Source organism: Tauraco erythrolophus, chromosome 2, assembly GCF_009769465.1.
Source record: "Tauraco erythrolophus isolate bTauEry1 chromosome 2, bTauEry1.pri, whole genome shotgun sequence".
NCBI lineage: Eukaryota > Metazoa > Chordata > Aves > Musophagiformes > Musophagidae > Tauraco > Tauraco erythrolophus.
Window position 1 is genome coordinate 52,808,983 of NC_141466.1, and position 72,089 is coordinate 52,881,071.

Below are 72,089 nucleotides of genomic sequence, written 5' to 3' on the forward strand. Positions count from 1 at the left end.
AAAACAGCTACTGTTTTCTGAACAGAGGAATCCTGAGCAGCATGCTAAAAGAAGTACTGTAAATTTGAGGGAAATAAATGTGTATTTCAATGTAAGCATAAGTTCAGCTAGAAAACAGTAGTACAGAAGGTGCTATCACATTTGTAGCGTGAGTAAACCTGGACTACTCTTCTGAGCATATATGTAGTAAGTAGTGGCTATAGAATGTAGTTCTTTATTACATTGCAAGCTGTATGAAGGGGTACTCACATATTTGGAATTTGTACAGCTCCCAACCTGTGTGTTAGTATGAAAGCCTGCAAAAAATTACTCTAGAAAGATTTTGAAAACTGCGTATGGTGACAATGTCGTATGCATGAACAGTAATATGCAGAGCAATAAGTAGGTTTAATGGTAATATTTTATGTGAAAACTTAAACTATGAGAAAATGTAATATGACTAAAAATCACAGTTTTCCAGTGGAGAAGGTGAATTTCAATTGACTATTTTTCAGTCAGGAATTGGGTCATTTTAGATTCAAATCTTTTTATAGCTCTATGAATTTTCCCAATAATTTGATTTTCCTTTTTCAATCAGAACATGAACTAAATTAAAATTACTGAAATTAGGATTGAGACAAAAATTCATTTCCTAATTAAATTGAGCAATTAGAAGCTAAAATAATTCTATGTTAGGAGAACTGCTGTGTTTCAAAGTCAATTTGAAAATACGGTGTCCTTTAGTTCTGTTTTTATCATAACTGACTGAATTCAGAGATAGATTTTCTCATTTTACCTCGTATGAGATAGGTAATGTTGGTGGGAAGAGGCCCTTAATGAGAGATTCTTTTGCTGCTTTATGAGCAATAATCAAACATGGGTCGTTTTTTATAGTTGTACTATGTCTGCATTACTGATTACTTTTTATAAGGGCGTATAGTGGTAGGACAAGAGGGCCATTCTACGATTCTATGATTCTAATTAAAATAAAAATATAATACCATCTCACTTTTCGCAGGTAATGAGCAAACATGACTCAGATAAAATAGGGAGCAAATCTATTGCAGAAGACTATGGCAGGTCAGTTTTGCTAGTAGATGTTAGACCCATTTTAATTGGTGTGTATTCCCTCTACAGCTGTAAGTGAAAGTCAGGATGGCACCTTTATTTTGGAGGAAGAGAGAGTGGATGTTTCTCTACTTTTTACTGCTGGTATATACACAACTGTTTACATACAGAGAGCAGAAAGGAAACTTCTATTAGACTTCAGGAACATACTGTATTAGAAACTCAAGAAACAATCAGCATGCAAACATCTCATATAACATTATTTTGAAACATACAGTCAGGTTCACTTTAAGCACTCGATTTTTGAGCACTAGATCAAATCCTACGATTCTACTTTTCAGCAGGGTTATTTCTGACTACATACAATAATACTTCACATTGCATAGACCATATAAAATTCATTTTTCAGACATCTAGCAAATGCAATCCTGTTTAATTTTATTAACAAAAGTAATCTTTAGGTTTTTTTGCATATTAGTTTAGATTGATACCAGTGCGTAGTTTCCATTTACATGGACAAATTATTTCAGTTATTCAGTATCTTTTAAAATTTATACCTGTTGCTAATTTTAAAGAGTTCTATTTGTTTTCCTTATAATTTTTTAATTAACAGAGGCCCATCAGGAATCCAGTGAATAAATCTGTGCATTACTTTGTTGGAGGCATCGAAATGAAGTTGTTTCAATGCTTCAGTTTAATTTTTTTCACTTAAAAGACATTGAATTCAACAAGTCAACATTTTTCCCAAAGTTTTGTTTACCAGATGTGCTGAGTTTATCTGATAGGGTTTTGGTAACATGAGAGGGGCTGCAGAGAAGTTTCTCCAGCTCTGAAACTAGTTGGACTGGTTTCTGGCCAGGTCGGACCCTCCTCCCCTCTGGCCAGGGCTGAGCCAATCAGCGTCTCTGCGAATACCCTATTTAAGAAGAGGACAAAGGAACCCGAATCAGGGCTGGACCTGCAGTGAAGAGAGAGAGGGAGGCAGGGGCCCACCCGCAGCCTGTGGAGAACCCTACGCTGAAGCACAGATGCCTGTGCCCAAAGGAGTTCGTAGATTGTGTCCATGGGAAGGAACCCCCATGCTGCTAGAGATTGATGACGAAACAGAGATGCATCTGCAGTCCATGGAGGACCCCACACAGGAGCGGGTGTCTGCACCCTAAGAAGCCATGAGTGTGTGGGGAAGAAGCCCACACTGGAGCACTCTGATGGGTAAGGATTGCATCCTGTGGGAAGGACTCACATTGGAGAAGTCTGTGGACTATTTCCATTGAGGAGGGGATTCACTGCAGCAGGTGAAAGAGTGTAAGCAGTCCTCCTCCTTTAAGAAAGGAGCAGCAGAAACAGTGTGTGACAAACTGACCTGCAACCGCTTCCCATTCCCCATTCCCCTGCACTGCTGGGGAAGGTGGGGTTTTTTTTAAGATCATACTTTGTTTCTTGTTATCATATCAAGCAACTGTTAACGAATTAAATAGGTCTGTCCCCAACCCGAGTTTGTTTCGCCTGAGGCAGTGGTTGGTGGGTGATCCCTCTCTGTTCTTATCTCAACCCTCAAGCCGCTTGTTACACTTTTTTCCTCTCCTCTCCTCCCCGCGGAGGGGAAGGAGTGAGTAAGTGATCTTGTGGTAGCTGAGATGCCAGCTGGGCTAAACCATAACACCAGAAAAAAAATTAACTGTGGTGAAGTATTTAGCAGCACAAGATAAAAGTAATGATTATAACAAGGAAAATATTATTTCTTCTTCATACTAAAATTCATAGACTGAATGTTGAATAAACACATTAGCAGTATGCCCATTCTATTGGCTTGAGTAGGTCATAGGATTCAACTGTAAAAATGTGTAACAAATATTTAATGTTATTGGGTGCTTTGTCAATTTTCTGGAATTGGATTTCTTTTTAATATAGACAGAACTGCTAAAACCACTCAGATTATTTGTCCTTCACAGTGACATGTTGTGATTAAAATTCAAGCCTGATTTTCTATGTTGTTTTGCTACATGGTCTCTAGCCTGTTTTGTCAATCCATTTACTTGAAACTGTCCTAAAGTTGCAGTTAAATCTTTTAGTTCCTAAGTAAAAAAGCTCAATCCTGATAGGTGTAGAAGCTACATTATTTAAAGATAAGTCATTGATAATAATGATTAGGAGAAACAGACAAATAACATTAAAACTAAATATTAATGATTTTTTTCCAGTCTTTTAGACTTTCAAAATATTCATTAACATATCGCTCATAATGTAATATAAGCTATTACAGGTAGAGTGCATTAGACTCATAAATTGAAGGTATGATTTAAAGAAAAACAATTAACTTTTAAAATATGTTAATATTTGTATTTGCATGCCTAGGACATGATGCGATAAACTGTTTTTTGTTACAGATAATATGAACAGATGCCAAAGTAAATGTCCAAATTATTATAGAACATACCAATTTCTCAAGACTCAAACTATTGCAAACAAAATCAAGTTGTCCCAAAGATTAGTCATTGCATAATGATCATAGGAAGCAAGGAATTCAGTTAAACTAATCTTCATGGGTTTTTATCATGCTACTTTGCATTTGAGTAAGGGAGAGCTAGGTATGATTATCAGAAGCTCTTGTTATCTTGTTTTGGATCTTCTCCAAAAGTCTTGGTTGACTTCTCTATTAAATAGAGTAAGACCTGAATAGACTCAGATAAATAGACTCTATATAATCTTTGTTTCAAAGATTTATTCATATTGATCACTTTATGGGTGTGCTTTATATGCTCTGAATCATACTTCTGAGAGTCTCTGTAAATAATGTAAATAGACTAGACTCCCTATTTTGGTCCTCTTGAATTACACCTAAGTGAAATCATAGAATCATAGAATCATAGAATGGTTAGGGCTGGAAGGGACCTTCAAAGGTCATCTAGTCCAACCCCCCTGCAACAAACAGGGATATCTCCAACTAGATCAGGTTGCTCAGGGCCTCATCCAACCGGGCCTTGAACGTCTCCAGGGATGGAGCATCCACCACCTCTCTGGGCAACCTGTTCCAGTGTTCTACAACTCTCATGGTAAAAAATTTTTTCCTAATATCCAACCTGAATCTACCTCCCTCTATTTTAAAACCATTACCCCTTGTCCTATCACAACTGGCCCTCCTGAACAGCCTCTCCCCATCTTTCTTGTAGGCCCCCTTGAGGTACTGGAAGACTGCTATAAGGTCACCCCGGAGCCTCCTCTTCTCCAGGCTGAACAGCCCCAACTCTTTCAGCCTGTAATGCCTCAGCTAACAAAGAATAAAGACTACAGATTCTTATACAAACCTGTCTATGCTTTAAATTCAACTGATCAAGTAATTTCTATTAAACATGTTAAATATATGTTGAAATCAAGGCGGCTGTAAGTTGTATTAGTAAGAATATAATTTTTTATTCATTTATATGGATATATAGGGCAAGAATACCATTTAGTATGAAACAAAATGATCCACTTTGATACCAGACTTATACTTAATTCCTAGGATTTCGCTTTATCTAAAATGGACTTCAGTCACTTTGTATAAAATACATGATATATTGTTTACACTAGAATTATTGCTGGCTTCTTTTGAAGTCCCATAACTCATAGTACTAATAGCAATCAAATAAGAGTTTATTTAAGGTTTTGCTGAACTTCTATTGCATTAAAAAGATAACTAGAAATCTATTCAGAAATAGTTACACTTTGAAATTGTTTTTCAGTTTTATTAAACTAAATTTCTTGCTATGAAAATGTTATATGAAAAAAAGTGTGACTAAAGAAGCACTCATAAAATGTACATCTTAGGTATTCAACTGATTTAAAGTTGATGAAACTGTAGATGCTGCACCAGAAAGCAGAACAATATAATTATTGAAAGTTCCAGTGCCTTTGTGTACTGATTTAGACTGAACGCACCTGCAGATGAAATTAATCAGATTTATGATGGAACTGAATTATCCTAGATGCTTTATCTTAGAGTGATGAATTCCTATTGAAGCTTGTTAGCTACAATTTACAGAAGATTCTCTTTGCATTTCTTGTATACTGTTAACTTGAAAGTGGCTATTTTGTGACTTTAGATTACTAAAATGATTCAGAAATCTTTCTTAATTTAATCCTACATTTCTAACATCTCTTGGCATATAAAGATTTTGTTCAAGCATTCTCCCATTGAGTATGGTTATTGGTGATGGGTGTAGAGCTTACACAAAGCAGTTGTAATAATGTACAGTTTGTTAGTTAGCTTTGGTAAATACTTATCATAGAGTCTGTCCAAGAAATTTCAGAATCATCTTTAATTAAGTTCAGGTGTATGGAGTATAACTGAATATTTTGACTTACTGTTTGGATGGACAGATAAACTGCTGTGCGCTGACAGACTGATTTGCACTGAGAATGAGCATCTTTTGGACCTTTTGTTTTCATTCCTCGGGACTTCCCCAGACCTCATCTGTATTTTAAAAAACCTCAAAACTGCTGAGCAGGTAATGATCTATTTGGGAAAAGCCCAAGCTTTTTCATGTTTTGATATACAAGCTATTACTTAGTCTAAAAGCACCATGATCTATTTCTAAACTGTGAGACTTTCGATATCTCTGTTCTATTAATGATTATACTGTTTAAATCATTCATTGACATTGTTTCTTATTCTTGCCAACTACATGATTCTGCTATGATTCTACAATATTTTATGGTTTATTAGTTCTTTAGCTTGTTTCCTTATCTGTCTCTGGGACTACATCCGTACAGCTAAATAAAACAAACCAGGGACCTTTCTCTGGTCCCAGGGTAAAGTGGCACAGCCTAGCTTGATACATGGCTATTATGCCTTCTCTTTTTTGTTCAGAAAAGTTTGGCCCCATCCATACTGCCGAGAGAGTTTCTGGCTTATGCTTTGTTCCAAATCATACCTAGATGTAGTCTGAAAGAGTGGTAGCTGGCATGGGTTTCAGCAGAGAACATGTTAGCAAGAAAATGCGGTGGATGGTTGCAGATTATTGCTTGATCCTGTGAAATTGTCTTGTTTATTGTATTAGTAGAATTCAGAGAGTCAGAATAATTAAGGTTGGAAGGGACGTCTGGAGGTCAGATCTCAAAGTATGTTTAGCTAGATAAGGTGCTCAGGGCTATATTCAATTGGGCTTTTAATATCTCCAAGGGTGGAGATTCCACAACCTCTCTGGGAAATCTGCTCCAATATTTGAATATCTTCATGGTGATAATGTTTTCCTTTATACCCAGTTTCCTATGTTGCAGCTTTTATGTCTACTGCCTCTTGTCCTTTCACTGTACACCTTTGAGAACAGCCTGTCTCCATCTTTTCTATATATCTCCTATAAGGTAGTTTTAGCCAGGAAGAAAGTCTTGCTTCAGGCTCTCTTCATAAGGCTGAACAAATCTAATTCTTCTAGCCTTTTATTATAAATAATTTTCTCCGGGTTCGTAATCATTATGGTGGACTTGCTACAGTATGTCCGTGTCTTTCTTGTGCTGGTAAGTTCAAACCTTTACACAGTTCTCCAGATGCAATATCACAAGTGCCATGCAGAAAGAGTGAATTGCTTCCTTTGACCTGCTGGGTACTCTCTTATTAAAGCAGACTAGAATGCTGTTGGCCATCTGTGCTACCAGAGTACGCTGATGATTGATGTTCAGCTTCTTGTTCACGAGGACAACCAGGTTCTCTCCTTGCAAGGCTGCTTCCCAGGCAGTAGATCTGCAGCCTGTATTGTTGCATAGGGTTATTCCATCACAGGTACAGATCTTTGCATTTCCTTTCTTTTTTTTATTTTTTTTTTTTTATTTTTTAAGTTTATGAGGTTTCTGTCAGACTGTCTATTTTTCTAGTCTGTCAAGGTTTCTCTGAGTAGCAACGCTTGCATGTCAGTGTATCAGTCACTTCCCCTCTATTAAATACTATCTGCAAACTTGCTGAGAGTGCACTCTGTCCCACTCAGGTTGTTCATAAAGACATTAAATAGTACTGGCCCCAGAACTGATCTCCGAGGGATGCTACTAGTTTGGAGCAGCTGGTTGGATTTTGTGCAGCTGACCTCTAAACATGACGATCCAGATAATTTTCCTTACACCATACTGTACACTTACACAGTATATATCTCACCAGTTTGGCTACAAGGGCACTGAGGGAGGTAGTATCAAAAATGCCTTGTTTAAAATGAAAGCAAACATTTGTTCCTTTCCCCTTGTCTACATTGTAGAAGGCAATTGCATTGGTCAGCCATGATTTACACTTGGCAAATCCATGTGAGCTGTTTCTAGTCATCGTTTTGCCTTTCATGTCTTTTAAAATAGCTTCTAGGAGGATTTGCTGCATAACCATCCCAGGGACTTGGACTGAACAGCCTGTAGTTCTGTGAGTCCTCCTGCTTGCCCTTCTTAAAGTATAGGTGTGGCTTGAGACTCTGGTTCAGGCTGTTGCATATTAATGCAATTAGTCAAAGTTGTAGCACTGTAATTCTAATTATTTTTGTATAAGGAAGTAACACAATGGGTGGTATAACTTGGGGACTGATTACATGACATAGGAAAAAGAGAAGTGTTTTGGGTTCTACTTCTTCAATTTATACTTCCTTTCCTACAGAAATGTGTAGTACTGTATGTTCAATATAAGTTCTGGTATAAATGTAATTTCTGTGATGTCTGCACTGATATATGGAGCAGATTTTATTCAAATCTGTCAATAATGAAAATTAAATACATTGGGAATTTTGTCTATGAGTGCTCTTGTCAGTTATTTTGTGTACAATAATAGTAAGTGCAGACAGGCCAGAAGTGCCCTTTTTTCCCCTTTACACTTGCAGATGAGTATTTTTGAAAATGTGTCCAATCTTGTCTCCATTTTATGATCACATTTAGCAAGCGGATAATTCAAAGTGTTGAGGGTTTTAAAATTAACAGCTCTGAACAAGTTTGTGTTATCTGTTCTAGAAAGAGTTTGATGTTATACCTCTTTGTCAGAATATTTGCATTAGATGCATCTCTTAACTGTAGCAAGGCTTATACTAGCGAAAGAGTATGAGCTTTTTCAGATACAATTTATAGATTTCACAAATGAAGTAAGTTATAGTAACAAAAGGTAGTGTGCTGATTTAAATTAGTTACACTAAAGCTTTTGTCAGTATAAAAAACTAACTACAAGTCACACATATTATTTTACAAACTGACAAAGGTATCATATAGATCACAGTGAAAAATGCATTTTGTTTTGAATGCATTTTCAGATTTAATATAGGTTATCTTCCTAATTGCTGATGATTATTTTAGTAAACCAGATAGGTACTTGTATGCAACAGATATAGAAAAAATAGCTACATGATCAGTGAAGCTCGTGAAAGAACTGATTACACTGCATTTTGATTGATTTTTTATGTTTTGAAAGTTTGAATTAGCTCTGATGCTATTTAAGTCCTGCCTAATTTGATAGCCACTGCCATGGTGAAGAAAAAAACCACTTGAAATAAATTGCATTCTTCCTTATTTTCTCCTTCCTTCTTGTTACACACCTGAAATGTACTGTGGTTCTACTTTTCATCTTGCTTCTTTCTAGATAGTATAAGGCAGATTAATAGCAGGAACGTACCTCTGTTATTGTGCAGTGTAGCTATGAAGTGTTCTGGATGCAGAAGCAATGCTTTTAGTCTTTTCTAAGAGGCTTTGTTGTGTAGAGAAATTAACAGGAGGCTGGCAAATCAAGACTGCTAAATAATCCCAAATCTATCATTAAAGAATTGTGCAACTTTTTATAAGACATAATTCAAGAAGTTTTAATCTTATTTAGAATTCAGACTGTATCTATAGGAGTTGTTAATGAGATCAGAATCAGACCTAGTGTTTCTTTTTCCAATGTCAACATACTTCACATGATTTTCATTTTCTTTTTTAAACACAAAAATCACTAGTGAAAGGTTTAATGTCCTCCAGAAAATTTAATTTTTGGATGAAACTTCTGTTATTTCCATAGCAGAAACCACATTTCTATTATGAACATCTTTGTTAAAGATAAAAAGAGATAAATCTCTCATGAGTATGACTCAATCTGAGAAATTCCCATCTGCCTCCTTTGTGTATAGGTGCAGCTAGGCCAATTTGCTTTGGCTAGCTTTCAGAAGGACCAGTTTAGATAGCAGAATTACTCTTCCTTAATTTCTAAAGGGTTAAATGAAGAAAGAATTTGGGTGTGGTGCACTAATTCTTTCGTAACTGGATATTATACACATTTACTATATAATGTAGAACTGCTCCATGTTTCAGTTTTAGGATATGGGTTGTGAGAGCTACATATTGGATGTAGAAAGTATTCTCTGAAAGGGTTGTCAGCCACTGGAATAGGCTGCCCAGGGAGGTGGCTGAGTCCCCATCCCTGGATGTGTTTAAGAATAGGGTGGATGATCTACTAAGGGATATGGTTTAATGGGGATTAGGGACGGTTGAACTCGATGATCTCTAAGGTCTTTTCCAACCTCGAAATCTATGAAATCTATGAAATCTATGAAATATAGCATCATTTTTTTTTTTATTTTGGATAGCTGCTGCAGATCATATGAACTAAATAGTATCGTTTGTAGTACTATATGTGGCAGAACCTGATGTTTTTTATTTAATAGGTATTAGCTCTGCATACTTTTTACTTGTTGAAAGATTTTGGAAGAGATATTTTTTTCACTGCTTACAAATTATTCTGAATCTATAGATTCTGAGTACATTTTTTTTTAACTGCAGGATGTGGCTTAATCTTTTCTGACCTTTTCATTGGGTAAGATCCAATTCTATTACTCTAACCAATATCACTGATATTGTGGACCTTTGTTTAACAGTGCAAAACTTGTGCCCTCTACTCTGCCCTCGTGAGACCTCACTTGGAGTACTGCGTCCAGTTCTGGAGTCCCCAACATAAGAAGGACATGAACCAGTTGGAGAGGGTCCAGAGGAGGGCCACGAAGATGATAAGAGGGCTGGAGCACCTTTCCTATGAGGACAGGCTGAAAGAGTTGGGGCTGTTCAGCCTGGAGAAGAGGAGGCTCCGGGGTGACCTTATAGCGGTCTTCCAGTACCTCAAGGGGGCCTACAGGAAAGATGGGGAGAGGCTGTTCAGGAGGGCCAGTTATGATAGGACAAGGGGTAATGGTTTTAAAATAGAGGGAGGTAGGTTCAGGTTGGATATTAGGAAAAAATTTTTTACTATGAGAGTGGTAGAACACTGGAACAGGTTGCCCAGAGAGGTGGTGGATGCTCCATCCCTGGAGACGTTCAAGGCCAGGTTGGACAAGGCCCTGAGCAACCTGATCTAGTTGGAGATATCCCTGTTTGTTGCAGGGGAGTTGGACTAGATGACCTTTGAAGGTCCCTTCCAGCCCTAACCATTCTATGATTCTATGATTCTATGACTCTGTGGCGGTGGTTGAAATAAATATATTTGAAGGGAATTTCTGGATTATAGCCTGGTTTATATGGGCTTCCAAGTACCTGCAGCCACATCACACTGCTGTTATATCAGCCTTTTAACACTTTGTATATATTCTTTGTAATTCACACTGTAGCAGTGGACACTGCTTGTTTCTTTTTTTAAAATGTGTAAATTTATAGCCTAATTTTGATCTTTTATTTTTAAAAATACTAATGAAGCATTAAAATGAAGTATGAAAACAAGGATTGTTTTTGAAAATGTTGTGTTGCATTTTCATAAATATAATGTATATTTCTAGTAAAAACATCTCTTGTTATCTGAAATGCCTGATCCAGTCTTGCATTCACTTAATTTGATTATACCATGTCTAAATACACAAACTTTGTACACAGATGTTGTGTGCAGGTATACCTGTAAAAAGAAAACACTTTTGTTTCAAAACTGTTCTATAACTTTTTATGATAGAGAAGCCTGGATGTGTCACATATTTTTACACTGGAAATGATAGCTTATAACATTTGATGATTATCATGGAATACATTTATTTGCAATGTAAAGAGTTTCAATTTACTTCATAAGTGAAAATACTATTTTACTTCTTTTGTGGCATAATAAACTTTGTCTATTTTTTTACTTACTGTGTGATTTTTTCCGATCCTGTGATTAATTTTAGCTATATTATCTAATCAGTTTAAGATGAGCCTATACCGCTGTACTACTTTAGTCTTCCTTGAGAATTACTGTTTTTGTTCCTCAGAGCTTTTAAGAACTTCTTTGTCAAGGAAGACATGTAACCATATCTATTTATGGGGAAATGGAGACTTATGATATGTATATAAACATTTATTAACCATGCAGAGGTTAATGGATATATCTCATGGAAAAAGGTTATACATATGAGAAAAATATGTATAATATACATGTTTGCTGGTGTTGATAAAATCTTACTCCATCTCCATGATGTGCTGTCACGTTCATTGCATTTTATTCCTCATGGAGTTCGGCTTTATTTAGTTTCTAGAATCCAATGAAAAATATTGTGTGTCTTTGTCAGAAACCTGTTACTACTGCTGAGCTACTATTTCGGTCATTTTTATGTACTTCTCCTTAGTATTTTTAGCTACTTGACATTGTTCATTTGTACCTTTCATTTATAGTCAAGCATTGGCAACCTGTGATGGGGAGCTCTATTATCAATATGTTGTCTCCATTGCTATTTTCTCCTGTAGGATCTGAACAGGCACTCAGTTCAACAGTATTTGCATGCTTAGGATTTCCAGCATTGTTAGCTTCCATTTACAAGATTATAAACTGAATTTTGCATCATGCATTTTTTCTGAGGATATGTTGTCCTTTACTTCTACGTCGTATCTGCCAGTTATCTGACTTAGTCTTGAGCAACTGAATCAAGACTGTGGTGGGGCTCAGGACGCCTGAAGACATCTCAATTTACATATGTTGAAATGAATATTGTTCTCAAAGACAAACTGTTAGAAATCTGACATTTCAGTTTGTAATCTAAATGAACTCTTCAGTGTCTTGCAGTGATAGCTTTTTGTTTGCCTTCTCTAATGTGGACTTTGAACATACTCTTGGACTTCCTTAATTTATAAATCCTTTGCCATGAGTGAAAATATTTCTGCATCTAAGTGATATAAAGACTTGGAGGAACAGAGCTTTAGACTTGAGTTCTGCAAAGATTTCTGTTCATGTTTAATGCAACACATTGAGTAGTCTAACAGAAACTAACAGACGTGCATATGTACATATACTCGCAAGATCAGGCTTTCATTTTCTAAAGAATCGTTTGGGACTTTGGTGTTCTATGGAACTGTCATGCAGGATGTAAGAATAGTCATCTGTATTTTAATACTGTCTTTTGATTTTTCCATTTTAGGATTTTAATTTTGCAGGCTGAGACAAAATTTGCAATAAAATACCTATTTATACTACAAGAGGGTGTCTTCTGCATCATCTATTAAAACAATATTTTGTAAAGAAACAAGCAATAAATTACTCATCTTGCACAATTGAAAATGTAAACCCTGAATGGGTGGTAATATGATCTTTATTCTTTATTGGCACATATGTACATGCTTCCTATTAAGCTTTGGTGGATACATTTGGAAATGAAGGGATTTAATTATTTAGTGGCTGCTGAATGTAATAATTTTTACTTTACATGTTGGTGATGATTAACTCTTTTTGTAATTTTCTGATTAATTATTTCTGTTTCTGCCTAATAAACAGGCATACTGTGAAGTACAATTGCACTTGAAGGAAAATTACCATCTCATGAGATGAATGTTTGATGATTAAATTACGTAGAATAAAGCAGTAACATTCACATACCCAACCAAGATGACATACTCATCCTTTGTTGTGGTTTGATGACCTTTATGAAAACAGATAGTCTTTTTAGAAACAATTCTATGTATTTTAATTCAGACTATAAAAAAAAAAATCTGAAAAATCTTAAATAAGTGTGGTTTCATGGAAAATACAAGAATTTCATTTTTAAAATTAAAAATATAAGTCCTGATCTAGGTTCAACATAATGTAAATCACAGAGATTGGAAAAAGCTCTTAAAACTGTTAAAAATCATACTTGATACTAAAGTAAATTACTAAACTTGATCAGAAACAGCTTTGCAGCCTGGTATTCATATCAGCAGGAGACAGACTTCTGTACAAACAGTATGAAATATCTATTGTTTCATACACAACAAAACAAATCCTTTCTTACAACATTTTCTGTACTGTTAAGCCCCAGTTTTTAGCAGTATCTTAATATAATGCAGTATTCATGAATCGTAAGCTATTCTTTCTTGACATAGAAACATTTTATTTGGGACTAGTCCTATTCTGATTGAGAATTAATGTGCATGAGACTGAAGACTTGGAAAAAAAAATGCAGTATTATTGCATGATTGTTTGTGACAAAGGCCCTGATTGTATACTTAAGTATTTATGCACAGATCTAAAAGGAGAAGTTCATCAAAAGCAGGCCTCTGTATTTAATATTTGCATATTATTCTAAGTCTTGTGTTTTGTATTCCAAAGGAAATAGATTCATGGCTTCTCAACCCTAAAATTAATGTTTTGGAGAACATATTGATCTATGTGTAAAGAGTTGCGAACTTCTGGGGCCTTTGAGTCAAAAGGGTAGTTCCAGCTGTAGAATAATGTTTGCAGTGTTGAATCGTGCTTTTCCCAAAAGAAAGGCAAAGGCTGGAAAAAAGCCTTTGTGGGGTACTGATTTTAGGGTAATGATATGTTTCAACATTGTGCTCAGCTGGTCTTAGATACAGGAAATCTGATAGAAATAACTTCTTTCATACTCTATACAGAATTGTTGCTATGTCTATGTACAGAGGTGAAGAAAGCAGAAACATAATTTTGTTCGCTTGAGTCTATCCATCCTTTTTCTACAGGAAAAGAAAGGAAGAAGATTTTTTCTCTGGAAAACTCCCATGGAAGATAATTATAGTGGAGCATATATTAACTATTTTTTTTCCCTTTCTTAAAGTCTTCTTTACTGTAGTCAGGAGATACAAATCAGCAGTGAGTGACTGAAAGGACAAATGAATAAACCAGAGTTACCCTATTAACTTTAAAGTAAAGAACAAATAAAATGGAGTTTTATTTTGGTTTTGCATTGGAAAAGAATAATTTTTATTGGGATGTCATCCCCTTGTGTTCTCAGTAGAAAAGATGAGAATTCATTTGTTTCAGTTGCAGACTTCTGGAGAGTTTCTGATTCTTACAGGTTCAGGAACTGCGTGTGATTCTAAGGAGATCCTAAACATAGAATTGGAAAAGAAACCTGTGGGATGCACTGTCAGCATGTACTAAAGGCCAAAACTTTAAGAGGAACGCTCAGATATCATGTTGGAACCACAAATAACGTGTGATGTTATCTATAGAAGAATTATTACCAGAAATCATTTTTTTTCATGGCAAGAGAGGATTTAATTTGAATGTTAAAAATCAATACTTTGGATATACCATGTAATGTAGTATATAGACACTAGTCTCATTATGCTTGTGTCTCTTTATAGTGATTAAAAAAATACCTCTGAAATGTACAAGTCAGAATTGTGTAGTCTTTTCAAGTATCTGTCAGAGCTTGTATCTCTATGCGTAAAGTACAGGACAGTCCATACTGGAAATGAAAATTTTCATTTTGATCTTTTACCATATTTGATCTACCGATATTTATCTATTGATAAATTCAGATGAATGAATGGTAAATTCAGATGAATGGCTGAAGATGGTAGTCTATGGTCTAGTCAAATTTCTATGCTCTAGTCAAATATATTAAGAAGGTCATCTCATGCTTAAGAAAAGAAGTAACACAAGTGATACTAATTACAGAATCACAGCATGATTGAAGTTGGAAGGGTCCTCTGGAGGTCTCTAGGCCAACCTCTTTGCTCAGAGCAGATTGCTCAGGCTCTTCTCCAGTTGAGTTTTTAAGATCTCTGAGCATGGAGACTCTACAGCCTCTCTGGATACCCCACTCCACTGCTTGACCACCCTCACAGAAAAAAGTTACTTCTTACATTTAAGTGGAATTTCCTGTATTTCAGTTTGTACCCATTGCCTCTTGTCTTGCTACTCAGTGCCACAGAGAGCAGTCTGGATCTGTCTTTTTTACTCTCTCCATCAGGTATTTATGTACATTGATAAGATCCCCCTGAGCCTTCCGTTCTCCATGTTGAACAGTTCCATCTCTCTCAGCCTCTCCTTGTAGTTCAGGGACTCTGACCACTTCATCGTGTTCATGGCCCTGAACAAAATAATTGAGAAAAAAAATAGCATAGACAGTATAGCTGGAGGAGAGTGAAAATTATTAATTCTACATAATTTCTGAATAGCAATTGTTAGTTCAGATGAGAAAAAGCCTATCTCCACACAAACAGAGAAACAGTAGTGCGGGATGCAGAGGACAAAGACCTGGGAAGGGAGAACTTGGTGCACTCAGTTCCCTGACATTAACTTTATATGATTCATGTCGTGTCCTTATTGCATGATCTGATAAGGTAACTGAGATGTTCAGCATGCATACAGAAAGGGAAAGTGACAGAAGGAAGAAAAGATGAAGAAAGAGAGGAGGAAAGCAGAAGAGAAATGTCGGCTCTGGAGGCATTAAGCATTCTGTGGAGAAATTGGTAATCACTGATGAAATGAATAATTTATGAGCTTCTTTATGATGTTTCTTCACGAAGGCAGATGCTCCAAGTGTGATCTCTGCTGTTTCTTTGGAAACACCTTGGCTAAGTTTAAAAATAAGTCTATACAGCAGTATGAAGTTTTTGTCAAATATTTTTTTTAATAACAAATGGAATTGTATCTCCACTGACATTTGCCTATCTGAAAAACAAAGACATTCCTCTTTCTCCAAGGACATATTAATCATGGGACAAGAAAAACGGACTGGACCATTGTGAAGGTTTTGCCCGTGCCTTGCTGGCTATGGGTGTCACCGAATGTTTGTGATTTTGGTGCTGCTGTGGGAAGCTAGAAGGCTTTCTACAGCCAAAGCCCATCATTACAGCCTCATTGATGCTTGCGAGTAGCATCATGTATAAAGCTGTGATAATATTAACATGATATTTTCAGACTGTTGGCTGTAGATACGATGGTTAAGATACTATATGTAGGTATGTTTTTCTGATAACATTTGAATATTAAAACCAGAAACAATCCTGGGAGTAGTGATTAGAATTCAGACCTCCTCTCTTCAAGATTAGCTGCCCAGATGAAAAAATACGGGTTTGCTGCCTTTTATTTAATCTTCCTGTACTGCTTTCCATACATTAACAGAGAATAGCTCTTTAAAGACACAAATAATTAATTTTACAATAATTTAGCTTTGCTGTTTCATTACTGCTGACAATTAACACTTCAGTTATTGTAATTTAAAATTTATTGTTTTAATTTATACTATTGTATCTATGCTGTTTTTTGGGCCTTATCATTTCAATATTTAGTAGTAGTGTATCATGAGTATCTATGAGTATATGTCTATCTATCTCCTCATCTAGACTTCATTTTAGAAACTGTGTACAAAGGGAAGACTGAGCTGGAATGCTGCAAGTAGAGGATAGCAAGTGCTCTGACTGTGTAGCTGTTATATAAAAGGTGATGCTTACTGCCACGATGCACTCAAGCACTTGGTATCCACTGACTATGTGAGGTGCCTGTCTCTCCTTAGGAAAATTTAGTTTTAGAAGGGAGAAAGTATTTGCCATGTTACCTCTTGAGCTATAGGTAGCCTTTTACGTCTTTTGAAGCCGTGATGAATTTGAAATGAAACATTTTTAAGACAAGGGAGACTTATATTTGCTTTATAAGATACTTGAGAACACGTAGGCCAAATAGTTGCCTAGGTATACATCAAGAGACATTGTTATGAAAAAATGTAAAATTATATTTTGCTGAGCTTGACAGAGCCCATTTTGAAAGGTAAACTTCAACTTTCATGAGAGTGGCACCTTAAATTGATTTCTCAGCTTTTCCAATGAATCTTAACTCCTCAGAGTGCTAATTCTGAGTTATATCTTCCATTTGACAGCCAACACTATAGATTAAGTGCAAAATCATGCAAATATGAGCCACAAATCACAAAAAAGAAATGTCAGCCTTTGGCATGCATGGCTGACATCTCATGAGAATTTTATCAAAAATTGCTTATGGTATGGATTGTGATCAAGATGGTAGCAAATCCTTCTGGTCAAAATAGTCATTTTTACCTTAGTGCAGTGATTGCCAGCACCTTGGTAGAAAAAGTTCAGAAAAAACTTCCTTACTAAAATAAATAATCTATTAGAACAATTCTCTATAACTTTAAAAATGGAATTTGGACTTGGATCTTTCTCTGACTAGTGGACTTTGATGCTCAGTCTCAGAAGTGGATTTTATGTATTTTCAATCAATGCTGTGGGACGCAAAGGAAAATAAAAACCCTGAATAAATGGGTAGAATTAGCATGTTGAGTGCAGTGCAACTTTTTTCAAATGAATGATTCTCCAGTCATATTTTAATACAGAATCAAATGTGAATAGCCAGATGTTTAGCCAGCGTAAGTCACTGAAGATAACAGCACATTGTCAGTTTATATGTAATTTATATGTTTGTGTATATGTGAAATAAAACCAGGAACCAGGTCTGTATTTCATACTTCATTCAGAGCAATCGGTTTCCTTACAAATTAGAATTTCTTTTCTTTGCTTTTCTGAATTCAAAGAAAGAAAATTGGACAAAACTTTCAAAGTCTGTGGTATGCAGGTGATTAGATGAGAATATCGTTGGGTACTCCTTGAGTTTAAGCTCCATAAATCCAGAAGACTATGTGTGAATTCCAAACAATGCAAATATAAACATACCTATGTTTTTATCTTTTCTAAGAAATAAGATTATCACAGTTATTATCATATTTATTATCATATTTATTACCATATTGTAGAAGTATAGGTCAAAGGGAAGTGAAAGTGGTAAGTTTCCCAGCTGTGAGTGACCTCATGTTTGAAGTTCAAATACGTGACATTTCCTTTGCATTTGCCACAGAAATAAAGTGTCTTACAAAAACAAAACAGTGCATATTATCATTTCAGCTTTAAGGTATGTTGCAGAATTTATTTAGGGCTTGTTTGAGTGCCTTTCTTTTTTCTGTAGAAATTATTACAGTCAACTTCAAACTCCTACTTCCTGTGATAGTAGATCCTCATTTTACATAACTCTTTCAGTAAATGAAAAAAATTAATTGTGAGTAAAGCTTGTACACTTTATCTTTGCTTCAATGCTTGACTGTTGCCTGACTTGATGTGCGTGAAAGATCAGGCTTGATGCGTGTGCGAAAAAGGATGAAAGGCAGAAAAAAACCTCCTTAGCAGTATTATTTTCTGCCAATTATTGACACGTTTCATTCAAAAACACGGTTGTTCACAATTACAGCTTCATTTGTCTAGTATGATCCTGGAGCACAGCAGAAGTTTCTAGAAATTGAGATATTGATTATGATGAATTTTCTTCTTTTGACATATGCATTAACAATGGTTTTTCCCTGGCACTCACAAATGGTTGTTTCTAATCTCATAAAGTACACTTTCAAATTACATACTTATATATACTCAATGTTTCATTTATAGATTGGCATCCACTGTCGAACTTTTAGATTGGGATTATACATCTAATAACTACAATTACGATATAGACAGTTTAACTGATGTCTGTAGGTTTCATTAATTTCACATGTATAGAGTTAAAATAGGTGTGGGAGCTGAGAGAACTTGTACTCTATGTTTTAAAGATACAACAATAGCAGTTGTATCTATATAGTAAAGAACTGCTGGTATATTCCTGTTTACCAACAAGTTCTGCAGGTAATCTGTGAAAGAGTTAGAATTTCCTGAATAGATGTGAAGTCATATGTATGCATCTAATCAGTAAAACCCTCCTCATCCTCTTCTAATAAGTATGGTCTGAACAAAAAAGCAGACTTTATGCTGAAATTAATCTCTACCCAATGCAATATGCAGTACCTATTATTTGCTCACATAATGTAGATTTGAAAGGTACTGGAAATGTTGATAGCCTTTGGTCTATCCAAAGTCTAGTTCTTAGCAATTAGCAAAGCAGTATACTTAGAACTGCTGTCACAAGGAGCTGAAGAACTGTAAATTAATTCTTTTCTTTCGCTAGATTGGAATATTTCTGAAACTAGTTAAATCAAAGCTCTTTACTCTGGTTTTGTTGGTTGGTTTGTTGATTGTGTTTTGTTGTTTGTTTTTTTTTTTTTCTAAAGTCCCCTGTGCCTGTTCTTGATAATGCTTGTAACAAAGACTGTCCTGCTAACTATTGCATGCTGATTGAATGAAAAAATATTCAGGGAAGAGGACACAGAAGGACAGTGGCGTTGAGGGAAATGATATGTTGGGTTTGAAAAATATGCATTCTACTATAATGAATATGCGGGAAGACCTTTGTCGTGGGTTAGGCCGCTCCAGCAACTGGACCCCCCAACACACAGCTGGTCACTCACCCTCCCACGCTCCCAGGAATGAGGGAGAGAATTAAAGGAGAAATGGGAAGCCCGCTGGTTGAGATAAGAACAATTTAATACAGATAAGTAATACACAGTGCAGATGCTCACCACTCCCTCTTATCTGCAGCCCATCTCGTCCCGAAGCTGCAATCCCGGATGAACGCGAGGCCCCGAAATAGAGAGGGGCAGAGAGAGATAGTACTCTGAGAGTGGGAGTACTGGAAGAAAGAGGGGGGAAAAAAAAAAGAAAGAGCAAAAGTGCAGCAAGCACAAAAAGAGCAAAAGCAGCGAAAGAGCCAAAGCGCAAAAGCCCTTCTGTCTGGCTGACCCTCACTTTTATACTGGGCATGACGCTGCATGATATGGAATACTAATTGGCCAGTTTGGCCCTCAATCTTAAGTTCCACCACAAATCACAAGGGGAATCGTGTCCCCCTTGTCCCAGCTATGCTCCCCCCTTATCCCGTTGTACTTCTGCACTCCGGCACACTGAAAAGTCCTTGGAGTCTCAAACATCAACTTGCTATCAACATTCTTCTCAGAGCGAGCCTCTGAGTAAAACCAAAATACGGAGCTCTTCTAGCTGCTAAAAAGAAGAGCTAACTGTCCCAGCTAAAACCAGGACAACCTTTAAAAGAACCCAGGCCTTAGTGAAAAATTAACTTTTGAAAGCAGAATAGGTCTTTAAAGGAAAAACAGCAGAAGGGCATAAGAAGCTTTTCCTGTGTGTGCATAACTCAAATCCAGCTGAAGCAGTACCTCTTCGAAGAGCTCTCTTAATACAGAAGTGACTTAATTTTGCAAGAGGTGAGTCTGTTCCTATTCATACCCATGAATATGCAGAGAAATGAAATCCATTTCTAGTGTGTGCTTGGGGTTATCAGTGTTTGCAAGCTCTCTCACAGTGTTCATGGGGAGGAAATGGAACCCCCTCAAGCAGAAATTCTAGTGGTAAATGAGCTTATTTTGTTAGTGAGAAGGCAGAAACACCTGCAACAAAGATTCTGATTTGTGTAGGCTGCTGGAGAGTGGGCCCTCTGGCAACAGCTGGGTTGGAATTTGTCTCCTTTGGTCCTAAACATCTCCATGTAAGGTAGTAGAAGTAGAGTAACATCAGGTTTCCTTTGTAGTCTACAAGGCATGCTTTAGCTCACAGTTCTCCAAACCTTTTTTTTCTGTTTTGCTTTAGGATAAAGGCTTCATTTTATGGATTCCATTTAGGGTGAAGCAAGGCACATTCTGGAAATATCTGTACTGTAGAAGTTTAACGAAGGAAAGCTCTTGTGGTAAGGCAAATAGACTATGCAAAATGTTGAAGTCCATGTAGGTTTTCTCCAGTAGAATTTGCAGCTATTGATGCTGTAGCTTAAGACTTTTTTTGGGGGGGAAGGTGGAAGGATTATGTAAAAGATAGTTCTTCTAGAAGATAGTCAACCCTTTTAATAAAGCTAAACCACTTAATCTATGAGCAGCTATCTCTTCATGGCACTAAATAAGCAGACTGCTAGGAGCCATAAAAGTAAAGAACTAGCATATTATTTGCTGATTTACCATCTTATTGGTAGTTAATGAATGAACCTAGCAAGGTGTTGTGATTAGGATATTGTTGCCTGGGAAGAAATTAAGAGAAACTGCTGCAAAGTAAGATAGACTGCTGCTAAGATATTGTAAGACAGGATATTATGTTCTTTATTGCAGCATTTCCCTGATTTTTCAGCTATTTTAATACTGTTTTAAGTACTACAAATTTTCTTGTTTTCATCAATTCTCGCAGTTTCTATGGACAGAATGATTCAGCGCTTGGTGGTGGCATTTATTTTTCCCAGGTTTTTAGGGTATGTTGTTAATCTTGTAAATTACAGGGTGTTTTAGATTTTTGTCTCATTAGACTTCACAAATTTGTATTTTTATCCACAGTCTAAGTCTAACTCTAGCATCAACTTTGAAGTGAATAGGTGTTAAAACTCATCACTTTCTCTGGACTCTTCTTGTAAGATAAGATTAGTTTAAGACCTGAAACCTCTCCCCCATCATAGACTCATAGAATCATAGAATAGTTTGGGTTGGAAGGGACCTCAAAGATCATCTAGTTCCAACCCCCCTGCCATGGGCAGGGAAACCCTCCACTACACCAGGTTGCCCAAAGCCTCATCCAACCTGGCCTTGAACACCTCCAGGGATGGGGCATCTACAACTTCTCTGGGCAACCTGTTCCAGTGCTTCACCACCCTCTGAGTGAAAAATTTCTTCCTTATATCCAATCTAAATCTACCCTCTTTCAGTTTAAAGCCAGTACCCCTTGTCCTATCACTACACACCCTTGTAAAAAGTCCCTCCCCAGCTTTCCTGTAGGCCCTCTTCAAGTACTGGAAGGCTGCAATAAGATCACCCCAGAGCCTTCTCTTCTCCAGGCTGAACAGTCCCAACTCTCTCAGCCTGTCTTCATAGGAGAGGTGCTCCAGCCCTTGGATCATCTTTGTGGCCCTCCTCTGGACCCGCTACAGCAGCTCCATGTCCTTCTTGTGTTGGGGACTCCATTGCTGAACGTAGTATTCCAGGTGAGGTCTCACGAGAGCAGAGTAGAGGGGCAGAACCATCTCCCTTGACCTGCTGACCATGCTTCTTTTGATGTAGCCCAGGATGCAGTTGGCTTCCTGGGCTGCCAGTGCACATTGCCGGCTAAGTTCATCACAACTTAGTTTAAAGAGAAAATCAGTAACAGTAGGTAATTACTTTGCATTTTACTTTGCATTCAGTATCATAGTAAGTTATTTCATGTGCATGTACTCAAGTAGAGAAAGATAAGGTCCACAATTATAGTGAGCATTCTTCATTCCCAGAACCACCTGTGTTCTGTATTTCAAGTATTGCAACTACTAGGTCTTCCTTTAGAAAAAATATGCAAAAATCCTCTTTTTGTATTTGAGGAATATGAGTGCTTCTGAGGGTCCTTACTGCTATGCTTTCTCAATGTTTATAGTTTTTAATCTGAATCTTTGGACTGTAGTTCAGGTCAAGTTTTTTAATATAGTCTCATCTTTCCCATTATATTCATTGTACTTGAAATGCTGGCATGTGGTTATTATTGCAGTTAAGAATGGGTTAGAACTGAACCTGCAGCTTCCTTTGAAAGTCTAATGCATTGTAGAGACTGAATTAAAGAGATGTGCCCAGTTGATTTAAAGCATTAATAGGAAACAGTCTTCAGAGGCTGAAGATATTTCTAAGCAGAAGCTGGACAGACTAGATTAGAGGTAATTGTCTTCTTTATTCTCACAAAGTTCAGTGAGAAAGTTTCTCATTTGATAGTTTGCCATTGTCAGGAAACATATTGGACTGCAATTTCATATTAACTTGGAGACCTGTTAGCAAAAGGTAGGGATAGAAAACTGGAACTTTCTTCACAGTACATGTAATAAATGGATGTATTCCTCAGAGCCATCAAGAAGGTCACATTCTAATAATATTAAATTAGTGAAGGGAGAAAATCAGCATATAAGTCACCAATTACCTAGTTAAACTAAAAAGAAGCTACTGGTAAACAGAAAAAGTAGGGAAACCAGAGATATTTTCATTTATTACATTGACTTTAATAAACGGTCAGTTAATCTCAAGAATGATAAAACCACTAAAGTGGAACACACAAGAGGTCTTGCTCAGTGATGTATATTTCATTTCAACTCAGTTCAAATACGGGCTACTTTGTGACTGATAACCCTGTCAGTTTGCCATGAGGGACAGATATATCATTGCATACTTGTAACAAGATATCTAGCTCAGTAATAGGCAAAACAAACAGTATAGATTAGGGCTGACCAAAATGCTGCTGAAGAAAAAAAGACAAAACCCCAACAATTGCCAAACCTGTCAGCATCTTCAACAATTTTTTTTGCTTTTCTGGTAAATCTTGAAGTGCGAGGGTAACCAATTTACTGCCAATATTCAGCTGAACCTCTGAGAAATGACTTTTCTTTTGATTTGCACTCCAATGAATTTATAAAGTAGAACAAATGAGTTTGCAATCCTGCTGCCTCACTCAAATCTATAAAGGTAATTCAGACTTCTGGATCATCAATGCCAAATATCTTTCAAGGAACATGAGATAATAACACTGAAAATTGATAGGAAAAGTCAGTGTTGAAATATCAAAAATATTCAGCTTTCTGTCATGAAAGAGGCAAATATTATTTAGGTGCTTAGATATCGAACTAGATTGGACTGAGTCTTTTCTGGTTCAAATGTTTCATATAGTGGTTATTTTAGTTTCAGACACCAGATGTGAAATTCCTCTCCTCAAATTAATGTTAGTTATCTGAATGAATAACCAGAAAGTTATTTATAAGCAAAATAGTTTGTGCCTATATATAAAAGTATGCAGTATCTGCGTAATCTGCAAAGTCATACCTTCAATTTTGTGTGCACAACATTTATGAGTTTTGTCTGTAGAGTGAGTTAAAAATACCTACTAGTTTACAATATATATGGCCATGTGATTTGTCATGTGAGAAACAGCAGTGGAAGCTTGCATCTGGCCTAACAGATGGTCTGTCAAGGAACAATAGAAACGTGTATTTAGACGAATCCCGGTTCTTTCATATTTCCTGTGTCTAGTATGCATTGTCGATTTTTTTGAGAAAAGTTAATGCTGTCTTCAGAGTAAGCCAGCGGTCATGTCATTGCAGCAAAGAGCATTTAATGACTCTACATGCAGTCGAAGTGAAGAGAGATTAAATAATCTGATAGCAGGGGCATTAACTTCAGTCTTGAAAGACTTTGGGTCAGTTACCTGCTTCACATGAGACTCTAACCAAATCATGTTGGCACTGTAGTCACATAGGTTCAAAATTAGAAGTTTAGCTTATGAGTACCTCTCAGCTGCTATAGGTACCAAAGCTTCTAGCCATAAAATTGCACAGGCATCTGGGTATCTGCTCCTGGCAGAGCCATTCCCATTAAATCCCATCCAGTCCCAGAGCCAAGGTACTTCTCCCTTTCTTACACTTGTGATCTGATAGGCATTCAAACAGTCTAGCAAAATGGTTCGCTCTTGGTTTGAACTATTCCATAAACTCTTGAACATGTATTGGAATAGGTGCTGGCAAAGTGCCTTGTGGATTACTGTGGCTGTCACGGCTTCACCTGCTAAAAATGCCCAAAAGGAAGAAAACATTAATGGAATCAAAAGCCTGCCGTTCCACAGGACAAGATAAGAAAAGTATCAGATTGGCTTTAACTATAAGGGCTCAGTTTTAGGGCCACTGTTCTTTTATGTTTTTATAAATGATCTGGATGCAGGAATCGAATGTATGTTAAGTAAGTTTGCTGATGATACTAAATTAAGATGAGCTATAGACTCCCTTGAGGGTAGAGGCCTTACAGAGAGATCCAGATAGGCTAGAGAGCTGGCCCATTGCCAACCTTATGAAATTTAATAAGAGCAAGTGCTGAATTCTTCACCTGGGACAGGGTAATCTTGGTTATACTTACAAACTGGGAGCTGAGAGACTGGAGAACAGCCTTGTGGAAAGAGATCTGGGCATTTGGGTTGATGGCAAGTTAAATATGAGTCAATAGTGTGCCCTGGCAGCCAAAAGGGCCAATCATGTCCTGGGGTGCATCAAGCACATAGTTAGCCAGTTAAGGGAGGTGGTTGTCCCACTGGTGCAATAGTGCAGCCCCACCTGAAGTACTGTGTGCCATTTTGGGCACCTCAATATAAGAAAGATGTCAAACAATTAGTGTGTGACCAGATGAATTTTTCTTTAACCTTTTGGCTGGGAACAAAACCCTCTCCTTTTGTCGTATAGTGTTTAGAACTGGAACTATGATAAATTCAGAATATAAATGAAAATGTGTTTTGATGGGAAAAATTCTCTCCCATCACACAACAGAACTGTAAATAAAAATGGACAGTCCATACCATTTGAAAATAAGAAAGTAATTCTTTTGAATTTGGCATATATGCAGTTAGACCCTTGTGACTGATGGCTGTCTAGATACAACTGTAAAGAGATGCTTTGTTTTAATTATGAAAACAATAATTTTTGGTAAAATTAAAGAAGGGAGTGTTGAAATCATGTAAGTAATGATCCAACACGCATACCTTTCTATTCAAAGTAGAAGCTGACGCCCTCTTCAATATGAACACTTAGCAGTGTAGCATGACAGCAAACACAACAAAACCACATCTCAACCCAAACGCTATAATGTGAACACAATTCTTATCCCAGGGAAAGGGTATGAAAAAGGATGAACTGCATGTTAGAGGGAGCATTAGCGTTGTTTAAATGTCTCCCTAGATAGTATTTAGATGCTACAGTGACAGTAGCACAGACAGTGGCATTTGAAACAAAATAATCACAGAATAAAGACCAAGAAGACCTGACTCTTTTGGACAGCAGCACTGAGCAAAGTCTGATGCTGCTTTATTGCAGTTGCAGGAAAGCACTGCTGAGAATAGCAGTGTTTGATTAAATTAGTTTATTATCTGATCTATCATTGCTCATTTACTTTGCATAAATAAAAAAGCCCCTGGGTTAAAGTGCTTTTCATCATTCTCTTACCACAAATGCAAAAGAGAATTTTCTGTGTTTTACTCAGCTGCTTGTTAATTTGGTTAGATGTAGATACATTTTCATTGAACTTTTTGGATAAGATTTCTGGGCAGCATTATTACTGTGAGTAGTTATATGTTTATGATACACACCATTTGCTTTCGAAAGATGTATATGATTTGAGGTAAGGGGAATTCTTTATCTTTTGTCTTAATATTGTTGAAATTTATAATTTATGTTAATCTACCCTCAAAAGTAATGACCTTTTAGCTAATTTACATAACTTCGCTTTCCTCTCAATTCTGGGAGTTTGTAGGAAATCAATCAGTACTGAAAACTAAGAACTCAGCTAGCTTAAAAAGAGCATAAGCTTTTTAATTAGACTGCTTTTCACACGTTTAGTTTTATTATATGTAGTGAAATGAGTGGAGACTGTTAACTAGGCTGCCAAGATAGATGTTATGTGGTTAACTGTGTTATAGAGATATAATATCAAATTATATCTGTCTTGTAATTTTTTAATGGTTTTGCCCTGTAAAGTTTACTACCTTATTAAATCTGTAGGTTAGCTTTTGTTAGGAGACTTTCATAAGATTTCTTAAGTAGATGGCTGGTAGAAGAATTCATCGTATAAAACAATACATCTCAGAAATTCATGGTTATAATTTAGTTTATAGGGGAAGGGAATCATGAGACATTTTTCTCATTTCCAAATTCAAATTAATAGACACCATTCTAAATTATGTTTTTCCATTTCAAAGGCAAAATCAATATACTTAAAAACATTTGAAATATTTTTTTATCTATTGCATACCAGATCAGCTTTTTACTCTTCCCTTTTAAATATCCTGGCAATAACTCATGCTATATAGATAGATAGTGATTTACATTAAACAATAAAAATGGAAATATATACACCAGTAAAATGCAATTATTTATACAAAAAAGCAACTTCATAAGGATTATTATGCTTGTTAGCCTCATTTTCTATGGAAACAAAGTGTATGTGATTGTCCTGTCTCCACATCTGTCCCTCTGCCTCTGCTTCCTTACTCAATGGTTAATTTCAAGCAAATTAGAGAGTATGGTTCAACGACACTAAATTAGAGTCAGAGAGACTCTAATATTGAGTGAAAGAATGCAGCAGGATCGTAAATTTATTGGACATCAGAAAGAGATGTTAGAAATCTCACACAGGGAAAAGCTTCAGCTGGACTCTACTCTTTTGTTACGTGTCAACAAATCCACTCCACCAAAGTTTGTAGCCAGCGCAGATTTTTTGTAGTATAATAGGTTCGTGCCTCAGATTTTGTGTGCTTCCATTGAAAAGCCAGCTGATCTTGAGACACAGTTGCATTGCAGACTAGGACTTGGGAAGTCTAGTGCTTGCAGGAAGCATTTTTCTCTTGTACAATACTATGGTACAAGGCAGTACATTGCACTGATTGTTTTGTGGGTAGATCTTCAACCTACAATGAGCTTGTCTAGGCCCTTGTTAACACTTGTCGTGGTTGTCCTTTGTGTTAGTTGAGTCTGCTGCTTGGGCTGTTGGCAAGCCAGGGCTGTATCCAGCTGTTTATCCAGCTATGGCTGGTTCCCTGCTAGAGAATGGTATGACACTACGCAGAGCACTGCATTTGTGCTTTTCCTTCCATTAAAGTATTTAATGACAAGATCCAGGGGTTTCTAGTACTAATCCTGGGCTTGCCATGTACTACAGTAACCTGGCAGGAACATTAGTTGAACTGGAACTTTTGGACTGTACTGAACAAGCCCCAGTGATTTCAGTAGAAATGGTGACAGCTGGTAGCAGAGTCACAAGGCTTTCAGGTTAAGCCCAGGTTTCTGAAGATACTTAGGCACATAGTTTCCATTTCTTACAATGGAATTTAGGCATCTAACTACCTTTGCAAGTATATATCTTAATTTTTTGCTTAATTCAAGAGACCATCCTCACCTCCTTTCCTCTTGTGACTTCTGCTTCTGTTCTATTTATGATATTTGATATTGTTTAAACAATAAAGACTTTCTTCCTACTGCCAGAAACATCAGGATCAGGGACACTGATCATACATGATGTTGCATCACGTGAAACCTTGTATTCCTTTGTCAAGTAAAGAATAGAGCTCATTTCAGCTGTTTACTCAAAAAGTGAAAGGTATCACCATCGTAATTTAAATTGTGATTTGTATTTACATTGTGGGAGTGTCTGGGGGTCTTAGTCAGTGTCAGTGTGCCATTATGCTTTGTGAAAAACACAGCAAAGACACAGTCCTTATACCAGAGAGCTAATGATTTGTGAAACTGCAGAATACCAGGACATTTTTATGCATGCTTATGTCTGAATTAATTTTACCCAGATTTAAACACAGAAACTCCTGAATGTTTCTTTTTCCACTTTACGGCTTGTATCATCCATTGTTAATTTAGCAGAATGTAGCACATGGACATTATTGAGATAAAGAACAAAATTATTGAAGGTTCTTTTGTAAAAAATGTCAAAACATGACAGATAATGTACTTTTTTTCCTTTTTCTTTCTGATGACTAGATGTGATGTCTAAACTTATTATTATCTATAGGTGGAGGGAAGAAATTATGAAAATAGTGTATTTGTGACTGTAGTGCTTAAAAATAGTATCCATAAACCAAGTTGTTAATCCATTTGACAAGAAACGCATGCATGTCTCATTCTGTGAGGAAAGATACTTTTATTGCTCTCACAGAAGTCATAAATCCTGGTGAAAATCTGTTATGAAAATGCAGCCCTGCACAGTGGAAACAGAAAATCCTTGTTACATCTGAATCATAGAATGGTTTGTGTTGGAAGGGACCTTAAAGATCACCTAGTTCCAAACCCCCTGCCATGGGCAGGGACACCTTCTGCTACATCACATTGCTCAAAGTCTCATCCAACCTGGCCTTGAATATTTCCAGGAATGGGGCAGCCACAACTTCTCTGGGAAGTTCAAATCTGTTCCAGTGCCTCACCACCCTCAGAGTGAACAATTTCTTCCTTGTATCTAATCTAAATCCACCCTCTTTCAGTTTAAAGCCATTACCCCTTGTCTTATCACTACACGCCCTTGTAAAAAGTCCCTCTCCAGCTTTCTTGTAGGCCTCTTTAAGGTACTGGAAAGCTGCAATAAGATCACCCCAGAGCCTTCTCTTCTCCAGGCTGAACAGCCCCAACTCTCTCAGCCTGTCTTTTTACAGGCTTTCTACAGTATTTTTGGTAAGTCTGTGCTGTGTAATCTCTTTCAAGGAAAAGACCTAGATTCAGCTCTGGTTTCTGCTGCCTTTCCATTGTGACATTCAGATTTACAACAGCAAGACTTATCAAGTTGCTTGTGTAGCTATATATGAGCTAACACAATGTTCATCTGACACTAAGAATGCCAAAGTGTCCTAGGTTACGATGTAAGATGTGCCCAAAAGTATGTATTCTATCAGCATCTTCATGAGCTGTTGATACCAGGTGGGGCAATGTTTCCCTTGCCTCCTCCTCCCAGACTGTCTTCTGTTAATGGGCCATCAATGCCTTGCCCAGGACTCATGGATCACTCTCTCCAGGAGCCATCTCTGTTTGATGGGCAATCAAGGATCTGCCAGGCTCCCAGAACAACATCGGCCCCATGTGAGATGCTCCAGCCGGGAGGGGAGGGGCGCCTCACGATGGCACCCGCGCGCGGGAAAGCGGCGGCGGCGGCGGGGGTCGGGCTCTGGCAGTCACCGGAGGAGACAGACGGGCACTTCTCGCTGCTGCTGGACTAGTTGGGACAGAGCAGCCACTCGAGGTTTGCTGCGTGCCTTCCTCCCAGACCTGGGAGGCCTGGGCCAGCCGGCGTTGACACCCCAGAGGAGCGGTTTTTTTTCCTTCTTCTCCGCCGGGTTCCCGAAGGAAGACCGGGCCATCTGCGGCACCGCCGGCCCTTCGGAGGGGGCCCGCGCCCTTCGGCAGGATCACCGCTTCTGCGGAGCCACGGCTGCCGTTGCAGGAGGACCGCAGCCACCGTTTGATCAGACTGCTGCCAGCGCCCTGACCAGCAGGGTGCCAGGTTGTATTCTAACTCTGTCAGTGGTTGGTTTGTTTTTGTTTTGGTTTTTTTTTCCTTTTTGTGTACTATTGCATTTGGGTGGTTGTTGTTGTTGTTATTGTTGTTTTCCCTTCTCTTTAATCTTCCTAGTAAAGAACTGTTATTCCTACTCCCATATCTTTGCCTGAGAGCCCCTTAATTTCAAAATTTTAGTAATTCGGAGGGAGGGGGTTTACATTTTCCATTTCGAGGGAGGCTCCTGCCTTCCTTAGCAGACCTCTGTTTTTTTCACACCGAGACACAAAGTTACAGCTATTTTGTTGCTCGCCAGCCTGGGCTGCGGCACCAAGGACGCTGTTGCATCTTCCACAGCCAGAAGGAAATGGCCTGCCTCTTGTAGGCAGGGTCGGTACCTTGAGTTGATTAGTAATTAGTTCATTATCTCAACTCAATCCAGCAGGCTAATAATGACTGGTTGCCATACTATTTAGGAGAATTCTGCCCTTAAATAGGTTCCCATCCTCCTTGTAAAGCACAATAATGGTGAAAGTGATCACTGGTGTACGTACGTAAGGATTGTTGACAATTCAAGCTGTGAGGTTGGTGCTTTCCTGCCTGATCAAGCAAGAGCTTGCTTGAACCTGCTGTGGTTGTCTCTGACAACAGCAAAAAGAAAACATGCTTTTTTCCTGCTGGCAAATGGATCATGGAGAGGGAGATTTCCTGATTCTGTCCCTTGCTATCCGATGAATGTAGTTGGATAAAGGTACAAGAGAATAAATTCTCTATTGAGAAGGAATATAATAATGTATTCTCCCTGCAGGTGTTTCTAGTCTGTACTTGGATGGTTCCTGTTGATGCTGCTCACTCTTGTTGCTGCTCTTGACAGTCAAGAGGTGAGTGTCCCAAGAGGTTTTCTCCACCATTTAGTAGGGGTTGCTATTGCTATTCCATTGATTGAGAAATAAGCAATCTGTTGTTCCCAGCACTGCAGTCCGTAGATACCATCTTTCCACTTGTGTTCTGAACTGGCAGTTACAAGCTTTGATTCACAATCTCTGTTTCATTTAACTGTATAGCTGGATAGTAGCTAAAAGGCGAGTTGGGGCTAGCAACCTCTGACTGAAGCTAAACCTGCCAACCATCGTAGTTTGGCGTCCTCAGTTTGTTCTGTTACCACTGTCTGGTGTGAGGCAGTACGTACCTGTCCTTCAGGGAAGATTGTCAAACTACATTTCCTTCTTAGTGTCATAGAAATTGATAGGAAGCCTGCATCAGAAAATGCTAATGTATAGAGAAGGAAACCTGGAGTGAAAATTTTACAAAATTTTCACTGTAAATTGACATTTAAAAATGAAATGACAATTTGCATCCTGTCTTGATAAAACTGCCATTTTTTTTCAGGTCTTTGATTTAAAGAACTTGGGTGACATTTATTGTGGAAGTGCTGATTTTTGTGTTGGTTTAAATAAAACCCTGCAAATTCTACAGATTTTTAAAAAATTATTTCTAAATACTTTAAAAAATACTTACTAAATACTAGCTTGGAGTAGAAGTTTTCTCATGGCAGAAAGCTCTATATCCTCTCAAAGAGTGATTATAGCCAATATTTTTTTTGTGATCTGAATGACCACTGATTAATTTATCTGATGTAAATGGGACATTCTTCTCAACATCTGTATCATATACAATCACAGTCTGATTTGAAGACATTATTTTTAGGCATATTTTAGCAGTAGCATACAGTAAAATAATGAAGGCAATTATGTACCTTTTCCACTTAGTCATAATCATTTTGTACATTGTATCTTAAACTTCCATAACCATAGCGTCTTACATTTTTTCAATTAGTAATGTTCCTTTTTATCTCAAATATCTAATGTTGTGCACTGAGAAGCATTCATAATATGTGAAAAGAAACAATCTATTTTCTGCTCGTCAATATATAAAATATTTATGTTATTCAGTGATGATCTCCCTCCCTCTGTGTGTGAAATAACATTTCTCAGTCATGGTCCTAAGGGTGTAAATCAAAACAGAGTCAGCTTAAAAAGGGCGCTTTTCATCCTCAAATACATAAAATATGCATATTAAATTAAAAAGCTTTGGAATTCATGAATTATTGTAGCCTGGGGTTAGTAATAATTTATATCTTATGAAATTACTCTGGTAGTTATTCATGACAGTACTCAACACTAAAGCATACATACCAAGGTACCATTGCAGTACATAGAGTACATCCCAGATTACTTAAAAAGGAAAAATAACATTTTTTTACCCGATGTAAATCAATCCAGCTGTCTTGATTCCCCCCCACTAACGATCAAGCCCAGGTTTTTAGTCAGCATCTGGGATGCATTTGGAATACAGTATCTAACAGCAAAAGCTAGATATGTAGGGGAAGCTTGGGGTACATGATGAGCTCTGTGATTCCTTACAGTATATAAGGATTCAAATCGAATTTCTTTGCACTGGCTTGCAACTGCATTGTTTCCTGATGCTAGATACTGCAGACATACCACTTACTTTGTTGAGGTAGGAAAATTCAGGCAGAAATGTGAAGGTGCTATGGAAGATTTTAATTTTCTCTCTTTTTCTCTCCAGTAATTTAGCTACATAAAGCCATTAGGAAATTTGTACTGTCAGCTGCAGCTGAAACAGGTTTACCCAGTGAAGCTTGGTAGGGGTATAGGGTGAAAGGGAGAAGGTAAATATGATTCTGTAGTCACAGTCTGGAAGCCTGCAGTCAAAGCAATGACAATCAGTTTCAGGATTACTGTCACGATGCAGTGATGATCCTGGAGGCTGCTGGAGAAGTACTACATAAGCTTTGTACACTAAAAAAAAAAAGATACATTCAATCCTAGCAAAGCTGAAATGTTTGGAAAATGAGAAAACATTTGTGAAATTCTGAAGGAAGTACATACTCTTCTGGAGGATATTTTAAATTCATAATGATTTTCTTACATCTTTTTGGGAAATCTTAAAGTTAATGCCTGTTACATTATCAGCATTGTGATTTAACTTGTCTTATAATAACAATAACAATTTGGAGTCAAAAGTCATAACAATTGAGGGAAAGACATCCAGTCCTTATCTTGTGATATCATCTAATTCTGCCTTCTTAGGTGTCTCAGTTAAATAAGGGGCAGAAATACCATGTCTGTGGAGAGACAAAGAGAAATTCAGACTTTAGGTTGTTTAAACCGTTCTCTGGAGGTCTCAATCTTATTTCTGAAGATTGTAGAGAGACCTTCAATAACTGGGTTGCCATGTTGTGCATCTCATTTATTCACCTGATATTAGGAGAGAAGAGCCACACCAAAGCTCTTTTTTTTGGTTTATTTTTTAGAAACTTGCTTGTGACTCTTTTACATCATAAACTCTCATCTTATTTTCTTGACTGGAACCATTGTGTTAGCTTCTAGGTCCTAAGTGTATGCCAGGACTCTGGTAACAGGCTTCAAGGTATAGAGGCATTATAATACAAGAGTAAAGAGAGTATTGCGATTCTTTAAAGTACTGGTAATATTTAACACAACTTTTCAAAATTATTTTACAAATTTCAAGTATTTTACACAATTTATTTTTCAGGTTCCTGTATGGAGGGAAACGTATTGAATGTAATATTGTGAGACTAGTTTGTAGAAAGTAGTCTTTCAGCCTGTCTGTTTTATCAGCTGAAGGACCAGTTGTCCTGGATGAGTTTCATGGTGAAGAAAGTTCCATAGAAGGGAATGTGCCCCTTTGGGTAGACTGGCTTGATCCCACCACTTCTTTTCTGCCTATACACTGTCGACAAGTAGAGTGATAGAACTTTTTAGGTTCTTACCCTGTTTTGTGTACTTGGGATAAAATACAACGGGTTGACTCATTTTACAAATTTCTCTGTCTTTTCTCATGCCTTTTTTGGGGGAAAATTCTCAAAGTTAGTACTTCTTTGAGCAGGGGTTGGACTAGAGGGCCTTCGGAGCGCCCTTGCAACAGAAATAATTATATAGTTTTCTGCTTTTTGAGACAGATTTCAAGAAACGGTGTGTTTTTTATCTGAGTGTGGTCATTGCTTGTGATCGTGTTAGCATGCTAACTTCCTCTCTGTGGTTAATTCACACAACAGCTGATGCAGTCTCTCTTGTATGTTGTGACACAATGTAGACTGGGATCATTCAACCCAGCACTGAAGAATTGAATTGCTGGTGTTAATAAACAGTTACAAATTACCACAGTCACAGCACATGTACAAGAACATGTGACAGGACTGAGTTACTGTACTCCAACAATTTGGTAACTATTGTAAAATTTAATATAGATGCAGAATGATTCAGTGGTTTTAGAACATGAGCTAAAATATAAATAATGTCACAAGTTAGGTAGTTTTTAAGTAGAGGCTTGGAGACTGGTTTGTGAAGTTGTCTATATGACATAGGGATTATATGTATTATGCTTTTTAGGGATTATATGTATTATGCTTTTTATGACTAGAATTTTTTGCCTACTTTCTGAAATGAAAGTTTTATTTTGAATTTCTTAAAATCGAGATTGTTTAAGAATGAAAATGCTTGTTGCACAACTTGCCATGACAATGATTTTTTCCAGAATTAATATTATCCCAATCATGTTATGTGAAAACATTTTTCCTGAAAAACTTCATAAACAAAATAATTACCTTTAATAAAGGCCAAGAGAGTCTTATTTTTATTTCATTATTACTAATATTGATCACTACAGGTGTCATTCATCTATCTGAATCCATTACTTTGATTTTGTAAGATGCCCTGATATTTTCTAGACCTGTATTTGGGCCTAACCTAAGAAAATCCTCCCTGATGCAGAACAGATATATCAAAAACATCTAAATGTAAGAAAAATATCTTTGATGCAGAACATTTCTAAATCTTTCCAGACTCCTAGAAAGAGAGCTGAGAACACTTTTCCCACTGTAGAAGTTGTGCAGCACCTTGCAGGACTGAGTTTTTAATCAGGATTTCCATAATGTTTGACTTAATGTTCCCTGTCAGGATATTCTACTAGTTATGCTCTTTAAATCTTAAATTAAATAAATAACCAAGGAAGAAACACAGCTGTCAAAAATGCATGAAAGAATGCTCAGAAGAGGATGAAGATCAATTATTCCCATTAGCAAATGAGGGTTGAAGAAGAAATGTTTTAAAACTATAGAGGAAATATGTAGGCTAAATATTATGTAAAGCATTGATAGAAATTAACTGTAACAAGCAATTCAATGAGGAGGGAGGAGATGGGCAAGGTTAGGAATCTTCTTTTTGGAATGGTTTAATTATCACTGACAGTATGGAGGAAATGAACACATTAATGACCAACTAAAGGTTTATTCTAGTCCAAATTATTCTAGAAATTCTCTTGTGGCTATAGCAAGTGTGCATGAACTTCTCTCTGTTGAGCTCAAAATAAAGTCAGTGATGAGTAATCTTTTCATTTCTCAAGAAGCTTTCAAGGGCAGGAAAGGTATGAGCCAGAGGTTGTGTGCATTTTTCACCAAGATTTAACCTGGACTAACAGCATGAGTCTCTGAAGAGCAGCAGTCTGCCTGCTAGTCCTCAAAACTCAAGTAAATAATGTATAAATGACATTCCATTTAATCTTTTCTGTGCTCTGTGACTATACGTTACCACTAACAAATTTCATGTACTGTCATAGGTCCAGAGCTGCATTTTCTGTGACTTTTGATAGATAGTGTCCCGTACTCTCTTCCACAGAATGTGCTGAATGTGCTTCCCATCTGTCTTTCACTACAGACTTTCTCTGTTGCACATGCAACTCCTGCTGTTTAACCAGGGAACTGACTAATGGTGTCTAAAAATAGCTGCATTGCTGCTCCCATTAATTCACACTATACACCTTAGAAAGCATCCTGTCTGTTAAAAACCAGAAGCCAACTCAAAAGCCTAAGCAGAACATATCTTTATGAAAACTCATTTAATGAGTAAACACCAGTCCTTGCTGGAGCTAAGGCTTAGATTATGCATTGGGAAAAGAAATTAGGCCTTTCTGCATCTCTTTTTGAGCATAGCTACACAACTGGAAGAATACAAAGAAAAAAATTATGGGACAATATCAGTCTGAATCAGAGCCTCAAAACTGCATTATTCATGCAGATCATGTGCGAGATTCCACAGTGTCCCACTGGGTGGATTTATTCATGGCTCACTGCCATTTATGACACTTGAATTTGCAAATGCATAGTCTCCTACCTCTCCTTTTGCTGAGCAAGGAAACAAGGAAAGGTTTAGCTGAAGGAATGTAGGCAAAAGTCTTCTGATGATTCTCATCCAAAGTCTCAGTTTTCACTCCCAGAAAAGCTGGTCTCTAGCTTCCGCAATTATGAAGCAATAAGGTGTTAGCTGAGCATGAATTATGAAATCACAAATTTCTGCTTTGTAGAGAGGCTGATGCCATAGCTCTAATTTGTAAATGATTGCACTTTTACAGATGTATTTTCACCGATGTTAGGAATGTATATGTCACCTCACCTAATTGTAGGTGCTTAACCAAGGTGTTTAATGTGCATAGTCAGTTTGCAGTTTCAAGAAAGACAGGTCATCCCTGTCCCGGAAGGGTTGTTGGATAGTCAGTCGATGGCCTCTATGATTCTTTTAAAATATATAATTAATCTAGCCAAGTTTCAGTTTACATTGAAGGAAAAGAGGAAAATTCCTTTTCTTTCTTTTTTTTTTTTTTTAAGTTTTATTTTAATGCTTGTATGGCTGTCAGCAAGCTTTGTACATTCTAAGAACATCTTAAGTACTATTCTGGATAATGAAGATGGTTATAAATCAGTCCAGATTATTTGGGACAATCTAATGCAAGTCATTTAGCCTTTGAGGAGAGAGGTATTGTCCAGAAGCATGGGAAATCTATGCTTCTCATCAGTGTGAAGAAAAATCTGTTTCTTGCATAAAAGCTGTGAGACCTGGGTACATGTTGTACTAGATGTTGTAAAAGATGTATTTGGAATCAGTTCCTAATTTAGTTATTAAAGATGAGTGACTAAGCAAAGAGGATTCTACAGCTTATTCTTCATGGCTATCCACAAATTATGTTTGCCTATATATGCCTATATATGGCTACAGCAGATAACAAGCAAATAATCTTTCATAGCAATGCCTCATGAATTTGCGAATTCCTTTTTCTTCACTGATCACACATCTGAACCCATCTGTATTACCAGTACTGATCCATTATGACACCTTACAGAAATAGATTTAGATGTATATAGAGGTGGGTAATTTTTATTTGGATGATCTCTCTAGAAATAGGCCACTTAATGTAATTTTCGGTGGGAGGTCTTGTAAACTGTCTCTTAGTCACTTGCTAATTTTCTTACAATGTTATAATAATAAAAATAATAATTATTTAGTATACAGCACATTTCATTTTCAAAGTGCTTTTCCAGTACTAATTAATCCTCACTGTGAGGTTTAATGGTGCATACCAGTGAATTATATCCTGGCTTAATGCCAATTGCCAATCAACTGACAAGATTCTAATTTCAGAAGTTTTCCTAAGAGGAAAAAGGCATAATTTAAATTAGCCTGGACAGCAGCAGTAGTTTGTATGGAGAGAATTCATAGGTCTTTGGAGTGCTCTGAATGTCTGGATGCTTGGTTTAGGGGTGATATTATGAAATTCCAAAGAGATAGCAACTTCAATTTAAAAAACAATTATACTAAGAATAGCTAAAGCTACTTAAAAAAAAAATCTTTTAAAAGATATGCTTAACAGAGTTTCCTGATTATTTAGGGATCATTAATACCCAGATCCACCATTAGTTCAAAATAGATAAGGATTATTAGCTGTACGTCACATGTAGGAAAACACAGGTACAAGGACTAAGTTACATGGTCCAAATCGCTGTTGCAGTAGGGGACTTTGTTCTACATTATATTTTCTCCATGGCAAAGCTGACATGAGGATTTTCTACCCTCTGCTAATGCCTGCACTGCATATATGTTCATTATAATAACGCGGGTCTGTAAAAACACCACCACAAAATATCTTACCTTCTCCCTCACCTCCAACATCCACAACTCTGAAAGAAATAAAAATTGTTAGTTTTGTCTGGTGTCTAGTTACATCAGCAGAAGTGAGAGTGATTCATGAGGATGGTGATGATATTGTAAATAGCTTTGCTGCTTGAGAAAGAAACATGGATACATAACCTGATTGTAAAGTTATGGACTGAAGGTACAGGAATTTCTGACTTCTGGATCTGTATTGAATGCTCTGTTATTTTCAAGAGAAATGCTATATTGGACTGGCTCAGATAATCCTTGTTGATGCAATTTGCTGGTATGTCAAAGCCTTTCACTTTGTGTCACATTCTGGCAAAGGATGATTTTGAGGTACTGTGGTTGGCCCTTGCAGGGAGTGGAAGACTGTTGGAGAGGGAGAGAGCTGAGCAGATACTTGCCCCCTACATGATTTTTTTCTATATAATTTCATTTTATTCAGCTCATTCCAGTGCAGGAAGAAATCAGACTTTGCGAATTGTGAGTTGTGATCTCTAGCCAGCCCAATACTTTATGTTAGGAAATACCTGCAGGAATCTTTCTCAAGAGGTTGACAAAACTTGTTTAATTTCCAGTGACATTTTTACAAGTGTTTACACAATGTACAGTAGTTTCATTTGTTTAATGCAGCCAAGAAGCTGGAGAGGCAGTTTTTCTAGTGTGATGTAATCAGGAGTGCTACTGCTTTTTCCCTGGGGAAAAACAATTCCTACCAAATGTGTGTACCATATTAAAGATTTCAGAAATATGAATTACTGAAGAGATTGTTACTCTCTAGCCTGTAAATACATTTAGAGTATTTTTAAGACATATTAGCTACCTGATGGAATGTAATAACTCCAAAGGGTTCTACTTCAGTGTATCATTTATAGATACAGTTAAGGTACTTAAAACACCACAGAAAAATAATATATCCTGTAGCTGAAGGGAAAGCAGCAGCTGCTTCAGAGGTGTTGCTGTTTGTTTTATTCATCCTTGTAAATCAACATTCAGCTGCTTTAGAGTTGCAACCAGGAACCTATCAACAGTAATGTTTTCACTGTAACAGATTAAAACATGTCTTTGGTAGCAGAGGTAGGATTCATTTGAGTAAATGGTGCGATTTGTAACTCGGTTGTCTACATGAGAGCTGCTGTCTGCATTCCCCTTATAGTCTATTGAAGGAAAAGTAACTGAAGATGTGATTCTTCTAAACCGATGTATATGACAGATCAGATGTAGTATGTCCTAAAAATGTCTGTTTCTTTCCGCTGATGATAAGTGGGATTACCATTACAAGCAGCTCCAAAACTGTAGATAACAAAATTTAGTTATGGTGAAGCCCATCCCAGGTAACCTCATGTTTTGTGTATACTTACCAATGCCTGGAGAATGCAACTGGAATAGTACATGTGTTAAGCCTGCGTCAGTGGGAGGCAGAATGGTTGATCATCTGGAGACAAAAGCTTACGTCTAAAAAGTTGTGTTTTCCTTATACAGTATTGTCTGAAACAGAGGTAAGAATAATCCTGTCAAGGTACTATGTGAACAGAGGCACTGCGCTACTCCCTGAACTGTGTCCTGTTACCTGAGGCTGTGCTGGTGTGGTGCGGTGACCTTGGCTGGCTGCTATGTGCCCACCAAGCTGCTAACTTCATCCCAACTGGCTATAATGGACCATCATGCTGTGGACCTTAAGATTAGACAGGATGGACCATTACAGGTCAATGCTTGAGCCTGTGCCCTGACAGTATTTAGTTTGTCAGTGTATATAAAACCACTGGGTATCTGTGCTACCTGGTTAGCTGTACTTACATTCACAAAGCTGGCCTCAGCTTAGTTGTGTCTTGCTTGCTTTTAATCCACTCTTTATGACAGTGACAATTTTTGACTTTTCAGATACTCTTCACCCCATGTTTATGGCTGAGATGGATCTTTCTTGCCCACAGTGCCCATAGCACACACAGCCCAGTTTTCTGGTGGAACTCCAAAGGTGAATGGTGTGGCTGGTTCATACAGGCTGTGCATGAAGGCATGTGTATATGGGTGAGGCTACTATCTCACTTGACTTTGAGGATTAAGATAGTATTCAAGCCAACATCTCTTTCCTTTTCTGCACAATCAAATTGCCCTTTCTGGTAAAGTCTTTGTGTGCTGATTCAAGCTGATGTGTGGGTACAATAGGTAGGCAGCACGGGTAACTGAGTGGGATGGTGTGTAAACTCCAGCTAACAAGACATTATAGGCACAAGCTTGATTCATGGTTCGTGGAAAGATTTCCTATTCTTCAGGAGGCACTTAGGCTTTATTGAATATGAGTCAATTCAAAGCATGAATGTAACATTAATGTTTGTAAAATTATATTTTAATCTTAATTGGATTATATTTACCTTGGACTCATTCTGCAGTTCAACTTTTTTCACACAGACATTCCTGGGCCGTGTTTTACCTTTATTTATTTCATTTCTTAGTTGGATTACCCTTCTGCAAAATTACTTTGGGCCTGGTTGGATTCCAGCTAGCAGATATATAAGATCATACTGTTCAAGTAGTGTAGTAAAGCTACAAAATCTTAGTAAGATACACCTTGCCTACATTTGATACAGTAAAAATAATTTGATAACGTAATCTGAACTGCCAGAATTTATTATTTTTGTCAATATCCAAAAAGTACTGATATTTAAGTGTTTGCTTATACTTTTCTTATACCAAGCTATGAGGTTTTGCTTTAGGCAAGTACTCTCTACTGTCATGTATGTCTTCATACACTTTCCCATTTCTATTTTTTTCTCTTGAAATATATAATTAGATATGCTTATTCCTGGTATTTATCAAACTCCTCAATTGAATTGTCTTTCTATAGCTTACTTTCCAGTGACGTGAGAGTCTACATTGTGTGGTCTGCTGCGCTTTCTCCCTGTCTTATGTAAGAGTGGTGTTTTGATGTGACTAAGATTCCTAGCATTGGACAACTTTCTGAAATAAGACTGGGATAAATCGTATATCTTCTGTGTATCTCTTGTTTTATGTATAGTAGAACAGAACAAAAAATGGTCAGAATAAGTAAAAATACTTGTTGCGTCTGAAGCAAATTGAAAAGTTAAGGTCCAAAAGAGAGCATTATGATCATCTTGTTCGAGCTCTAGAACAACAGAAGACATCAGATCATTCTTAATAGAGTGGAGTGCGTGCAGCAGCTGTAGTACATGTCTCACAAGAATGCTGTGCTGGTGCTAAAACTTTTAGTAAATGAAAACTCTGGCTCTGGGAGGTAAAAAGCGAACAGAGACTTGGTCATTGGGCAACCCTGGCTTTCCATGTCGATTCCAGGCCTGTCCTACAGCAGAAGAGTGGAACCCTGCGAAGCTACTGTGAGATTTCATCTCAAATCTACTGCTTGTTTTTCTCTTTGCCTTTAGAAACCAAGGTATGTGATGCCATATTTCCTTCAACAAAATAAGGACTGGCTATGCAGCTCACTGGCCTATGTGGAAGGACTTGCTTCTGTAAAGCTAACTGTGAAAAGAAGACAATATCCCACAACTTGGAAGAAACAAACATTCAACTGCAACTGCTTGGAAGCTGTACATTTGAATTCATGGACGAAACTCCTCAAGTAACTTGGGGGAAATTTAACAGGCTTATAATTACCTGCATTGTTTTTGCTTGAATTAATTTCTGACTTCATGCAGTACAATAAAGTTTACCTGGTGACGGAAGTCAATAATGATTCACTCCATTGCTCAGAACATAGAGTTTTACATAGAGTTTACGTTTTACGTACAACACTTTTTAAATTCTATTCCATGAAATTCCATTAGGTTTGGCACTGGATTGCAGAGAAAATATGTAATTAAAAATAGTTCTCTCTCTAGAACTTGATCTAGAGGTCTTCAGGGATGTGCCATTACTTCTGTGATCTGTAACTTTCATTTACCTTACGTAACATTGTCTGTTATCATCCAAGCACCTTAGTCTCATTCAGGTGCCTGTTACAGAGTTTTTGACAGACTGTACGACACATTGGGTTGCACCTGTCTTCCTATGGAGGATTATCCTCAAGCCCTTGAATGCAAAAGTGAAGAGTTGCTGCTTCTTACTGCTTGAAGCTGGAAATTTGCTGATGGGAGTCTTCAGCTACAGGTTTACAAATCAACAGAAGTGGTTTGACTGAAAATTTTAGACTAATTGGTCATGAAATGGAACTCACACATATATCAGGAAATAATTTTAGACTCCTAATTAGAATTTCAAACTTGATGCAGTAGCATCTTTAATTATAACCCTCTTTATAATGACTGGTTATTAATTTACGTACATAGAATTGCTTCCTTGTTGCCTGATTGAGAAACTTCAGTGGGTAATTATTCTCAATTATTTGATATGTGACTTAAGCCTTGAATGAATTGACCAAATATGGATGAGTAATGACATTTAAGATGCGTGGCCCCAAGTTTTTGAAGTGTTATCCTATCTGGCCTCCAACTGTTGTCCCAGAAAAACATGTGTCATATCTGCTAGATCTATGTGGATGTCTTAAAAGTCATGAGCCATTTCAAATGGCACTAGATGCCTATTTTTGGCACCTGAACTGAGTCCTTACAGTATACAGGCATGCTTTCAGATAAACGGAATTACACCTATGAACATTTTAATCGGAGGCTATTTTTCTGCCAAGGCTTGCATGTTGCACTTTGTAATGAGTCATACAAACTAAAGAGCTGGATGATGTTGTAACTGACATTATTTTCTGATTATGATCTTCTGAATATTGTTTCCCCTTATTGTTTCAAAATAAACTATTCCAACATATCTCCTCTCAATATCTACCTCATATTTCCTCTCTATTTGCTACACTATAATAGCCTATTGACTTTTTACTAACACTCACCAAGTTATGGCAAGATAATGTTGTTTATTTACAAATGTTACTCTGTCATGCCTCCTTTAGTAGTATCTTTTCAAATGATTATATTCAACTATAGTTGAAAAGAGGAAAAAAAAGTAATTAATTTCAGAAATAATGGGGAGTAATGGAGCTCACTAACTTGCAGTTAGCAAGAGCTGATCTTAAATACTTTGAGAATTCAGACCATGCTTCAAGAAGCCAGAAACTGCTTCAATCAGAATCCTCAATTCTTCAGCACTCTGATTTGTTAAGGTTAATGCACAAAGCACTTTGAAGGACTGCAACTTGCTGATAGTAGGCATGAAGTTCTCTGCTAAATTCTTTGAGAGCAGACACCTGAATGCTTTTGATTAAACATGGAAAAGTTACATCTAAGCTTGGAATTGAAATTTAAAAGGATTTCAGAAGACATTTTCACACCATTTTCTTTTCCTTCCAGTGCTTTAATGTTTTCGGGTTTAAAGTTGGTTCTCTAACTAGGTAAAAAAGAATGTTGTCTGGGGAACATGAAAAAAATTACCTGCAACAGTTGATAAAAGAGCACTAGGAGAAAATGGAAACATGGCAGCAGTCTGCTCTCCTAGACATGCAAAATAGTCTGTAGTGGAAAATCACATACCTGTAACAGCTGTTGCACATACATATCGATAACAAGCTTTTGCCATGTTTATGTTAATAGGTTGGAGAAATTATTTCAGTATATATGTTATTGGTTTTTAATTAGAGTATTTGTTTTCATTAGCTTTAACTTCCAGACCTATATATGTATAAGTAGACACTAAGACATTTGAGAATGATTTATTTATTAATTCTCTCTGTCTTTATCATCTGGGGTTTTTTTGTGGAAAATCTCGTACCTTCACATGCATTTAAGTGAAAGTATTCACACAAAATTTGCATTAAAAAAAATGAAGAAAACTATGAATGTTTAGCTTTTGCTCACACTGGTATTTGCACAAATTTATCAAAATGCTTCAAAAAATAATATGAGTCAAAGATGGTTGTCCCGCTTTTGATAAAGAAAGTAGAAGTCACAGCTTCCCCACTTTAGAGGTAAAGAAACTAAACCGATATAAACAGAGAAGAAAGAATATGTCACAGTCATTTCAAAACTGTGTTGCAGGCTCCTCTTTTACATTTGTTAAATGTATACAAATATTTATTTCTTTGATAGTTACCAAACAAATTCATTTGGTTTTGTTTCTTCTTCTTGTATATGGTCTAAAGGTGCTTTGGAGATACATAATGAGGTTAACCTTTACGTGTTTTTTTCATTTCAGTCTTCAACAGTAAACGTTTTGGGGCAGAAGTTGCCTTGTAATTCCCCAATTGTACAGTACCTGATATAATGACCAATAGTAAGTCTTGTAGATATATCATAGTACAAATAATAAGTAAGAATCACTAACTACTATTCCAATAACGAGTATTAAGTAACACAGGGAGAATTCCCTGACCATGCTATGTTTATATTTGTGTTAACAGGTATTATTATAGTAGCCAGCCTTTCTACAAGGAGGTAATGCAGAATATATCCCTTGCATGACTGACTTATTCACCAGCTGAATAACTGAAAAAAAACCAAGAAAATATATGAATGTAGTACTAGCCTGGAAGACTATTCGCCTGGATCCAAGGGTGGGAACTGTAACACAGCCAGTCTAGTTCTCTATATACTATAGATACAGTCTGTATACCCTAAGATTTCATTCACATCTGAAATTCTTTAAGCTTGACAAAAAATTGAAAGAGATTTGTGCTCCATGTAATTATTTTTTTTGGATTTGTATTTCAAGCATTTCCTCATTCTATGAGTGACATAGATAGAAGATACAGATATTGACATGACTTAAGTTTGTCTTCTTGGTATAATCATTTGTTATATGGTAATATATCATTTATTCATTTATGAATCTGATTTCTAGTGGCTTGAAGTGATGGACTAGTTTGTAGAGGAAACTTTTAAATTCTGTATACATAGATAAAGTTGTAGATAGTACAAATACCTACTGACTTTCATTTTGAACACTACATGGAACATTATAGAGTCATTGGTAAGATGATTTTAGTTGAAGCTGCACCTATAAACAATTTCGCAGAGTTCTGCAATGGTGCCTACAGTGACCATTGGAATTATATATGTTCTTCCAAGACAGAAGAAGCACCACTGGCTTGCAGAATTTTGCTTTGAGCTTACACATAGCTCATCTTTAAATACATACACTACAGCCAAACTACTATAGTAATGTTCCACCTAATTTAGACTGTAATCTTTATCCTTATTTTGGTAAGGCCAGCAGGAGCATTCAGTTAGGTCTAACTTGCACTGATTAAACAGGAATTTTAGGAATGTAGGAACTGCTATACTGTGTCAATCCTGAGATGTGGTGTGCTATTTCAGCACTGTCTAGTACCAGAGAGTGCAGCTGAAAGTGCTAGAATTCTCCAATACTTGCTCATGGGGAAATTTCTTCCTAAATCCTGTTAGCTAGTGGTTGGTTGATGCTTTGAAGCAAAATGGTTTCCACCCAGTCACTGTGAACTATATATGCACTATATTCTAAGCTATAGCCCTCAGAGTGCTATTACTTCAGATGAAACAATCCCTTTGTCCATTTCTTGCATTTTGATTTCACTGATTTCCCTTTAATGTTGTATGATGAGAATTGAGCCCCAGATCTGTCTGTCTGAAGAGGTCATTATTAGTTATTTCTCTATGCTCCCCGACCTATATCAGCTCCTCTCTAAAAATTTATGTTTGTAGTTTCTGCCTTGTATGAGTTCTAACTATGCCAAGCAGGTTTTAGAATGTTGTTACCTGATGTGGTGATATTTAATGTTTAGTTTTCACATGGATTTGTGAAATATTTTACTGTTTTGTAAGGCTGATTTCTCTGACTGTCTCAAATTCTATAAAGACTTCTATTGTCAGTGTAGCTCCAATAAAATTTTGCTGTATCTAATGAAATTAGATGATGAGAACTGAGAGCATTTTTCCAGGTGATAGAGGACAATCAATTCGTACAACAACATTAAAATATTTAATTTCCTTCTCTGTTTATGAGGGATTGTAAAAAGCTCCTTCAGTGAATTCTGCTGTGTGACTGCTAAGTGTGATTGCTAAGCATGAGAAAGAGTATAAAAGACCTTTTATATGTTATATAAAGCTGTGTTTTATAGGAATCCAGGCATTTTCTCTGTGATTTTCCATAGTAGCATTCAGAATACAACAGAAGCTAAAACTAGAGTAGGGTCAAATTTGTTTAGTTTCCAGTCTGAGGTAGATTTAAAATTTTCAAGACTGTTCTCAGGTAAGAGTGTTTGCACTGTTGAACTGTCATGGGAATTTATATATCGTAACGCTATGCATCAACAGGATGTTATTTCATGACACATATTGTGTATCATTCCTAAATGTTTTGAAACATCTCTCATCCCAGCTACCTCTGGTTGACAGCCTGGCAAACTTGGTTCTGTCAAGAAATGCAATTAGTCAAAGAGGAATTCAGCTTCCATGAACAAATTCTGAGACCTCACTGAACAGAGAAGTGGGACAAGAGAAGAACTGAGCAGTGGGAAATTAGTAGTGTTTCTAAGAAAAACTACAAAGAGGTACAGAATACTTACCCTTATCCTGTTAAACCCTGGGAGCGGTGTGCCATAGTAGGGAATACAAGCCCTATCAAAACAAAGATTCATAGATTCATAGATTCATAGATTTCTAGGTTGGAAAAGACCTTAGAGATCATCGAGTCCAACCATCCCTAATCCCCATTAAACCATATCGCTAAGTAGATCATCCACCTTATTCTTAAACACATCCAGGGATGGGGACTCAACCACCTCCCTGGGCAGCCTATTCCAGTGGCTGACAACCCTTTCAGAGAAGAAATACTTCCTAACATCCAACCTGAATCTCCCCTGACTAAGCTTATACCCATTTCCTCTTGTTCTGTCACCCAACACTAATGTAAAGAGCCCTTCCCCTACCTCCCCACCATCCCTTCTCAAGTATTTGTAGGCTGTAATCAGGTCTCCCCTCAGCCTCCTCTTCTCCAGGCTAAACAGCCCCAACTCCCTCAGCCGCTCCTCATAAGTTTTATTTTCCAGCCCCTTGACCAGTTTAGTCGCCCTTCTTTGGACTCGCTCCAGGAGCTCAATATCTCTCTTAAAGCGAGGGGCCCAAAACTGAACACAATATTCCAGGTGCGGCCTCACCAGTGCCGAGTACGGGGGCAGGATCACTTCCCTATTCCTGCTGGTTACACTATTCTTGATACACGCCAGTATCCCATTGGCCTTTTTGGCCACCTGGGCACACTGCTGGCTCATATCAAGCCGGTAGTCAATCAACACCCCCAGGTCCTTTTCCGCCAGGCAGCTCTCCAGCCACTCTTCCCCGAGCCTATAGCGATGCTTGGGGTTTTTATACCCCAAGTGAAGGACTCTGCACTTGGCCTTATTAAAGCTCATGCTTAAATTATTTATTATTTAAGATATTAATAATGACTGGGTAAACAGAGCTATTACCAGCTCTATTGTATGTGCACAAAGAATTCCTTTTCTGTGCCCTCTCACAAACATAGGCTTAAATTTCCAGAGTTCCTCTTACTCTTAATGTGCTTTCTCAAACTAGACACCAAATTCACATGCCAAGTTTTGAGACTAACGTGAAGCTTTCTCAGAGATCAGAATGGAGAATCAAAATGAGGTGTTTTTGAAAACTGGTCTTTGTCAGGTAGAGGTTTTAGTATATTATTTTTTGGTTTGTGACTAACTGGGAACTGTTAAATTATGTCAGCATTTAATTTTGGGTGATTCTTGGAGGATGTGTAGCATGTCTTGGCCAGAAGCATTTTGAGCGTTAAGCCTGTCTGACAGCTAGGTGCCACTGTTTCTCCATAGAGATAATATTGGGCAGAAATACGGCACTTGGAAGGAGTCACGGTATGTCTGTCTCCTATCAAGCAAGGCCTTTCATCAATGAGCTAATGGGAAAAAGACTAAATATGCTAACTTACTATCTTCAAAAACAGCTACATTGTTGGTTTTTTTTGTTTGTTTGTTTGTTTTTTTTAAACTGAGGAGAAGAAGGTTTAGGTTTCTGACTGGACAGCACCACCACAATTTAAATCTGAAACAGGAATAATTTTTATTTTTTTGCCTTGAACTGTAAAGCATCTCAGAGAGGATGGACCTTGTGTATATTTTATTTTCTATAATACAAAGGTAAATTTGGTATCCGTTTTACAAATGTTTGTTTAACTTTATTTTTTTTTAACCCTGAAAAAGAGAGAAATAAGATGCTGTTTATAGCAAATCCGTAAGTGTAAAAGATCTTGATTAAAAAAAACTTGCATCAAATTTCAGGTGCCAGTCAAAGGTAAGCTTATATTGCTTATAATAGTCCAGCTCAGAGCTGGTTATAAACTCACTGAAGAAATTTACTCTGACAAGACAAACATCTTAAATCTTCTCCCAGTTGGTTCTAAAGTTTCTGTGGTAAATGAGAAAAACATTATTACAACGCAAAGTTCAAGATGAAAAAAAAGCGCTCCTTCTTGCATGATTTCCCAGAAGGTTAAGGTTGCTGCCTCCCAATGTTCGATTAACGCCGCAAATGTTCCTCACCTGGCAAAACAAACACACCAACCCTACCAGGAGCCTCTGCATAGTTCACGGTATATATTTTGTACTGGCATCATAGGATTGTGGCACACGCAGCTGCCTGCATGTCACACTGGTCACTCTCCTGCAGAACAGGACAGTGAGGGTAGAGGGTAAAGGCAGTGGAGCTTTGCCAAGAGAGGGCAGAGGTCCACCTGCATCAGCCAGGTAACCTGTAAGTCCTGAACAGAGGAGGCAGGAGGGGCTAGGGTTCAGGGCATGGACCTGTAGAAATGGAAGGACTAGGGGAGCCAAGGTTAAATCATTTTGCAGATGATTTCTGCGGGTTCCTATTAGGGTGTTAGTAGTCACCATGGACAACAGATGCTCTGTCAATAATAATAATCTGACGTTGTTCGCACTAGTCAGCCCAGTCCAAGAAAGCATCAGTGGAAAACATTATAAACATAATGTAGCCTAGAAATACCACTAAGTCATCAGGAATGGCATAAGGAAACATGGACAAGATTACCCAATCTAAGAACACATTTCAGATGTGAAGACAGAGGGAATGAATCTCAGCTACCTGAGTAGAAGAAAGGGCAATGGAAGTGTGCCTCAGAAGTATCAAGCTTTTACATTAGAGTCAAGCTTTTATATTAATTACATGTTCCTAGAATGTTCGACAGAGTGCATTACTGATCAGTTCATAAATGCTTTAAAATAAATATTTGGAGGCAAAAGCTCTAAAGCTTTAAAATCAGATATAAAGTTATAAACAAGTGTCAAAACCTCACAGAAACATTGCAGCCAACATAAATCATAGGAAGAAGCAAATACTTTAAAACAAAGGACTTGAAACCTCATGATAAGTTATTAAAATATATCAAAAAGCATTTACTCCTGCAGTTCATCTATGGCTGTGGAAGGGATAGGCTTCACTGCCCTTAACTCTATCCTTATTTTCACGGGGTAGATTTCTCTCCACTTGTTTTAGAAATATCATCTTACTTTTGCTAGTTTTTCTGCTATTTTATATTTAAGGGACAGCAGTTGTCCGTGTAGATTTCATTTTTAAAATTAATATTGCACTGTTTTTTTTTCTAGTTTTCTTCAGGTAATACTGGTCTTTTGTCACTAGTATATTCTGTTAAAATCTAGAAAGGCCGGTGCATATATGTGACAGTTCTCTGCTCATTTTCAGATTGTGTATTGCATAAAGCTGACACAATTATATGTATTTTAAACTAATATGTGTTAAGGAATTTCCTAACCTGAATTTTGAAAGCTCATTTATCTCTGCATTTTTTTATAAAACTGTTTTCTCTCCAGATACTCCCCTCATTATATTTATAATGTCCTGCCTTTCGTTATGTCACTATTTAACAAACAAATCAATCACAGAGCCACAGAACCACAGAAAGGTTGAGACTGGAAGTGACCTCTGGCGGTCAGCTTGTCCAACATCCCAAGCAAGGCCACCCAGAGCTGATTGTCCAGGACCGTGTCCAGATGGCTTTTGAATATGTCCTAGGTGGAGACTCCACAAATTCTCTGGGCAACCTATGCTGGTGCTCCGTCACCCTCACAGTAGCAAAGTGTTTCCTGATGTTCAGAAGACACCTCCCACATTTCAGTTTGTGCCCATTGCCTCTGTTCCTGCCACTGGGCGTCACTGGAAAGACCCTGGCTCCATCTTCTTTGCACACTCCCTTCGTGTGTGTGTACATATATATGCACACAGAACTGGACACGGTATTCCAGGTGTGGCTTCCCTAGTGCTGAATAGAGGGGAAGGATCACCTCCCTTGACCCGCTGCAATACTTTGTCGAACGCAGCCCAGGATACTATTAGCCTTCTTTGCCACAACATGGCTCGTGTTCAACTTGGTGTTCACTAGGACCCCCAGGTCCTTTTCTGTAAAGCTACTTTCCAGCTGGTCATCACCCAGCGTATTTTATTTTTTTCCTCTCCACGTAAAGGAGTTTGTACTTCCCCTCGTTGAACTGAATAAGGTTCGAGTCAGCCCATTTCTCCAGCCTGTTGAGATCTCTCTGAATGGTAGCATGACCCTCTGGTGTATCAGCCACTTCTCCCAATTTTGCATCATCTGGAAACTTGCTGAGGGTACACTTTGCCTCATCATCCAGAACATTAATGAAGATGTTAAATAGGACTGGACCCAGTATTGAGCCCTGGGGTAGATAATTCCCTGGGAACCACAGGTGTCATTACCCAGAATTTTCAAGAATGTGCTAACAACATGAATACTAACACTACACAGATGCTAACCAACGTGAAGATGCTAAAAATGTGAAATTTCTACTGTTTCACTACTAGGATAGAGCTGTTATGTAGGCTTCCTCTTCTTCTTTTCTGCATTTCATTATATTCTGAAGTGTCTTGTATAATTTTCCTCAGGAAAGTTAAAAAACCCACCAAAACAGAAGCCACAAAATTGCATGACATTGGAGGATGGTTGGTGATGTTGAGAAGCACCTGGAAGCTCTTCAAGAATGAAAACTCTTGAGGAATGGAATTTTCACTTTTCAAGAATGTCATCTTCATTTTTCTTTACTTCATATGACTAATTCATGTCATATCATTCAAATGATACTTCTCAAACATTTAAAGATATTTTTACTCTTTGTAATATAGATAACATGTACATGTTGTGTACCTTTTATTTAAACATTAATGGGCAACATTTTTGCCATTGAAATTATTTTAAGCCTACTATTGTCCTTCTCTCTCCCACTCCGGTGTCCTTTGCGATTTGTTTCTTTCCTATCATGGATTATTCCAGATATGATCATTGGAATGTTTTGGATCTGATCTGAATACTGAAAAATATTTTATCCAGTATGTTGTCACACTACACTCACTACATGTATTTATGCAGTAAGAAAATAGCACATGAGATTGGTATAATCTTTCTACGTATAAAAGGACCCACTGCCTACAAACCTTTGACAGTCTATGGCTGTAGGTAAGTTCCCAAGTCATGCTGACTTTCTTTACTGCTTTCTCACCTAAAATCCAACTTCTTTTTTTAAAGTTATTTTCATTCAACATTCTCTCCTTTGTTTTATTCCAGGTAATACTTGGAGTAATAACTGATCTTCATATTACTTTATCCTACTTTAGAGATTCATCTCTTCTGTTCTCTTTCTGTATTTATTTTTTTTTACCTTAATAGTGTCTAGCTTATATTCCTGTTACTTTGTACTTCAGATCCATTTTGAAAACAGTAAAGGAAGAATGATTCTCACTAGACTCTTTGCCTCTGCTTGATACAGTGCCATTATAACCATTTTGCGTTTATGGACCATTACCAGGCACAGCTTAAACCATTTCCTTGTGAATCTTTCAGGATATCCTGTGTGGCACTGAATTGAATGCTTACTGAAGTGCCAGTTTTGGTATTTTATACTGTTTTTTTTCAGGCACAACTTCATAACAGTAACACAAAGCTACCGTTAAAGAGCTAACCTCAAAGATTTGGTAATGAGATAGGAAGGCTCATCAGTATGGTAAGGGATTATTAGGATCAAGCCTAGAGTGAGGTTTTGCATGCATTCATAAACTTGTTGAAACGGGTTGACGTATAAGTGTGGGAAGTCTTTGCTAGCTAGGTGATTAAAGGACTTATACAGGTACTACCTCTAGGATAACCGACTTTTAAGGGACTTAAGTGAGATTTTGGCTGGTAAGGTTTGTGTCAGTCAAAAATATTTAAGTCAAGTTTATTTTAAAGTTAGTGGAGCTGAGGAGGGAATTACTAAATAAGGGGCTATTGTATGGTTTACAGAGAGAAGTGCTCTTCCTGGTCTTTCAGTCTAAGAATCCTCCTCTGTTCGATGGTGTTCCATGGTCACAGATGTAGAGGGCCAAATTCAGATGTGAAACAGATGATGGTGCAAGACATATACAGATGATTCTTTGTGAGATAGAACATAACAGATCGATGCCTGGCTTTGCTGCTCTGCTTTTCACTCATTGCTTTGTGTGGTACATCCTCTGCTTTGGTCTGGAAATTATGCCAACCTGTACCTCCTTCAGGCTAGAAGCATTTTTCCTGATGGCCATGGGTATTGCTCATAGCATCGTTTGTCTTATCCTTGTGCACTCACTTGCCATTCTTTCTTTCCCTCTGTGCTTTTCCAATGGTCTAAGCACACATTGAAAATGTCCATGTGGCTACATGTCTGCAGACAGAAGGCTCACTCTTCCAATGAACACACCAGAGATACACGCGTACCCCTTTCTATTTCATAGTGGAGGGTATAATCATATATCATATTTTCCATGTGCGGTACTGAGTGTTTACCCTAGGGAATTTGCATGCCTATTTGGTGAGACAATATTTGCGAAGGAAACCCAATTTGCCTTCAAGTTATCAATATATATATTTATTTTATGTCCAATTGTGCAGGATCTAGTTGCAGTTTTCTTTTAGACAAGAGGCCTCCAGTGATTCTCTTATGCCCTGATACAGTAATGAATTATTTAGTTACATCTCAACCACTCCTTTGGAAAAACTAACTGATTAACAAAGGAATCAAGTTGTTTCCTACTTGGTGGAAAAAAACATATGCCTGTATGCTTATAAATCAATTTAAGCTTAAAAACTGCCTGAAATGTGAGCTGTATTTTTAAGGTACTGCTATGCCAAAAAATTTTAGAAATAGCTGTGCATTTTACTGGATGTTGCAGCAACAGTTAGAGAGGGATGAAAGCTGCATAAGGGACTGCCCTGATATGTGGGCCTTGGGAATCCAGCATGTTCTGTGCCTTCAGGGCCTCTCTTTTTAAGCCAGGCAGCCACCGGAAGGGAAAATATGGGGAATAATTTGAGCAAAGCAACTGCTGCTTCATTAGCTCTCCTATTACTAGTGCTGTATAACAGCCTGCATGATTATGAGTGCAAATCAACCAAACCCATCGCCGACTGAATTAGTTACGGAGGTTAGTCAGTAGTGCATAACTTGTCAGTTTGTAATCTGCCTGGAGTTAGGGGCACTGGCCTGTCTGCTGCTGCAGGAAGAAAAGAGTTTGTGATGCCTTTCAGATGCTCGCATAGCTTGCCAGATTCAAGGGACTGCTTATTCCTTACTGTGTTTTGCCTAGTTGTGAGAAGATGTGTAACAGCCTGCAGTATCTGCTACTCCTTGTGTGCACTACTGCTACTTGAGGCAGTATTGATTTTATGGTCTCTCTCTCTCATGTCATCAAACAACTTCATGGAAGTAGAAAAGGAAAACGTTCACTTTGAGATAAACCTTGATAATTTCTTAGTCTGTTTTTAATAGGTCAAATCCTGGGAAATCAGTGGACTGTATGGTGAAAGGGCACTGGCATTTGGGGCTTCCAGTAAGAATTGATATTTCATATTAAATATGATCCTGAGAGGAGCTCACACCATAAATTGTCACTGACATTAATACAAATGTCAATGTGAGTTATGCGGCTCTCTGTAAAACTCAGCCTTTCTCTGATCAGTCTCAGGAGCAGTTTTTCCCAACCAAGCTTTGAGCAAAAGCTGAATTACAAATTCGGAATCAAAAGTTCATGAGTATATCTGCTTCCTTTCACTACTGTGATTCAAGCTTAAAGAGTACTCAGTGCTTTCAGGATATGGTCTTACAGTAACCAACTCAAGGCAGTCAATACTTTTCAGCACTTGCTGTGCTTTTTTATTTTTTATTTTTTAAGTATAAATGAAATACAAAAGTACTTAATCTGGTACGATCATCATAATAGCTGGGAATTTTTCTGTAAAACATTTCCTTAATTCCTGGAATATAACACAGTGGATCTTGCTATTTCTTAAAAGAGCAAAGTAATAGAAGTGTTAGAGCTTATGAAATGATGTGATAGAATCAATGCTTTCTATTCCTGTCTGCAATGGTTTTGGATTTCAGTGCTGTAATGCAAGTCTGAGCTAGTATTAAAAGCAAGCTTTAAATATTGATACTTGTCCATTATTTCAAGTCTGATTGTCAGTGTACACTGTTTCTTATTATTCAGTCTATCGAAACTATTCTTGTAGGAAGATCATTGATAGAAGGTCAGGAAATATAAATCTGGAAGACTGCCAAGAAAAACAAAACTATGAAGGGTGAAGAGATTTTGGATTTAGGGTTTTTTTTTTTGCATTACTGATTGATCTGGTATAAGCAAAAGGTGTTGAAGAAATGAATTTCTTGACAGTGTGTGACACTCCTATCTGTTCCTCGGGAAAAAAGAAGCTTCTCTGTCAGAACCAGCATGATGGTCCAAATCTCTCCTACCCTTGTTTAGTCAAGCACGTGAGGAAATTATTGTGTACTAACCAAAAGTGCCAAAGGTGGGGCTCAACTTTAAACTTAAATGTGTTAAAGTTTAAAATGTGTTTCTAAAGAGGAGTCCAAACTTTTATATCCTGTGTTTTTCTCTTCTGATATATTTATAGTTTCTGTTTCAGTTGCACTATTTTTTTGTTGAAGTATTGGAGCTGATGCTTTTAGAAACTATAGTGTTCCTCCTTAATGCATCAAGATTGTTGACTGGATCAACATCATGAACATCTGAAGCTATAAATATGAGAAACCTACCGTCTTCATAGCAGATAACTAGAGGGCAAGATGCTAAGGCCAGTTTTATGCATTGGACTTAAATTTCACTGCAATAATATGATGCACTGTCATGGTATGGTAGGGAATTCTTAAGTGTGGGCTGTTGAGTCCAGGACCAGCTCTTCATTACTCCATCTGCCTTATTGAAGCACAGTCTAAAGAAAGTCCGTACTGAAATGGCTGTACTACACTATTGGTGAATGCTACACACAAAGAAAAAAATGTAGTTGGATAAACAACTGTAAAACTAGCTCCTTGTCAGGTAGTGTAACAAGCTAGCTGAAGTAACAGCTCAAAAAATCAGCTCAAGGTCCACCCTGTGTGGCAGCTGCTTGTCCACCCTCAGGCAGCTGGGCCTGAGGAGTGGCCCAGCAATTCAAATGGAGGAGCAGGTTAAAGAGAGATTTTCTGTCATAAATGTAGAAAAAGTAAGGGATGTCTCCTTCCATATCAGCATTGTATAGTTTTATTGAAGCTGAATCACTAATGTTTTCTCCTGGAGAAGAAAAGAATGACCTGGACGCAAATAAGACCTTTGACTGCAATCACAGTAAGTACTTGTGGTTTCTGCCCCTGGGGCTATAACCAGCTGCATCTGCTATTTGAGGATGAAACTGCAAGAGCACTTATGCAGTTGCCCTCCATGTAATGCTCAATCTAATGACCACTCACATAGGGGAACATTACAAGCTCCCCCTATGCGTCTACATTTAAAAAATGGGCAGGAAACATTCATTTTATGTTTGCTGTTATGTTTAATGATTTGTGAAATCAACAGCCACAAAAATCACCCCCTTTTGCCAGGTATCAAGTTGAGATTATTTCTTTTATATCCATTGCTTGCCCTTTTATCTGGTCCACTTGAGACTTTTCAGAAATACACTGGGGTCTAATACCCTAAAACTCTTAAAGAAGATTGCTTTATCCAGTGCTTAAGGCGGAGCTGGAGAGCTGTTTTTGATCTACAAATACTATAAAGTGACTAAATGAAGACTTAGCAGGGAATGGGAGGAAGCTTTACAGAGCTCATGTTGGTAGCCATTTAGCTTTAGGTTAATACATATTAGAGAAGGGGCTGCAATTTCATGTTATTGGTCAGCTGAGTCCCATATTTAATGTAAATAGGGACCAGCAAAGCTCAGATCTGGTCAAACTGGTCCAAACTCTTCCTCAAGATTCTGGAGTATTGAGAGCTATGATGCTGATTTATTCTAAAGTAAACACAATCTTTAGTCACAGAAGCTCATTTCATGTGTTTATATGACAATATCCTAATCTGGCCTAAAATTAACATGTAAAAGTTTTTTTGTGTGTGTGTTTTCTTTTAGTGTCAGTAATATTTAGATATTATATATACTTTTATGCATAGCTTTCAGGTAGGTAAGAACTAAAATCCCATTTGAGCAATGGATCAGTGCAGGAAGATTAATTGTTTTGTCCAGGGTTAAACAGTCAGTCAGAGGCAGAGCTGGAAATAACATTTAGGTCTCATGATACAAAGCCCTATTCGCTCTATAGAAACTGCCATTCCTACTGTTTAGCTGGGATATTCAGATTGTCCTGTGGACCACTTCGTGAGCTATGTTAAACTATTACTGGCTCAAAGGTTGTATTGTGTCAGTGGAGTTGCTCAGGGAATTTTGTAGGTAAATCCAGAGTCAATTTTGTGTCCGACTAGTCTGAAAATGACTCATTCGAATCTGTTTTTGCAGTCCAAATGAACCAACAGCTCTCCATTGTCTGTATCTCTCCTGAAGCTGCTTTACGTTTTTAAGATATTTTAACACTGCTTTCTATACAAAGTTAATTGAGGACTATTAAAATCCCATTCTTCCACTAACTTAACTTCCTCACTAAAGCACAAGCTAAATAAAATTGTGCCTTCCCAGAAAGCATTACACAGAATTAAACACCAGCATAAGTGAATGAAAAATCAGCTAAGTGATTCCTGAGAGACATACCACACATTCTTAGTAAATTTCTTAGTAAGAGTTAGCAAACATTAAGCTTTCTAGTAAAAAAATATGCACTCTTTTTCTTTGCTTTTGACTGTTTTTTCATGTCATTACTCTTCAGGATGCTTTGTCCTCATGTCTCTCTAGCAAATCAGAAAAGTCTCATGGTTTTCAAACCTGATTTGCAATGGATTTGAATAGAAAGGCACTGATTTACTTCTTTTGTCTTATTGCTCTGAAAATAACTCTATGGCTACATTCATGCTAGTAAATAAAATGGACTAGGAACAATATTTTGACTCTGAAGGTAACTAGCTGGGACAGCTTCTATTCTTATACCTAAACTTTCTTCCTACACAAGGCAGGATACCTATTTGAAGCTGTCTTTGGCCTATGCTGTTCACGAGTCCGTGGCTAGACGTTTGGGAGCATGACAGCTGATATGTGCTCTTATAGGTGGGAACAAGCCGCAGTTGAGCCTGTGCTCTGGTCCTGTTTAGCAAACTGTTATAGCTACAGCATATGTGTACTTAAACACAACAGATGTTCAGTTCACACTTTTTCAGCCTGTCAGAAGATTTGTTGAACTATGTTCAACTGGAGGAGTTATGAATACCATACCGGTCTTCCAGTTCAAGAGAATTGTTATCTCTAATGGATGGAAAGGACTTTTTAGAACCTCTTGATCTTTCTGTTGCTAATTCAAGATTGTTTTACGAAATGAGGTATCAGGTTTTTGGTTAGTCCTGTTTCAGCTGAGTCTTGGGACAGAACTTTGCTGATTCCTTCTGTCATCTGATGGGACTTGATATTTTATATTTATTTTTATGCCCAATACTTATTTTTTTCTTTTCTCTAACTGTATTCCTCTAGTTCTCATCATATTTTCCTTTCCTACCTTCACAAATTTGACTAATTTCTACAGTTTGCCCTTCAAATGTTTGGATGCAATTAAATTTAATGTAGAAATGAATCTATTATTTCACTCTGGTATTAACTGGCAAAATAAAAGCTTCATTAAAAATAACTGTCAAAGGTTTTGGCTTCTGAAAACCATAGTCTAAGATGTAATAGCTGATTTTTCTTTATTTTTTTGCCTGATCTTATGCTTTCCATTCATTATTAGTATCACAAATGTAATGGTAGTTACTAACACTAATAAGATCATGTTCGTGCTTTGTACAAAGTTCCTCATTTGAACACACACATTATTAGTAAGCGATGCTTAAAAGTAGCTCTTAGGTGCAGAACACAGTTCAGGGATATTTATTTCAGAAGGAATATTACAGTCTCTCCTCACAGCATGTAATTTGACCTTGTTCAAATTCATTTCTGAAAGATTTAAAGTAAACAGAGATCTCTTTCAATTTGTTGCCATATTTTTTGTGCAAGTCATCTAATTAGTCCCGAGAAATGAAAAATGCCTTTCAGACAGAGACAAACTTTTTTTTTTTTCCAGTGATGAAAAAGACAAACTCTTTGCTTTCTGAAAAAAGAATCTTTCATTTTGCAGAAGGGTTACAATCCAGGATCAAAGAAAAATATTAATTGTGTCCAAACTCCTAGCCATCAGCCATAATTCGGACAGCTGATGCTTGAGATCTGTCTTTTCAGGAGCTTGTAGCCTTTCCTGCTGTAACTGCAGTAACTGGGAGAAGAAGATGGTCACTGGTCCTGGAGTGTCAGCCTCAAAAATTCCCCAGACAAAGCCAGGCATTGTGTATATTTGGTCTTAATATCCATAACATTAATGTGGTTTCAGCAGACCTTTTACTAGGATGGATTGTCTAGTTGTCCCTGAAATTACATATCTTTTGGATATAATACATGTTTTGGTATGAAATGCATAAATTCAGAGTAGACTAAGGTAGTTAATTGTTTGGTTAACAAATGTAAAATTCCTGAAAAAAATTTACTGCCTCTTTTTCTGAATAGTGGAAATAGATAAAATAGCCTTTGGAAATATGGAGCAGAGAATTTCAACATGTTAATAGTCTGTTGACTTTAGCAGGACTGTTGACTGCTATTGAACATTCTTAGAATGGGAAATATTTAGAAGATATTATAACAAATGGTACCAGTAATGAGGCTATTTAGTCACATAACACTATTTATTCGGCACCAGCAGCAGGGTTTGGTAGCAGGTTGCCCTGTGTGGGAGGAGGCCATGAGCTGCCCTATGCCAGCCGCAGCTGATTCTCAACAGCTCTGGATCGCCCACCAGAGCCTCAAGACCTACTTGGAGAAAAAGGAAGAGAAGTGAAGAAGCTGTGTGGAAGGCGACATTGCTGGGATGGCTTCTGGAGATACTCATGGAGTCAGGGACACTCGTGAAGTGATGGGGGCCCATGGAGGGTCCCACACCAGGGCAGAGGAGCAGTAAGAAGCAAGGAGCAGTGGAGAAAAACCAGCAAGAAGAAATGGGCTACAGAAATAACCCTCCATGCACTTGCCCTGACATCCTGCACCACCCAACACTGCTCTGAAGGGTTCGGCCAAACAAGGGAACGTGAGACTAGGAAGGTGGGAAGAGGTATGGACTGAAGTTGAGCCCGGAGAAGGGGGAGGCAAGGTGTTTCCCTAAGTGTTTGCTTAATTGTTTGTTTTCTTGTTTTTCTCAGTACTTGAATGAGTAATTAAAACTTTATGTTAAAAATTGGCAGTAAATTAAGTGAAATTCCCTGAGCTGAGGCTGTTCTGCCTGCAACACGGTTACATGTGCTACATTGCACTATGTAGTAACTGACTATGCTATACAATAGGATACATATTTATATTGAGGAAGTGAAGAGAAACGGGACAGTTTTATTGTGTGAGAGATGGTGCCATAACATGAACGGGAGCACATTGCCACAACAGATGGAAAAAAATGGCTGCAAGAGGTGGTTCCAGGAGCTGATAGCAATTCTTTAAGTCCAGAAGGCTGGCACCAGTTGCTGATAGTGGTTTTGTTTGTATTATGTTCAACTTCTAGCCAACATCAACACTTCTGATTTTATATCACCTGCTGTTGTATTTTATTCTAGAGCTGTCTCGAACATTAGACCACTTGCCTGTGGAAGGACCATATTGTTGGACTGCAGCATGGACTACAGTTTCATACAGGAATATCAGCTGCATATACTGCAGAGGCTGTCGGAAGAGGTTTGTATCTCGGATGTGAAGGTTCCTCCTGGGCATTATATTGTCCAGCTGAGCTTGTTGTGTTTGCTATCTTGCTTGATGAAATGTTCTTGGCTGCAGAGCAGCGTCACAGTCCTGTCCTTATTCTGTAACCTCCCTCCACCCTGGATACACCTGGTCAGCGGGTCCTGTGTGTCCATTGCCCTGCTAAATGCACTGGCTGGGGGAGATGGCTGTGGAGCAGAAAAACAATTGTTTTTACATTTGTGTGGGAGACACTGGTGTCGCACACGTATGGAAGGCATCACCAGCTAAGCTGGATCATAGGAGGGAATAGGTTTTATTATCATGTTCATTGCATGAGACTTGGCAGTATGAATCCAGATGAATGTCAGACAAATGAGAGAATAAAGTACGTGAGAACTGAGTTTCCAAGAATGTGACCACACAGGTCTGTCTTTTTGGAAAATAGCATTTTTAATGATGAATTTGAAGATATTTGGAAAATAAAAAAAATCTCAGGAAATTGCCAATATGTTTTTTGTGTAATTTATTTATCTTTTCCATTCTTCTCTTCTTCTTTTCCCACTATTCAGTAAAAAGGAAATGGTATGGAAAAGAGGGAAAATTTCTTTCATAATATTGTCATGTAAGATGTTCTCTATCAAACTCCTTTTGATAGAAATGTTTTTTGTTCAGATTTATTATATGTTTGATTTGTAAGTTTATCACAGACAGAATGATTGGAACTTTATTTGTGTACAGTTACCAAGGTTTCAGAAAATAAGGGAAAATCCCCAAGAGGTCTCCAATTTATCCTGACTTGAGTATTTTTGATTGGCTGTGGGGGCTGTTTTGTATGAATGCTGCATCTGTATGATACTCTCAGGATAGGATTTCCTCAATGAAGGAGGGAGGGGAGCTCTATATACTGGCAATTTTCCTAGTGTATTTGCAGAGGTAGTCTGGGAGAGAGAATGGCAATCTGCGCAGCAGTGATGTAGGAGGTGTTTAAAATCAAAAGCAACGCTTTCAGATTCTAGTGACAGAGGAACATATTTAGGGAAGATAAATTCAAAAGGTAGCTGTTCTGAAGACTGTGAATGCCTTAGTTTTGTGGCTGTGCAGTGCATGACCAAACGTGTTACTGTCTAGGGGAGAATGGGGAAAGAAAGGAAAGTGGCCTGTGCAAATAGATTTGAGTATTAAAACTCTACCTCTTTGAGTATTAAAGCTCTACTATTAAAACTCTAGTATATCCCCCTTGTTTGGGTGTCCTACAGACTTGAGATGAGGATGCTTCATTGACTTCTTTTAGTTTACTTAGGTCTTGGAAGACAAGCTTTGAAATCTGCCTGCTACTACTCGTCCAGTGACTGTCCAAATCATTTAAGCTCAGCCTTCCAGGGAGATAGATAGATATCTATCTGATTTCCCTTTAAATCAGTGGAAATTAGGCACCATGGCTGTTAAGAATCTGTCCATTAACCTCTGGGGACAGGCGCACTGTCTGTGGGAGTTTAAATCTGACCCTCTCTATTACCTTGCATGGAGTCTAAGCAGCTGCAGGATGCTTGTGGCCTAATCTGATTATTTAAGAGAGCAACCACAAATCAACTTTTCTATAAACAATCGTGTCCTTTAGAGAGGTGGCACCAGGACCCTTCTGAAAATTATCTGAGGATGACACATATTGCTGCTAAGGCAGGTGGAATACATGGCAGTGGCAAGGCTTGGCAGACTGTTTTCAACTGGACCACACTGGAGTGAGACTAGAGCATAGTAAAACTGGCTTGACACCTCTACTCATTGTACACTACAGATGTATTTGGTTTCCCGTTTGTACAAGACGGTGATCTTTCCCTTAGGCATAGAGAGATGAGGAGAAATGCATTAAATTCAGAGCTGCCCAGATAGAACAGTAATAGGGCTATAAAAGATGAAGAAATGGCATTCTGGTACTACACAGTTATTATTGTATTATGCTGTTCAGGGCAAGGGTTGTCTCCAAAAAATACCTAGTATATTTTGAGCAGCATAAATAGTAAGTAATGAAAATAATTAAAGCTAAAGGGTATATAAGATGGGGGTGGGGCAGAACAAAGAGGTGGTAGAGAGTGAAAGGAGCATGCTTACTGTCAGCTTTGATATACTGCAATTTCAGTATGGTACATTTTCCTGGGTTTTCCTTTGCTTTAAAATACAGGTTTGTCTCCGACTGCTTTGTGTAGAAACTGAAATCTATTCAGAAAAGGAATACCTTCCTTTGCTCTCTCAAGCCAAGAAGAAAATCTTCTAACCTGTGTGTAGTTACAGAGAAAAATGGAAATGGCAGTGCTGAACTCACAAGGGTATTATGAAGATAAATTCATTCATTTATTGGAGTGAGAAAGTGTCACACAAAAACATAAATAAAAGTGGCAAGGATGAGGTTTTCTGTTTGTTACCACTTCTTATACAGTTTGTAGAAAGTAGCATCTCAAACCTTTAAGAACTGTGAACATAAAAATTGAACAGCTCTATGAAAAATTTTCCTAAAGAACATGGGCATACTATATCTGAAGAACAAATTGACATTTATGGTCTTAATCGGGTTAGCACACAAGTGGTAAAACAAACAGCAGTATAAAATTGTAATACTGATTATTCAGGTCTCCAGTCTTCTATAAAAGTACAGGAAATATGCTGCTGCATTAATAGTTTTGGAGTGCTAGCAGACATTTGCAGGGAGACAAAAAGGGAAAACTCTACTAACTGTCAATTTTATTGCAGGAGAGAAACAATAACTCTATGCAATAAAAAATCAGATTCCAAATCTGTAATTAATGTGTTACAGATACACACCAAAAAATTACCTGATTTTAGTAGCCTCAGCAGGATTTGCTTTTTAGTACCCATATTAAATCAAAGCCAGCTTGGAAGAAAAAATAAAGTGCTCACACAGAAACACTTAGTATTTTTCTATTGTTTTTGCTAGTTATAACTTACGCGTATAATGCCTGTACAACATATACAGAAAGCATATATTTCAGTTTATATACACATAAATAAAAGTTGTAGCCATTGTGGCTCAGGGCCAGACAGTGTGGGTTTTAGTGTGCAAGTGAGGACTAAGTGCACATGTTGTTAGGTATTCCCGAGACATGTTGAATTGTATCCTCTCTTATTATGGACAGTGTGGGTAAGGGAGTGCACTGGAGTACTCAGTTAAGGCTGTATAGGGAACACTTTGGGCAATAAGTAGAAGTATCATCCATTTAATATGGTAGTCATGTAATGGTTAACTTACAGTGTGTGCTCAGGGTACCTTTTTCTTTTTGACGCTGCCTGTGAAAATATTCTTGTTCAATGCGGTTGGAAGAATGCTTAGGTCCCAACTGAAAAAATACTGAGTTATATAAACTTATCTTTGATGCAAATTAGCTAATTTGATTTTTGTCTTTGCTGTTTCTTTTTGTAAAGCAGATGTTTTGAAATGGAAATATCTTGTTGTGACACAGATTGAAGTGTATTCTTAACAGAACATTATTTCAAAACAAATACTCTTCCTGATCAAATAGCTTAAAAATGACTTAATATTCTTTATGTTGAATAGTTATTCATTGTTAAGATTGGAAGAAAAGCATCAGATCATGGAAATGGCAGTATTTTAATGAAAAAGTTTTTATTCTGAAAGTAGCAGAAGAGTTTGTCATCATTACCACCAATGAAGCAGGAACATGAATGTGCTTCCTTTTGGAAATAAATTTCACATACAGCATTCTACCATTTAGAATTTGCACCTTTAGAAAGTGCATACTTATCAATTCCCCCCGAAAATTTTCAGCTTTCCAAGAATCACTCTGGTTATTTTGAAATTCCCTACCGGTGCCACATTATCTTCCATCTGGCTGCTGCGTTTTATCACAAAAGCCTTCCTGGTTTTACATCATTTCTTCTTTCTGATGATAGTAGCTTAAGAAAGAAGTTATTCAAAGCTGTCATCCTGCTCTGTAACACGTGGGTCTCACAGGTTACTGCCTAAGTGGTAGTCTGATGAGTGCTAATAGACACATTTAGTTGTTTCAGTTGTGAATGCCGCCAAAGGGAGCAGTTGACTGGACCAGACTGGAGGTGGTATGCAGTGATACATCGCAAGTCTGCCACACCAGTGTCTACAAAGTGTTGCCATTGCCCTTTCGTATATTTTAAGAGGTGACCAAGAGGTTAGAACAATAAACTCTTACCACCAGAGACAAGATGAAGTAGTTACTCAAATCACAAGCTCTCTCTCCCCCTCCCATCTCTTCGTTGCCTGTGGCCATGTCGTATTACATACCAGCATAGCAATTAGCAATCTGTCTTCAGAGTGAGAAGAAATAACAGAAGTGAGAGGGGAATGGACAGGTGGTGTGCGAAAGCATGTATGCTCAAGCCATTCATTTTCTTGAGTGCAATATTAATCTGTAAATGTTAAGTAAAAGTCCAAGCCTGCAGTATTTCCACAGACTGCTGGTACTGTCAAATGCTGATCTGCATTTAAAAGAAAACTCCCTGCCATCAGAGGTCCAAATGTTGCACATATTTCTTTAGCCCTTACAGTCTTTTTACCTTACCCCGCTGTTTCACAAACAGCTTAAGATGAATGCGTTGGTCCTGTATCCCCAGCCTCCCTCTGTTGGCTCTACCTTCATCTAGCTTCAGGGGATGGAAAGAACTTTCTTAGGCTGGATTACTTTTTGACGGGATCAGCTCCTCAGACCAGCTGACTTCTTGATTAATTTTGATGAGATGAAGCATTTAGTAAGGCGTGCCTGCTATCAGCAGGGAAAGCAGTGCTACAGCATTCTTGATTTAGCATGGTTTAAGCTGGGCTGCATATGTGAGCGTACAGCCCCAGAGGGGGTGGAAGGCGCACACTCATGGTTTCCTTGTGGCTGTAGCCAGCAGCTGGATCGTCTTGTAATGGCAGAGATATACACAGTTTAGAATGTAGAACAGCAATGTAAAAAATCCACATCAAGCAAGGCTGATGTTCAATAGGTAAATTTTGTTTATATTTTTGTCATGTGTCTTTAAAAACAAGCAAGAAAATACATTTTCGTCTTTTGCCTTTTTTCCTGAACAGTGAATTCTCCTGATGAGCGTTTTAGATGTCGTTTAAAAGCTCAGGTGGGATACTTGTGTCGTAACTCCACCTCACCAAACCCACTCTAAGAACAGATATTTAGCTCTGTTGTCAGACTTGCCTTCAAAGGTGCTTAACAGGAAAGCACGTAAAACAGAACGACCTGCTAGCTTTTGACAGCTGGCTCTGCTCAGGGGTGAAAACCAGGAGAGAGCAGCCCTGAGAACTCAGGCTACATGAACTCACAGTATAAACATGAGACCAGCTAAACCCTCCAACATTATCTTATCTCCTTGAGAGCAGTATGATTGCTTTCCAGGGCACAGTCCATGTGGTCCCAAGCATCGGTATAATAGCTAATCGGATGAAAGATGCATTCTTTTCCACCGCAGTATTCAGAGCATGATTGGCTTTGTTGTAAACCAACTACAGGGTGAAATACACAGTGCAGTTAACTCTTACATACCCTGCCACCTTTCATGAACTGTGTTTTGCTATTGATATATTTTTTAAAATTCCACAAACTTCCTATCAGGTGGAACACTGTACAATAAGAAGGTTGTAATAAAGACCTGTGATAGATTTTAGAGGATTATGGTGCAGGATTTATGAGCAGGCGATTCATATGACTTTATCACATTTGAGGTAGTAATTATGTTTGCCAATAAATTTCTCAGCCAAGGACCATTTTTCACTTTAATTTTCATTTTGTAACAAGTGTTATCGTAAATGGCAAAAAAGTAAAAAGTGAGAGACTTATCAGGATAATCTAATCTAACATAAAATGCAAACCTCCCCCATGAGAAAATTTCTGATCAGATGACACACAAAGTCCCTTTATCATTTGACAAGGTCGACAGATATAAAAAGTTAGTCTTTCTTTAAATGTCAAGAGCCAAAATGTCTTTGTTATTGCTAGTGTTTCTAGGATTTGCAAGGGAATTATTAACACAAGATAAATATTTCTTCCTCATGCTCTTGTTTTATAAGGATTTGTCTGTCAGGAAATGAAAAAAAAAAAAAAGAAAATTTGGCAGCCCTACATTTCTTGTCAGGATCCCATTTACATAACTATTCTGCCAGCATAATCTCAATCATGAAAACTGGTTAGATCTACATTTAAGGGGTTGGGGGGGATTATATTTCTTTGTGTCTGATTCTGAGAAGTGCAGCCATACATAGAATGGAGAAGAAGCATCAGACAAGTCAAGTTTCGACTAGTAGCATAAGGCAAAACATCTTTTAAACCTGAGATACACTCTTGTTATAGAACTATCTTCGGATTTCAGACAGACCTACAGGTGTGACATTGGAGAGTTGTTGGAATTGAATAACTCAGAAAGGAAGAAGAACATTTTAGGAAGCCTAAGTATAGTGTGCTATTATCTGAGAACTCTACTAAGGGAAAACTATGCTACTGCATAAGTTGCTTTGAAATAGAATTACTTTTTTTAAAAGAAATGTACGTTGTGAAAGATTGGTAAGAACTGCATCTGAAGTCATTTCCCTCAGAATAAAATTTCAAAGCCTACAAATCTTAAGCTTCAAGGCATATGGTCAGATGGGATTTCACTTCCATGTAGGTGCTGCATATATTGGTATGTCATGGGAAGCTTTATTGCCTCAGGAACAACTGCAACTGACAGATGATCCGAGGTCCAAATTACCAACCTAATTACCTGTGCACCATCTCCTCCACAGAGACCACCCAGCTGGGAAGGAGTGAAATGCATGTCTGTAACTCTGGCAGCTCTCCTCCCAGTTTGATACAACTTCCCCATGTCTTGGGGCTGCAGGTCTAGAGCTTAGGACTCCAGGCATCCCCCAGTCATCTACTTCCATCGATCCTGTTATCCCTACCTTCCCACTCACTCAAAGCTGCTTGGGATTCTTCTTTGTATTTCTTATAGAGAAATAATTTCTACCTTTCTGTCACTTCAACACTCTTCAGATATTATACTTCAGTTACTGATGGTCAAAACCGACGTACAGCTTTTAGTCAGTTTTCACATCAGTGTTTTGGCTATGAAAACTTTTATTTTTGCTATTCTTTTCCCTCTCCTTCCTTCTTCCAAAGAAATTAACAGGTAATGGGAAGGTGCTTGAAAAGAAAACTTCTCAAAACAGAAAAGGAAAAGATTTCATTGCCAATAACATTACAATGAAAGACGTTCTAAATAAACATTAAGTGTCATATTGAACTGGTAGGTGAAAATAATTTTTTGGCTTTAAATTTTCAGAGTGGAAATATTGCCACAATAAGTATTAGGGAAGTTCAAATTTAGCTAGTCAAATCTTTTGCAAATATCTTTTTTTTTTTTTTTCCTGAAGAAGAGAAAAATTCTAATCACTATTGCTCATTGTACTTGTACAATTATTGCTGCTCTACTTCCCAGCTCTGCAAGGAGCTCAAAGTCAGCCTGGGATGCTTGTGTGTTACCCAGAGCAATGAAGGTGTCACAACTACAATGGAACCCAACTCGCTCTTCTGTATCTCCGTGAGTTTTAAATCCTTACAGGAACTAAATCTAATTTTAATTAGTAAACAGCCTTTAAGTGAGACAGGTCTGTTTCTACCCCAGCACTTTTTGAGAAACGCCCTTGAGAATGCATCATAACATCTTGGTGGGGATCTATGGGAGCTCTTGGAGGGCAGGGGTTGGCAATGGGGACATCCTAAACCTTGGGCAGATCAAACAGATATTTTAGGAACTTCCTGAGGGTGTGATACTTTCTGTTCATGAATTTTTGAGATGAGTTGATACCAGGTTTCAGAGCAATGCTGGAATTAGTTACTTTGTTACTTTGGTAGTTCATTGGCTCTATGTTGTACAGTCACACTAAATTCTAAAGTTGTGTTATTTGATATGTAGTCTCAAATAGGTTTTTATGCATCAGTTAAATTTGCAGTTTTGCTCCAGCTTACAAAAAAAGACACATGGAAATTGGAGCCTCGTGTTCTAAAAATATAGCAGAATAAAAATAACCTCAATTATCCCAGTATATATATATATTTTTTTTTTTTCTACAGTTTCTTTTCCTTTCTGATTGTATTAGACCTAATTTTCCCTGCTCTAAATGGGCAGAGCTTCAGTATGGGGAGTTAACAACAAAAAAATTCCTCGTCTTTGAGCAATGATTTAATAATTTGGTCTGCTTTTTTAAATCTGAAACATAACCTAATAGAAAGTGTTCTATTTCAACAGCATATTTTTTCCCCATAACATTTTAGACTATTTACACCTAATGTCATTCCACATTGTAATTATGTAATTGCACATCTTAATTACACATTCTCATTATTTCATCATGCATGCTACAACAATTAAGTAATTAGATCTAATTGTATAAATTAGATCTAATTTTATAAATACATGACAATGGCATAAAAATGGCCTGAAAGAATAGAGAAGATTTGAATTAAAATGCAAGAAATGCTTTTTCTGTCACAAACCTGTGCAGAGGAACATGCAGCACTGGACTGATCCTGTCCAGTGATTATTAGGACTGTTTGAGGACTCCTATTTTTCTTAAACTGAGAGTGCTGAGTGCTCTCAGGAGTTCTTGGTAATCATCTTCAGACATTGGATTGTGAGTTTGTTTGCAACTTTGGGCCTGATATTGAAATTCCACGGTGATTAAATTTTGGTGCACTGGCTCATATGTATTAAGTATGTATGTGTTGATCTTCCAGGCTATGTAGTCTCTATGCATTTATTTACTTAATCTATGCCTTAGTTCCCTCGGGCTCCAGTTTCCTGTTGGTGGCAGGAATTATAGATTATAGGTACCTCAAACCACTAATCTAAGCAGTACACAGTCTTGAGCACTGCTGTGACTGCCCAGACTGCAGAACTAACAGCTAGCCTGTTCTCTGGCACAGTTTTAACTTGTATCAAATAGCATATTCCCAGGCAATGCTTGGGTACATATCAGGGGACAGTGCAGGTCAGGCATTATTTCCAAAGACAGTATGAATGAAACTACCCTGTTCTGGGGTCAGGAACAGAAGATTTTGTCACATGGACACAAGCTGTTCAGTTCCATTCACCAAAGACAACTAAGAACGGACCTAACTTGTCCCTCTGGGTTTTTCAGAATAGCTATAGCCATTTCATTTGATGAACTAGTCCCAATTCTTTAGTTAAAAACATGCTTTAAGATCGAGTACTCTTGAGTTGGGTCCAATTTTGTGATGAGACTGTTCATGGCCATCACATTATACTTCCATAAATGCTGCCTGTTAGTGAGGCCTCAATACTCTTGCCAGACTGTTGGTTTTTGCCACACAGAGCCTGGCAAGTGCAAACAATCTGATATTTACAACCTATTGGATGTTTTCTTTCTTTTATTGGTCATTCTTGACAAAAAGTAAAGGCTTCTCTGCTACAACTATGTGTCTGAGCTCTTGACAGAGAATGTTCTGCCTCACAAAAGTCTCTTGTTTCCTGATGCAGCAGAGGCTGTACCCTGGCTGTGGGCTTGGTCGAAAGAGGGAAGTGCATATGGGCAAGCAACAGATGTGCAAGCAGCAAGACATCATAGCAAGACTAAGCCATTTCAGTTTTTTGGTTAATCTTCTCTTGTTTTCAGAAGACTCCTTCACTGAATTAAACTGATTTTTCTGACATAATAGGAAGCAATTTTTGCTTCTCTGGTTGAAAAACCCACACAGTTTGAACAGAAAATATTTGTCCTGCTCTACTCAAATCACTCTATTTCATACAGGTGAATTTTTTGAAATTATTAATTGATGTATGACCATGCTGAGAATTCCCTTGCAAAGGCTTCTCCACCTTCAAAGCTGTCTTTCAGAAGCCAGCCAACTAAAGAAAGTGTAGGAAAAAAAAAGCCACAATCAACCAAACATTATAACTGCATCTTCCATTGGAGATTCACCAAAATGATCTGCTTAATTTCTCAAGGAAATATATAGCTGCCCTTTGTAGCACAATGAAGAAGGTGTCCTATCTGATAGAGCTTAAATTTATTTTGCTTCCTTTGTTTGCAACAGAAATTTTGCACTGGCTAAAAAATTAGGAGATAATTTTTTTCCCCATAGTACATGTTTTCATTTTTCCTCATAGGGATTCCCTAGGAAATCTGCAAATAATGTAGTCTTTCACTTTTTTACCTAACCATGCATCTCATATTGTGAAAAAAACACAAATGGAGAAGAAATGCATTTATTTTTTCTCTGTTGTAATCATACCTGTTATAACATTTGCTCCCATTCTTCCTTTTGTGCACTTGCAAGAATGAAAATGATTAGTTCCTACTTTGCTCCCCATTCCTCTGTCTGGAATGAAAAGTGTGCCAAATATATCTCTGCTGTAAGTCCATTGGAGATAATGGAGTTGCGAAGGGTGTGAATGTTACTCATTGTGTGTAACCTGTAACCTCATTTTCAGCAGGATAGGAGTAGAGGTTCTCTGTGCCTTCATTTAGAGCTGCAGTTTCCATTAAATTTAATTACTTCTCCCTGTGGTTGTAAATAGAAAGTGTCTCTTATTAAATTTAATTCCTTTTTCTGGCAGTTTGTGTGATAAAGGTGTGGCTACTAAATGAGGGTATCTCCTAAACAGAAGGAGATTGAATTGAGGGTATATAGGAGAAGACTTGAGTTTCATGCTGAAAGTAATAAACCTTACTGAAATAAAAATCACAAATGTGATAAAATACACCAAAATTCCTTGACTAAAAAAAGGAGTTACTTCTAGAACTAAGCTGCAAATGTGGGAAAGCGAAGTGTAGGAAAATAAGCTAAGGGAGCACAGTGAATAAAATGAACTATTGTGATTAAGAATGTTAAATCAGGCCTGGTTTGGATGCCTAGTATTCTGCTAGGTATGAAGGTAAGGAAATTATTGAAAAAAGGTACATTTTTTCTCCTATAAACTTTCTTGACTAAATAACTTAAGGCTAAATCTGTAAATGCTTGTGAGCTTGTTCTCTTGAGCTACTGCCATTGCATCATGCACTGTGAAGAATGGAGTAATTTTTCTACATTGTCAGTGGTCTTTTTTGTTTTTTACTACCCTTATTGTCTTTCTTCCACTATTGTGCTTCTCATAAGTCCTGTGTTTGAAATGGACCCCTTCCATAGTTGCCATAATTCTTACTTGAAGTGTTGTGAATGTTTCAGTAAGGTTTTCATTAGTCTCTTGGAAAAAAAATAAAAAAAATAGTGCCCTCAGAACTGTGCTGTACTCACCTTTGTCACTGATAATCCTCCTGTTCATCCACTGCACATTTTTATCATTTTATTTTCTGCACGGCTGCAAATATACATATTTATGAAGTGCTCATCACCATGGTATCCAAACGCACTTAAGTTTATTAAAAGGATTATATGACGTGATTATTTGTAATTGAAGCGGATTGGACACAATGACGCAGGTTCCTTCTAGCCTCATGTTTCTATAAATTAAACTAATACCATAAAACATTTCCCTAAAAATAGGCACAATTTGAAAGATCACTATATAATATTTAAAACAGCACCAGTTTTGTTGCAAAGTGCATTGAGAAATATTCAAGGACTCTGCCTTCCATCTTCCAAGTGGGCTTTCTTCAGCTGCTGTTAGAAAGCTCAATGTAAAGTGGCAAAGCCAACCAAAGGAAGGCTGA